This window comes from Helianthus annuus, chromosome 7 (genome assembly GCF_002127325.2).
Source record: "Helianthus annuus cultivar XRQ/B chromosome 7, HanXRQr2.0-SUNRISE, whole genome shotgun sequence".
NCBI lineage: Eukaryota > Viridiplantae > Streptophyta > Magnoliopsida > Asterales > Asteraceae > Helianthus > Helianthus annuus.
Genome location: NC_035439.2, coordinates 22,683,403 through 22,755,491, shown reverse-complemented (window position 1 = coordinate 22,755,491; position 72,089 = coordinate 22,683,403). Strand labels below are relative to the sequence as shown.

Here is a 72,089-nt window from a genome sequence, read left to right as displayed (position 1 = left end):
AAGATTTAATGATTGTCCAAATTTATGTGGATGACATTATTTTTGGAAGCACATGTACCAAAATGTGTGAAGAGTTTAGAGAACTCATGACAGCTGAGTTTGAAATGAGTGCAATGGGTGAGCTGCAATGCTTTCTTGGTCTCCAAGTACAGCAATTGCAAAATGGAACTTTCATTCATCAAAGCAAATATGCTAAAGAACTTTTAACCAAATTTGATATGAATGATTGTAAACCATGCAGCACACCCATGGCCACAAATAAGCTGGTCATGTCTGATGAAAAGGATGAGCTGATTGACCAAACACTCTATAGAAGCATGATTGGGTCTTTATTGTACCTAACTGCATCTAGACCAGATATCATGTTTGCAACATGTGTCTGTGCAAGAAGTCAATCAGCTCCCAGAAAATCTAATCTCATTGCTGTAAAAAGGATTCTCAGATACATAAAAGGTGCTCCCACACTTGGTATCTGGTATCCAGCTAATGGGAATATCAAGCTTTCAGGTTTTTCAGACAGTGACTTTGCTGGATGTCATACCACAAGGAAGTCCATTTCAGGAGGGTGCCAGTTTCTAGGTGATTGCTTAGTCTCTTGGCAAAGCAAAAAGCAAGCAGCAGTTTCAACATCCACTGCTGAGGCTGAATACATTGCTGCTGCAAGCTGTACAGCCCAACTCCTGTGGCTTCAAAATCAGTTGCTGGATTTTGGTATCACTGCCTTAAAGACACCACTCATGTTGGATAGCCAGGCAGCAGAAAATATCATCAAAAATCCAATTTCCCATTCTACCACAAAACACATCGACATCAGACATCACTTTGTGAGGGATTGCTATGAAAAAGGTTTGATTTCTCTGCATCATGTCCCAACCAAAGACCAGCTGGCAGATGTGCTCACAAAAGCACTTGATACAACCACTTTTGAAAGCTTGGTCTCTAGGATTGGGATGCTAAACATGGAATAACAAGCAACATCTTGTTTTTCTATGAATAAAAGCAACAAAATGTTTTCAGAAAATCAAAAATCCATCCTTAAAAATAGCCAAAAATGAAAATTTCATTAAAATCCTTAAAAGTCTGCCATAACCACTGATTGTTCAAAAGTCTGCTCTACTTCAAAAAGCCTGCCCACTACTGAAAGGCAACCTCTGTTCTCTTATTTCTTGATAACCTCTGCTGTTCAAAAGCAGTGTCTTATCCACTGATATGCTATCCACTGATAGTGAAAATCATCCACTGCCCCTTTTCCACTGCTTTCATCAGTTGCTTTCATCAAAAGTACTGTCCTTCATTTTCACCAGTGGTTGTCACGTGGGCAGTACATAGCAGTCAGACCTTTTGTAACGGCTGCCACGTCAGCATTCATTCTCTTTCCTATAAAATTCCCCACTCACCACCAAAACAGGGTTTTACTGTCGAATTGAATTCTTAAAAATTCTCTTCTCAAAGCAGTTTTTTTTCTTCTCATCTCTCACAAATTCCTTCGATCATTCGTTTCAAAAATGACAAAATCGAAGTCATCTGCAAAACCCACATCACAATCATCGAAAACAGCCTCTAAAAAGGCAATCTCCACTGAAATTCCATACAAAAAATCTCACAATCTCCTGGGTCTTCTCACAAAACCAGGAACCACAGATGTTTTCGATTCCATTATTACCATCATGGCAAAATCAAAGTACAAAACTTTGCTCACCGCCGATGCACCAATCTATTTGGCAACCCAAAGGGAGTTTGCAACCCTTGAAAAACAAGGAGACATTGCAACCGCCATTCACTCTTCTATAAAGGGTAAAACTGTCCAAATCACGCCATAATCCATCTCCGAGGTCTTCCAACTCGATGATCAGGCAGGTAAAACTTCCTTCACTAAAAACGAGTTGCACACTGACTTCATTGAAAGAGGGTATGAAGCCACAATGATGACGAAACTAACCTTAGAAAAAGGTTATTTTCCTCCGGCACCCAGATTCCTATTTCATACCCTCCTACTATGTGTTTCAAACAAAACCACTTCTTTTAATGAGATCCCTATAAAGATTCAAAATCTGGGTTATGCAATTCTTCAAGAAGAAAATTTTAACTATTCTCGGGAAATCTTTAAAGATTTGGTTAATAATGTTGAAACCAAATCATTCTTACTGTTTCCAAGGTTTTTAAGTTGCTATTTTGAAAAGAAATTCAGTAAGGATGATTTAGCTTTAATAAACCAAGGTGAAATAACTGTAATAAACTGCCTAACATCTGAAACTTTTTCACAAATGTTAGCACCTTGCAAAACACAAGCAGGGGTGCCTGAGCAGAATTTAGCAGCTACCACTGCTCCTCAGGTATCTGCTGCTGAGCCCACTGCTCTAGGTGATCAAAGCAGCAGACCAACTGTTTTGAAACCCACACCTACAAAACCCAAAAAGCTTAACAAAAAGAAAAATCAAAAACCCCCAAAACCAATCAAAACGGCAACTCTGGAGGATGAGATACCAGAGTTAATGCCTGTGACAACACAAATGTCACAAGAAACCACTGCTGCTTCTTCCTCACAGCAGTTGGTACAAATATCTCAACCCATAACCATAACTCCTCCTGCTTCTTCACAAAAAGAACAGGTTGTACACAAAGGGCCACCACATTATGATACTCTGGATACACTCGTTTCCATCATCCACAGCTCAATGCCCGGAGCAAATCCGCTTTCTACACCCACCATCACATCCTCAATTCCACCAAAAACACAACTACTGTTGGATGCAATTGATTTGAACCAGGCATTACACAGTCCTTCTCAATCACCTGTCAATGAGAATATGCCTCAACAAATGACTGAGCCTGCTGTATCATACATTGCTAACCCACCAACACAACCTGAGGAGGTTACACCCATTGAGTTACAAGTAACTCTTTGTGGTAATCCAAGTGAAGCAGCCACTACAACTGTTGAACCCACTGGTTTACAGTTGGACAGTGGTTACATCAATAAGACTTCCTTGGAGGCAATTCCTTTTATATCACCTCTGCCAACCACCAGTGGATTTATTATCCTACTGGCAACATCAAAAGGTTGTCAAGTGTTGAAGAAAGAAGACCCCAGTACCAAGAAAAAGGGGCATCAGTGGTTAATGTTTGGAGTAAACTCCCTACTTCAACCACTGATAAAACCACTGTTAGTGGGAAATCAGATGATCCCATTAACTTGGGTGATGATTTAAAGTACCAGAAATTGACGGCTCATGTTGAAAAACTTGATAACTCTGTTGCAGAGCTCAAAGATATGCTCCAACAGTTGTTACGGGTACAAAAGGTACAATCCACTGCTGTTCCACCTCAAGCACCTGCTCTCCAACAGGCACCTGCTACAAATGAGCTCTGGAATCTATTTCAACCTTTTCTCCATCATCAAGCACAAGTAGCAGATCAGCAACATGAAAAACATGTTCAAGAGCTAAGAAATGCTATGGAGTCTAGGTTCAAAGACACTCAGGCTGATCTAAAGGCTCTCAAAACTCAGATCCTGCACTCCACTGGCACTGCTCCTCTTTCTGTGTTTTTCATTGATCACCTCTCTGAAGATAATGCCAAAAAGGGGGAGAAAATTCAGGAGTGGAGAAGGAAAGGAATAACAGATGGTCTCTACCTTGCACCAGAAAATTTAAATATGACTAAACAGATTCCTTTGCCAGATGGGAGTAAGAAAATTGATGTCACCACAAATGCACTTGCAGAAGCACTTGCATGTGTGAAAAGGGATAGAGAGGCCAAAAAGAAAGCCAGGGTGGATTATCCGGATCAGGGTACTTCAGGATCAAGAGATGATGAAAATCTTATTGATGAAAAGAAGAAGCTTACAAGAAGAGTAAGGCTACCCAAATCCATTCCGGTTAGACGTTCAAAGTCTGCTCAAAAACCACCACCTAAAACAGCTGTTGTAACTCCTGTTGTATCCACTGCTGTTGGTACTTCAGTAGTTTCAACATCTGCTCCCACTTCAACACACACCATTTCAACACACACTATATCTACTGCTTTACCACCATCACCACCAATATCAAAATCACCTCATGTCAAAAGACAGAAGATAGCAGTTGTTATAACTTCTGCTGTAAAGACAACAGTGGTTGGAACACCAGTTGTTTCAACAGCTGTTAGTCTATCACCCACCACTGCCACTACAACCACCTTTCCATCCAAAACATCATCAGTCCCTCCTCAAATAAAGAGGAGAAGGCTAATTCCTAAAGATGATGTCACTTCACCATCCCAAACATCTTCAAAACCTTTAGCTCTTGTCAATATACCAAAACCAGTTCCACTCTCTTCTGTTCCAATGCACAAGCCCTTACCTCCTACAGGTGTTCAATTTCCTCTTGAACTGGAAGCAGTTAGAGAAGAAATAAAATCCTTTTATACTGAGGATGACCCTGCCAAAAGGAGTTTGCCTTCAATCAAAGGATATCCCTGGCCCAAAAATGTTGATGAATATTTGAAGATAAAGGCCAAGCAAGCAGAGGATATCTCGAAAAGAAACACACAAGGGAAATCTGACAAAGAAGTATCAAGATACTACCAATATCTGCTCACACAAGTCAGTTCCCTAGAACGTTTTGCTAAAAATTTCAGTCAACAAATTTCAGAACGAGCAGCTGAAACTTTGAAGAAAGACTACATTGAAAGCATTATGTTTCACAAAAGATACAAAGGAGAGAGACACATGTACAAAGAGTGGACTATTCCTGAGCTTGAAACTGAGGCAGCAAGAATTCAAGACATGATAAAAAGGAAAGTCACTCACACTCCTCCTGATTGGGCAAAGTTCAAAAAGATTATACCTGACAAACAGTTGGAACTAAAGAGAATGAAAGAAGAACTGGTTGCCGCTGATTATGGTACCAAAAGACAAGTTGCTAGATGGAAAGAAGATGTGGTCAGGACAACCTACAAAAGGTTGGAGGAATTAAGAAAGAAAGATCCAAAAGTTCCTCAAAAACCTGACTATCCTGAAGCAGCAGTCTCAAAAAGACCACCAAAGCTGCAGGTCAAAAGAACCACTGCTCCTACTGGTGCTGCATCTACAAAAGAAGGAGCCAAAAACAGTTGGATGCCGAAACAATTCAAGAGTTAATGGCTGGGGATGACCTTGTGAAAGAAGGCATACAAAGAATGATTAGATAAACTCTTGAATGAAAGCAATCTGCAACTACTGTCCAGCCAGTAATGAATCGGCCAGCCTCTCCAAATACTTCTGCAAATAAGCATCTCCCAAGAAACCCACCAGGCTCAAAAATACAAAAGTGGGAAACTGACAAACAGACCTGCGTATTGACTTTGCTCAAGTCTGGTGGAGAAGTGGAGAAAATATCAAGGGAACAAGCTCTTGGCCTGAGTCTTGGAGATTTGCAGGATCTCCTTGATCTTCCACTTAGCAGGGATGATGAAGATACAGGTGCCCTTGACTTGGAATTACAATTTAAAGGTCAGATAAGGGAGCTGTTAATGAGGCAATAAAATGTCCACAAATAATGAAGAGTTTTGGCATTATCTGTTCCAGGGGGAGATTGTTGGGATTGAACCCTATCAGAGGAACAGAAAATTAAAGCCAAAACTGGATCAGAGCAGTGGATCCTGAATAAGCAGATGTTGATATACAAATCTCTCCCCTTGAAAGAGATTACAACTACTGATGACCTCCTATCTGCTGATCTTGCTAAACTGCTGACCCATAACTGCTGCTCAACTAAAGATCTGATGGAAGACTAAAGTCCTGCTGATTCAATCTACTGCCTTGAGTCAAGCACTACTGATCCGGACAAGTGCTGCTGGGTTCACAACAGTAGAAGGTTGCAGCAACTGTTCTAAAGTCTGTTTTGTAATAGAATGTATTAGCAGTAGTTAACACAAGCAGTGTCTGTATAAGATCAGAGGTTAGAGTTTGTTAGGAGGTTAGATGTCACTTTCATGGTGACGTCAGCAAAGATGCTCAGTAGTTTGCAAGTGCCTATAAATAGTTCAGTACTTTGTACTGTTCTATTAGCTCTTTGCATCATTCGTCTTCTTTGCACGAACAAACTACTGAGCTCTGGCTGAGGGGGAGTTTGCATTCATTCATCAATCATTGTAATCGTGTTTGAAATAAATTCAATCTTTCGGTTCATTGTGTAAAGATGTTTGATAAAAGTATTACTCTCATTTGATTGTATGCAAAGTTTGTTTTCATCTTAATTTCCGCTGCACACTCATCCATCTTCATCTTATTTACAAACATAAAATACAATCAAAATCAAACTCAGATCAAACAGTATTGGATGGCGGGGATCCAAACTCTTTGACCCCCTCATAAGTAAACTACTATTAATACTATAACCCGGCTATTTATGACTGTATCCCTGCTGACCCAGACTACTTAGTCGAGGGTAACGTCACCTCCAAAAGAGGGGCCTACCATAATTTGCATTAATAACTTAATTCATTATATTTCAATAATCCGACCCTTTAGGATTGTATCCTTGCTGACTCAAACTACTGGGTTGAGGGCGCCTTCAAAAGAGGGGCCTACTACAATAACTAAGATAATCTCTTAAACAAGTGCAAAGTGCGAAAATAATCAAAGGTTATACTAATACACGAGTCGGATCCAAGTGATTCATCTTGTCTATCTGTTTTTATTTTATTTTATTTTTCAGCATTTAGTTAGTTTTATTTTCTTAGTTTAAAAATCTTTTTCTAACATTTTGATTTGATTAGACGTTGAGGATAAACCGGTACTAAAAGCTCTTGTGTCCTTGGACGACCTCGGTATCTTACCAACACTATACTACGTCCACGATGGGTGCACTTGCCCATATGTGTGTTTAGTGTTAGTAAATATCGTGTTTTATAAATTTAAAACTTGGCTAAAAAGTGTAAAAAGGGCTTAAAATATATACCAAAAATATATTACACTACACGCACATCAATTATTTAAATCTTTGTAGAATCTCCCATATTTTTATATGTTAGATTCTTAGAAAGATATATGAAGTATTATCATGATTCATTTGATTTGATTTATATAATACTTATATAAATTTTGATTTATTTCAAAACAGTTATTATTAATCCTTGATTGGATTCCGAATAACATATTAACGAGTTTTTACAATGGTTTAATCGAGTTTACGATGTAAGGCATAAAATGACTTTGTAATAATCATATTGCCATATTCAAACTTCTTTTGTCACGAGTTTTCACAATTAAGATTATAATACCAAATGTTTTGCCATTTACTTGGCTAATAAAACCTATGTATTAGTGTGCATTTTTATGCTGAATGTTTTTCACATATGTTTCAGGTTTTCAACTGTTCAAGCATGCAACGCATAGGACTGCATACGGGCCTTAGACTTCTAAAATAAAAGAACAATTTCATGTATTCTTTTTTGTAAAACGATGTTAATGATATTGAAACAATTTAGTACCAGTAGTTGTGAGCAATTTGTAACGTGACTCCCCCGATATTTCCGCCGCGTGTTTTTATATTACGCGATTGCTGTGTTATAGATTGGTATCAGAGCACTGGTTATAGGGAATTAGGTTATTAGCATACCTTAAACCTAGTCTATAACCTTCCTAGGACCCAAATATGAGTAGACTTAGGACTTCTTTCCTAATCCTCATTCTTATTCGTGCCACAACTACTCCATGATTTACGAATCATCTAACCTTAGATGATTTATCCTAAAACCCTTAGGCTTTATGCCTTAAGGTATTCCTCAAAATGTTTTTCTCAAAGCGTTTTCATTAAAATATTTTTCAAAATGTTTTCCCAAATGTTTTTGTCAAAATATTTCGCAAACATGTTTTATCTCAAACGATTTGTATCAAAAGATTTCTTAAATGTTTTCTTCAAACGTTTTTCATCGAAATCTTGGGTTTTAATAATGTGAACACATGCAATCTGGAAGGGCGGGTGCCTGTACCCCAAGCTTTCTGTCTAAGGCTAGAGTGTTCGTATAAATCCGCATAATCGGACCAGTCACTTTTACCTGGGAATTCTTAGGGTGAGTGTCCACTTATAGGCTAAAGCATGTCTTTGTGAAGCATTATAAAAACCTATCCATCTTGACCCTACCGATTGATTTCTAAACGACCTTTATACCCCTACTCATTCATATTACCTTCGGTAATATGTTTGCTCTTCGCGGCAACCGAAACAACTTTCCTTTCCCAATACTATTTCATCATATTACCTTTGGTGATATGTTTGATTCAATGCATTTGAAATGAATCTCATTTCATTTCACGACTCTACAATATCCTATTTTATTTTCAAAATACTACCTTTGTCTTTTAAAATTTCAAATTTTTACCATTTGGATGAGAATTTTGAAAATTTCAACACAAAGATTTCTTTATTTTAAAATTTTAATTTAAAAACATTTTGTCTTAAAAGCAACAAATCTTTAACAGGTAAAGAATTTATGATATAAACCATTAACCCGGTTTGTATTCTCTCATCCAAAAATATTACAAAAGTTTATTTTCAAACAATTCTTATTTCAAAACAAAATCCACAACACTGTATAATCTAAATACAAAAAAAAAAAAATGAGACTTATAAACAAGATTTGACTAAATCAAAGTTAACGCTAAATTTTCTAAGTACAAGAAACGAAATGCCAAAACTTTTAATGAGAATTCGAAAAGAACAAAGGCCGAATCTTCTAAAAATTTTAGGAAGCGCAAGACTTCAAAGAGTTTTACAATTCCTACACCTGTTCCACTAAATTCAGTACCCTTCAAAGGAGTTTATCATGGAAAGCAACCTCGGTGCAACCATTGCGATTATCATCATGCAACAAATTCTCCTTTTCGCCAGTGTACGTACAATCTGTGGTTTATTTGTACATCTAGCTGCAACCTGCCGTAGCCAGAGTCGAGCAACCCCTACTCAGACTCGCCCAAGAGCATGTTTCAATTATGGTGATTTAAGTCATTTCAAGCGAAACTGCCCCAAGCTTTCCAATGCTAATGGACGAGTGTTCAACATCAATGAGGCTCAAGCTAATGATCAAGCCCTTATGGTCATTAGAACCTCTATATTTTCTGTTAAACAATGTAAATTTCAAGAAGTTTATCTTTATCCATTTTCCAAATTTCAAACTCTAATGTGATTACACTATGTGTGGTTTAAAATTTCATGCTGATTTTGAGGATTCCGTTCTTTAGGAACTAAATCTTATAATATTAGCATAATATAAATTGCACTCCGGTGCCTTGGTACGAACGTGGTGACACGATCAATATGAATACTATGAATAAGTTAATACTGTTTTATGATCATAACATTACATGCATGATTTGTTTATCTAATATGTATAGTACATGATTATAAATACAATTTATTTCGTATGTTGATTTAACGTACTTAGTACCCTAATTTTCAAATGCATTTTGACTAGTGCGTTAACTTAGCATACCTAGCGCATGATTTGAAAATATTTTCCTCGATATGCTTCTATTATGATGACAATGTATGATTTGTATATGTTGCATTATACCTGTTTGGTTAAGTATGAAACATATATAAATATTTGTACTAGAATAAAATACCTACTACTGAATTTGTTGTATGTAAAATAAGTAGTGTTATCATTGCTAGTATAAAATACGATTCGATTTTACAGATGTTATGTTGTAACGATGTTTATTTGATTAAGACGATAGTTCGACCTTATTATTTGTTTACCCTTGCTTAACAAGAGGAGCTATGTGGACCATGTGACGAAACGAGTAATTATGGGTGCACATTTAATTATGAGTTTCGACGCATGAGAATCATAGTAAGCCTTGTTAAGTATGGTGGCATAAAATCTAGAGTGATTAAGATAACAGGAGAAGTATGATGCGATAAGAACACGGTGGATACGCCGATGGTACTTCCTATATATAAGTGTTCTTATTGTTATCTTGGACCATTATGTGATTATGTGTTTAGGTGTTATTATGTGGTTATTTCCGATAGACAACAGCGAGTACATTCATTAACTCAAATCGAGCCGACCGGGAGTATATTATGGTGTTAAAGGTGACGATCTTGATGCCATAGGTATGTGGACCCGTCTCCTATGCATGAGATGCTCATGGTGCATTGGATGTACCTCGTGGGACGTTAGAAAACGTGTATGTGAAGGGCTTGAATGTACACCCCCTTTTGTTTGCTAGGAATTACACTAGGAGCTTAGTATAACATAGTGCCAAACTTAAATGATTTTTGAACACTAGTCGACTATCACAAGTTTCAAAGGATTGAATACCTTGAGACACTTTGAATATCCCGAATCACATTTTGAATTCTATTCCAAATGATACTCCGCATCTTTGGGATCTAGCAATCTGCTTATCCATCAGTTGTTTCAATTCCACTCTACGGTCTCCTTCGAATAAATTTCGGGACGAAATTTCCTGAAATAGGGGAGACTGTGACACTTGTGCTCTGTAAACACACACAATGTAGGACACTAACTTTTATCAAAGAAACAATCTGTTTTGGTCTCAAAAATTTGTTTATTTTGGTTTTACAATTTCACGTTTTGATTCTAGTTCATTTTCAAAACTTAAATCGCTTTCTGGAAAGTTATACGCGAACTGATGCGTAAACGTAATCAATTTAATGTGGCAAACACTCCGGAACAGTGACATAGGCTTAACATACCTTAAATAACTTTTATATAACATAGAAATAGGTTTTGAAAGCTTTGGTGTGTCAAAAACAAGTTTATTCACACTTAAGGACTTTTTGCGTCAAACTGTGAAAGTCTGCTGATTCACATAGTATCGCACATTCCGGAACTTGATCATAAGTTAAACATGCCCTAAATATCCTTTACATAGCTCAGAAATAGGCTTTGAGGTGTTTAATGCACAAAAATAAAGTTACTTGATCAATAGGGACTAAAAGCGTCAAAAAGTGCATAAGTTTGCATTTTCGCGCATATCTTACGTTCTGAATATATCCGGACTTCCAAAAATTTATGTAATCTTTAAAATATTTTATTATAGTGACTGGCATGATAAAATTCCATTCGTCACTTAATTTGGATCGTTTTTGCGTTCGTTACGACTTCCGTCGTAATTAACCGAACAACGCAACCCTACGACCAAACGAACCGACATCCGAGATGTTTTTGAGCATATTTTAAGTTCCCTATACTTTAACATCATTTTAGAGCCTTGAAATAAGGTTAACGGGGCTTAAACGTGCCAAAAATGCATCAAAATGCAAGTTTCTCAAGTATATGGACTAAATGTGCAATTCTGTCAAAGACTACTAGGCGGCCCGCGTAAGATTTAGCTATATCTTACGCGGGGCGCGTAGAAGCTGCAGACAGAAACATTGCATCTGGTCATCCAGCTGGTTTTTGATGGTTTTGAACATTGTTTTGGCATGCTATGGGCTCAAAATTGATGGTTTTTAACATCCCCATGTTTTTGAAAACCATGTGCCCAAGTGGAGGGCCAAGATCGAAGCACGGAAAGCGAGAAACGATCCTAACGGTTTACCGAATCCTATACCCATGCCATTCATTCATTTCTGCACACCTTGATCTGAATAACTCTAAGTTGAAGTTCTAAAACTTCATACCTGAGGGATTTGGAACAAGATCTTCCAAGCTTGGACCCTTTGTAAGCATTCTTTCGTTCTTTTATGCGTTTTAAGCACGAAAGTCAAAGAGTGTTTGACTTTCTACTTTGACAAGGTTATGGTCAACACGAAGTTCGTTGAACTTCGCAACGTGAGCGTTATAACGATGGTTTTAGTCCTGTGTGACTAAACCTACTGATTACCACGTTGACTAGGCATAGTGACGAGTCGTAGTTTCGGCCAAAATGCGTATTTATGCGTATTTTGTAACCAAACTACTTTTGGGTATCAAAACCCTTTGTTTTGACATCAAAACCCTTTGTTTTGATATCAAAACCCTTTGTTTTGATATCAAAACCTGTTTTCCAACTTAAATAAACATGTTTTAACATGTTTAGCTTGTCACTTTTAGTTTAGTGTTTGTGTAGAGTCGTAAGTCAAGCGGACTAAACACCCGCTTAGACTTTCGAACCCGACCCGTTTGGCCAATCATTAGGAGCCGACCAAACATATAATGTGACCATAGTTGTATAGGGAATAAGCTTCCGAGGTTATACCTTATGGTCACTTCGTTTAAGTAGTTGTATGACAGGTAGTTTATATGCCTTAGGAAAATGACCAAAATTCCCTTTTTATGCATAAATTCATTATAATCATATGTAATCTAAATTTTTACATCTGAACTGATTAGGTTACATTATTAGACATGTTAAGGCATATAATACTTTTCATAGGACTAGTTAGGCGTTCCGAACGTGTTTTACGTGAACGACGCGTTAAAGTAGCGTAAGCTACCTAAACGAGTCGTAATGGGTCGTAAGCACTTAGGTTAGGTTTCGATTTAGTATGTAGGCTTTGTTAAACCAGATCATATGAGTTCCAATATTCATTTGGTTTACGAAACCTCATCCTTTCCGATCTTCCGATTTAGGTCCGATTTACTCACATAGTTACTTATATTAGGTGCCGTTTGATTTTCCATGATCCCTCTAGCTTTGCTTGGTTGTTATTCAAGACTTCTAAGCATTCCGACAGTGAGCATTACTCATCTCGCATAAGATCCTTGAGTTCTTCCCACGACATCCTCTTTGCAATATCACTCCTTAAAGTTTGTACCTGGAGATTCCACCAAGCAAATGTTGCATTCAGCAGGAGACTATTCGTTTACCTAATCGTTTACTCAGGAGTACATTTACTAGCACGGCAAGCCGACTCCGTTGTCTTTATTTAGCGGACAGAACCTACCGCACCTCTCGTATCAACGAGGTCTCACGGCTTACACCGGGAAAGCCTTAGATATAAAACCCTGTGTGATCGCATCTTCGGCTGTGGCATTGTTTCTCGTTCCCGATCCATCAGGATTTGAACCACTAGAACTATCGGTACCATTAGTACTGTCACTAGTGTCGACTCAATTAAAACTCTAGTTCAACTTAATTTGTAAGATGCTAATTAGCTAACCCCCTTTGGGTGTAGACCTTCCTTCCGGCGCCATGTTCCTTTTTAATACTCAGTATTAAAAGAACCTAGACATATATTTGGATAAATATAGTCTGTCATGCACCTAAGAATTAAGAATGCAAGATCGCATTGTTCATATAATTCTTGAAACAATGATAACATGAATAATTGTAATCCAAAATGCGTAGTACCTCTTACGTGTATCGGCCATATGCCTAAGTGGGAAAGAAATAATTTGTTGGGGAGGAGAAACCAAATGGTCATCTCAACCTTATAGCATGTATTCCATACTTCATGGACCTCGATCGTCTAAAGTAGGAAAATTCTTTGCCGCACTAACCCGTGTGATGAATACGTTGAATAAAATGCAATGAGGAAGTTTTCAACATGGCTCATGCCATACCGTCCCTTGGGATCAGACAAATGTCAAAACACAGAGTTTGATTTAACTTATTTCTGATAACTAAGATAAGGTAAGGTGCCATAGACACCAAGGAACCAACCAATGTACAAGAATCCTAGAATGTTGAGGAAAATTCTTCCCTGGGTGGCTAACAAGTTTCGTTTGTTTAGATGACTAATCTCAACCGACTCGTGATATAGATCAAATGTTAGGCGCAAACAAATACGTGTGGTCTTCCAATATCGTAAGGTGTTATAGTAACCACCCCGGTTAGTGTTCTACTAGATAGAAACTTGAACAACTTAAGAATTTCGAATAGATAGTGATCATTAGCTTGACCCTCAGAGCCCGCCAGGATTCCCATGCACTACAAGTTACTATTACATGGGCCCCGTAAAAGTAAATTGCCTTGCGTAGTCACCCTAGTGTTCTCTCGTTCAAAGCAAATGATCAGTCAGAGAGGGGACACTACTGTCTACATACCTTCAACACAGAAGGGACCTTTGTGATGGTCCACGTGCTAATGTGCGTTATCATTACTCGAGGAATAGTACAGCGCTAGACGAAATAGAAATAGAGAGAATTCATAACAATAGTAAGTGGAGGGGCACCTTGTGACATCTGTGTCTCTTCGACCATCAAACAAATACCAAATCAATGAAATTTTGTGTTTCATACTTGGGATTGTATAAATATGCGTATCATTTGCACATACCAATTCTTGTTCGATTTCGAGCTTTAAATCGCTTTCTAGAAGGTTATACACAAACTGATGCGTAAACGTAATCAGTTTAATGCAACAAACACTCCAGAATAGTGACATAGGCTTAACATACCTTAAATAACCTTTACATAACTTAGAAATAAGTTTTGGAGGGTTTGGTGTGTCGAAATCAAGTTTATTCGATCGCAGGGACTATTTGCGTCAAACTGCAAAAGTATACCAAATCGAATGCTAACTGTGACATTCGCCACAAAACCAGGTAAATCCTAATTTGAATTACCTAGTTTACACGATTAACAAACAGATACTGATTATGCCTCGGTTGAATCCAAAGGCACGTTATACATAGCATATGAAAAACAGGACCAAAAACAGCTACATTGGGTCCATTGAATTCAGAAAACTGTCGTAGGTGCCGTAAGCGAACCTAGGAGTACAGAAATGCTAAGACATGATCCATAAACTATATAGGATCATTGAAGCTTTATTGGGTAGAAAACGCGTTAAACAAAACAGTTTCCGGTTAGCGGAACGCCTTTAATTTTGACGCGCACTGTACAATCCAAACATGTGTTGTAACATCAGTTAAGCCCGAAAAAGAGTAATATAACCTAAATACAAGATGTTTTGAGTAATAACGTCCAAGTGCTCGAGCTTTTGCGTCGGTTGGGTTCGTTTTAATTTTCTGCGCAAAAACGCCTATAAAACGCCCCGTTTTACGAATTTTTACCACACCCGGGGAGCGTTTGAGACCCGATAACGAACGCGTGCCTAAATATCTACCTAAACTTATCTAATATGTTGAATTATGGGACTTTGACTAGTCAAAGGAGGACAAAAAGTCCTCCTTGATGTCCGTTCGTAAGCCACACAAAACAAGCACACACCCACAGACCTTAATCACTTCATTTTAAACCACACAAGCCACCAACCTCTGATTATAACTTTCAAACCTGCAATTTCATTCCAAAAATTTTGCCAAAAAGCTGAAGAACAAGTAATTTAGTAAGTTTTTTTTTCCTATTCTTCGTAAACTTTATTATACCATGACTATACATATTTTGATCCATACAAGGCCAAGCTTATGGCCATCCAATCTGTTTTCAAGTGTGTTTTATCTAACAGTGTGTTTTACAATTGATTTGGGTGAAAATGATTGAGTTTTGGATTAAAAACGACTTTAATACGACACCGAAATCGTCTAACGAAAACTAATAGAACAAGACTACTAGAGGGGCTTAATTGATGATTTTAGTTGCATGGTTGTTTTGTACATGTTATGCAGGTACTATACCCAGAAACTCGGCGCAAACGGATCTAGGAATCTAGGCCTAACGAGTGATACGCGGAAAGGTATAAAATTTAGGCGAAATTTTAAGATTTATAGAAATTGTATTGCCTTCAGATTTGGACGTAAGTAATATTTGAACTTGATATTTTAGGACATGGTTTGGGACTAGATAAAAATAATCTCGCCAAAATTTGGGAATTTTTGGACAAACGAGGAATATTTGGCGAATTTATTACGTTTAAATGAAATTAAATCTAAAAAAAAGTAAACTATTTCAATAAATTCCAAATTTTTGCAGAATGATCACATATAATATGGGTAAGCTTCACACAAAAATTTGCGCTCAACGGATAAACCGAGCTACAGTTTTAAAACCACACGTTTTACGAGGTTTTTGGTATTTTGAAACCGGGTTTAGAAAATTTTCGTGAACTTCAAATGTTTACCGGGAGTTTATATCTATATAGAGAGTGTTCAGTAAATTTTTTGGAATATTTAGAGTTTGGATGGTCACTTCGCCAAATTAAACGGTTTATATAAGATATAAACCATATTTATTAAAATTAATAAATAATGTTTAAAATTATAAAAATAATTTATCTGGGAAATTTATAACAGATATAATTCCTACAAAAATTTTGGAATTTTAGAAATTACGGATTTATTTTTATAAAATTTCGCGTTTAATTATTATTTTTAAATAATAATCGACAAAATTTAAACGCGTAACGAACCCGCCAAAGTTTTTATACCACTCCGGTGATATTTGGCAATAATTGGAAGGTCAAGAATAAATCCCGACCATTCCAGACTAAATTGGATTAACACAGGTATATTACACGCTTATCCGGTAACTAACCGACTTTAAGTACGGAAACGCTTATTTGGGCGACCTAGACCCTCCAAACACCCGAATTCCCTTAATATAAAACTAATCATTTTTCATATACTACAAAGTGGTATACTATGTTTAAACATATCATATTCCGAACACCTCAAACAAACAACTTTGTCCGGCACGGTAAACGGTGTCCGACGTCCAAACTTGATTTCAAAACGCCGACCATGTCCAACCTCATGCTCTAATTACCCTAATTGGTTCCTATACATTTAAATCTAGTCTAACCTAGCCTACAGACATTAACCGTATGATACTGGTATTAGGTGTGGATTAGCATACTTTGATAGCCTAGTACCTATGCAATCTGTGAGTTTCACTAACCCTCTCTCTTTAATACATGTTTTACGGTTTTCATAGAAGGTTCATTTGATTAACATACTTGTGCACATGCAAACTGTTTGATGCTATTTATCTAAGTAGACACCTAACATACTTAAATCCCCACAAGCAAGTTATACAATGCCGGTGAATACTGTGGATAGTACTATTTGGCCCGACAAGCCTAGACCGCACTGAATACACGGTTGTATGCCTACCGCGCGAACACGCGGTCGCACATATTCATAACGAGCTATGATGTGTTAGGCATAGCCACATGGGGTACTTGGTTATTGGTTGTGGTTGATGTTGGCCACGGTGATTGGATAGTCGTCTCGGCTTAACTTGTAACTCAGAGAAATTTCATCACATGTGCAACAAAACATTTCAAATATATTTTGAAAAAAAAAACAAACTTGTGGAACTCGCCAACTTTTTGTTGATGTTTTTCTTTTAAAAATTAACTTTTCTGGTAACCAGGACACTACGTGACGACCCCTTTTGTGTTAGCTGCTTGTGAAGTTTATGTTCGATACTATGTGGATAGAGGCATGCTACTTAGCTAAATAAAACGGTTCATGGAAACTCGCGTAGTATCTAGCTAAAATATGTAACAGTAATGTGTAATAGTGATACGTAAAACAATGATGTATCATATTGTTTAATTAATGTTTAATAGAGTATCTTTATAACAATGACTCAAACCAGAAGTGTCTTTGCATCCCTTTTTATCATTTCCGCTGCTAGGCGGGGTGTGACAGAAGATGGTATCAGAGCCATTGTTTATAGAGAACTAGCTTGTCACTAGAAAACCTAGACTATAATCATTAGCTCAACAATTGGCCATAACCAATTAAAATTTCTTATTAGTGTGATTATTATTGGGATGATCTAGTCGAGCAAATAAATTATTACGGTCCGGAACATAATAACTTATCTGCTTTTACTTGAGAGTTCCAAGAAAGTCACTAAGAGAGGAGTATTAGATAACGTGAATTTGCGTATGCATATACGTGAAGCTGATTGTTTGTGTGAATGTGCATACGTGTATAAAACTATCAATTGTTTTAGTTGTTGTTAGAATTTGTCGTCATTAGTGTCCTCTTGCAGATATCATGTTTGACAGTCGTAGTAGATCTGAGGATGAGCCAATGTTGGATCCGGAACAGGAGGAAGGCGATGAGGAGGAGGGTGATCAGGTTGTCCCTAGATAATCTCCGGATTTATCCAGATATGTGTGTGGTTCTCTACCTCCCCGACACCCACCTGTTACAGGACAGTCTAGTCATGCCCATGATGTTTGTGATGACATAGTTTCCCATGAGGATACCAGTAGTGAGCGTATACTGAGTCAGGCACATAGGCCACCTCCACCTAGAGAACCCACTCCACCATGTAGGTATTTTCATCAGACTGCACGTCGTAGGGTTCCTACACCTAACCCTACATTTTCACCACCTATAAGAGAGGAGAGCCATCCTACGCAGCTCGAGGTATCCCTGTCCCACTGAGAGCTAGAGCTCCTACGCCACCTAGGACTGGATGGTTAGGTTTCCTGTTCGATCGAGTGGTAGAGAACACCATAGCTCTAACTGATGAGATACACCGTAGGAATGAGATCTACGATTACATTATAGTTATGCAGCAAGCGGCTATATTGATGCATCAGTCTATGTCATATTTAGTTTATCGCGTTGGTTGTAAAGAGGGACATATGCAGTTTTACATGGGTGTACTGGCGATTGTAGTGATGCTGGTGATGTGGTTGGCTATGCGTACGAGAGGACAATAGACAGTGGTAACATATGTGTATATATATATATATAGCTTTTGCACCCTTTCAAGTACTAGGCTTGCATGCCTATGTCGAGATTGGGGATACAATATATTATATTTCCTTTTCGGATATTAGTGATCCTTGTATGTACGATGCCTTAGTGGCTAGCTTTTGTTTGCAACCCTTAGTGGATTACGGTTGTATACCAAATTTTGTCAAGTACAGTGGCTTCTATGTATGATAGTGGTTTCTTTTATGCATTATATATATGCGTTGTTGCTATCTTTTGGATGCACATGGTTGCTATGTTTGACATATACGCTTGGATGCGTGCGGTTGTTATGTGTGAAACATGTGCAAATGGGTTGATACGATACCAATCGAGGTGTGTTTGCATTATTTTAGAAATGGCCCCAAAACGAGCTAATGTGATGTCTGAGGCGGACATAGCCCAACTGATAGCGCAACCACTTCAGGCTGCAATTCCTATCATAATTACCCAAGTTACTAATGGGTTTAACGCGGGGTTACATAATGACAAACCAAATCCTAGTAATCCTAACCCTGATAACCGGCCCCCACAACGTCCTTGTTCTTACAAGGAGTTTATGTTCTGCAACCCTTTAGAGTTTCAAGGGACTAAAGGACTTAATGGGATAGTTAGGTGGATTGAGAAAACGGAAAAAGGTAATAAATATTAGTAATTGTCCAAACAATTGTGTTGTCAAGTATGCCACCTGTACATTTCACGACCACGCATTAACATGGTGGAATACAGTGGTCCAGACCGTGGTCAGGAAGCCATTAACCAAATGCAATGGGCAGAATTGAAACAGCTCGTGTTGGACCAATTCTGTCCTAAGAATGAAATTCAAAAATTAGAAAATGAGTTATGGAATCTACAAATGCACGTTGCGGATCACGTGGGTTATACTAATAGGTTTCATGACTTGACTAGGATCTTACCCCAAATGGTGACACCTGAGAATAAACGAATATAACAATATATATGGGGTTTAGCTCCGGAGGTTAGGAGTATCGTGAATTCAGTTGACCACCCCACGATGCAGAGGGCAGGCACTATTACTCTTGATATGGTATGTAGGAATATACTGAAAATGCCTAATGAAGGAAAAAGTGGGAAGCGGAGTGCGGATGAGTATAACGCGGAGAATAGTTAGGGTAATAAGCGTAATAGGACCACTGCAAGAAATTATAGCATGACAGCAACGGAGAAGAAACCAGGAGGATACAAGGGAAATCTTCCCGAGTGCAACAAGTGTGGATTTCATCATGTAGGTAGTTGTCGTATTTGTAATAAATGTCGTAAACCCGTCCACTTTGCAAGGGAATGCAAAGCACCCATAGGAAACCCGCCTGGACAACCAAGAACCCGTCCACAAACAAAACAACAACCCAAACCCTTACAACAGCGTCCCCAACAGCAACAACAGTTAGTGCCACTCCGAGCGTGTTACGGATGTGGTAGTACCAAACACTTGAGGAACACATGTCCCCAGGTTTACCATGGAACGGGTGGAAGGCAGGCCCAAGGGCAGGCATCCAATGCGAACCAGGCTAGAGGACGTGCATTCATTATGAGAGCTGATGATGCACGATAGGACCCTAACATCGTCACAGGTATTTTCGTAGTTTCAGGACATTACGCTTCAGTATTATTTGATACCGGTGCCGATAGAAGCTTTATCTTTCTTAAGTTTCAATCTCTTCTTGAAATGTTGCCTAGTGAATTAGGATGCCCTTATTCTATAGAATTGGCCGATGGCAAATTTATAACTACTAACGAAATAATTCGAAACTGCATAATAACCTTCAACAATCATCAGTTTCCAATTGACCTTTTACTGGTAGAATTGGGAAGTTTTGATGTAGTAATAGGAATGGATTGGCTATCGAAATTAAGGCAGAAATCATGTGCTTAGAAAAGATCGTTAGGATTCCATTAACAAGTGGAGAAGTGTTAGTAGTTCAAGGAGAAAAACCCGGTAGAATATTATCATTAGTATCCCATACTAAGATGCAAAAGTACATTCGTAAAGGTTGTATGGCATACATGGTAAATATGGAAACCAAAGATCCTAATGAGAAGCGAATTGAAGATATACACGTAGTTTGTGAATATGTTGATATATTCCCTGATGAATTACCCAGATTGCCATTACCTCGATAAGTTGAATTCCGTATTGATTTGATCCCTGGAGCAGCCCCTATTGCCAGAGCACCTTATAGGTTAGCACCCTCTGAGCTATAGGAATTGTCTAGTCAATTTTAGGAATTACTAGACAAAGGTTTTATACGACCTAGTTTTTCACCTTAGGGAGCCCCGTAATGTTTTTTAGGAAAAAGGATGGAAGTTTTCGTATGTGTATAGATTACAGGGAACTAAACAAGGTTACTATTAAGAATATATACCCATTGCCTCGCATAGACGATATATTTGACCAACTGCAGGGAGCAAGTTGTTTCTCCAAAATCGATATAAGATCGGGATATCACCAAGTTAAGATTCGAGAAGACGATATTCCGAAAACTGCTTTCCGAACTCGTTATGGACATTACGAGTTCTTAGTTATGCCTTTCGGGCTAACAAATGCGCCTACAGTATTTATGGACCTTATGAATCGGGTTTGTAAACCATTTTTAGATAAGTTTGTGATAGTCTTCATAGATGACATTTTGATCTACTCTAAGAGCAAAGAAAAGCACGCACAACATTTGTGACTAGTTTTAGAACTACTTAGACACGAGCAGCTGTATGCGAAACTTTCAAAATGTGAATTCTGGTTGAAGGAAGTCCAATTCTTAGGTCATGTAGTGAATCACCAAGGAATTCAAGTTGACCCTAGTAAGATTGAGGATATTAAGAATTGGCAAGCACCAAGGTCGCTTACAGAAATTCGTCAATTCCTAGGCTTAGCCGGTTACTACCGACGCTTCATTGAAAATTTCTCAAGCATTGCGCAGTCCCTAACCCTCCTAACTCAAAAGGATTAGAAGTTTAAGTGGGGAGAGGAACAAGAGGCAACTTTTCAGTTGTTGAAACATAAGTTATGCAATACCCCGATTCTTACCTTGCCGGAGGGAAATGGGGATTTTGTGATTTATTGCGACGCATCTCATAAAGGTTTAGGATGTGTGCTGATGCAAAGGAATAAAGCGATTGCCTATGCCTCCAGACAGCTTAAAATACATGAAAAGAATCATACTACGCATGACTTAGAGCTTGGAGCCGTAATTTTTGCACTTAAGATATGGCGACACTACTTGTATGGGACTAAGTGCACTATCTACACAGACCATAAGAGTTTGCAACACATCTTTGACCAGAAAATGCTAAACATGAGGCAGAGAAGGTGGGTGGAGTTATTGAATGATTATGATTGGGAAATTAAGTACACCCAGGTAAGGCCAATGTAGTGGCAGACGCATTAAGTAGAAAGGAACGTATAAAACCGCTTCGCGTACGGGCTTCAGGAATGATTATGCAAACGAATCTCAAGGAACAGATTCGTATGGCCCGACATGAAGCTCAGGGTGAAGCTCAGTTGTTAAACGAGGAACTACATGGGAATGAGAAGGACTTTGAGGTTAAGACCGACCAAATGTGTTATTTCAAAGACTGATTATGGATCCTAAAGTGTCACAATTTACGGGAATTGGTTATGGATGAAGCACATAAGTCTAAGTATTCAATTCATCCCGGTAGTGACAAAATGTACCATGATCTAAAGGAGTTTCATTGGTGGCCTGGTATGAAGAAGGATATGGTGATATATGTTAGTAAGTGCTTGACTTGTGCTCGAGTCAAGACAGAATATCAAAAACCATCTGGAATGTTACAACAATCTGAGATTCCCCAATGGAAGTGGGAACAAATCACCATGGATTTTGTAACTCATTTACCAAAAACACCAAAAGGTCATGATGCTATTTGGGTAGTCGTGGATAGGCTAACCAAATCTGCGCATTTCATAACCATTCATACCAACTACAAGATGGAAAAATTGGTCGAACTTTACACAAACGAAATTCTAGCTAGACATGGAGTACCAATTGAAATTATTTCTGACCATGATAGTCGCTTCATGGTTCGGACTTTCATAGATACGTTTAATTCAAGGAAAATGATATGAATCTCGAATATCTTGATAAACAGAATTTTAATAACGAATCTGGGTGTGGTGAATACGTTGCGGTACTTCCTATATATAAACACCCAGCTACATTATCAAGGTACCGTTAATCAAGGTATACGAGTTTCATGAGCTTCATGTTATGATCAGTTCTCCGATTTGTTATGCTTTGCTCAGTATCACGTCTTGACTTCGACCTTGTTTCATGCGGTAGATTCATACTTTCTTAAACTCATTATCGCATGATGTTAAACTCCATTTCATAGAAGAACCATAGAAATTGTAGACAGGAAAAGTCTGAGGTTGAGAAACAACAAAATTGCTATAGTTAAGGTCTGTTGGAAGTCAAAAACAGGACCTAAATTTACCTGGGAACGAAAAGACCAGTTCTTAAAGAAATACCCACATCTCTTCCCCAACAAAAGAAAGGTTAGTAACTGAATTTCGGGGACAAAATTTCTTAACTGGGGGAGAATGTGACATTCGCCACAAAACCAGGTAAATCCTAATTTGAATTACCTAGTTTACACAATTAACAAACAGATACTGATTATGCCTCGGTTGAATCCAAAGGCACGTTATACATAGCATATGAGAAACAGGACCAAAAACAACTACATTGGGTCCATTGAATTCAGAAAACTGTCGTAGGTGCCGTAAGCGAACCTAGGAGTACAGAAATGCTAAGACATGATTCATAAACTACATAGGATCATTGATGCTTTATTGGGTAGAAAACGCATTAAACAAAACAGTTTCCGGTTAGCGGAAAGCCTTTAATTTTGACGCGCACTGTACAATCCAAACATGTGTTGTAACATAAGTTAAGCCCGAAAAAGAGTAATATAACCTAAATACAAGATGTTTTGAGTAATAACGTCCAAGTGCTCGAGCTTTTGCGTTGGTTGGGTTCGTTTTAATTTTCTGCGCAAAAACGCCTATAAAAACGCCCCGTTTTACGAATTTTTCCACACCCGGGGAGCGTTTGAAACCCGATAATGAAACCGTGCCTAAATATCTACCTAAACTTATCTAATATGTTGAATTATCGGACTTTGACTAGTCAAAGGAGGACAAAAAGTCCTCCTTGATGTCCGTTCGTAAGCCACACAAAACAAGCACACACCCACAAACCTTAATCACTTCATTTTAAACCATACACGCCACCAACCTCTGATTATAACTTTCAAACCTGCAATTCCATTCCAAAAATTTTGCCAAAAAGCTCAAGAACAAGTAATTTAGTAAGTTTTTTTTTTCCTATTCTTCATAAACTTTATTATACCATGACTATACTTATTTTGATCCATACAAGGCCAAGCTTATGGCCATCCAATCTGTTTTCAAGTGTGTTTTATGTAACATTGTGTTTTACAATTGATTTGGGTGAAAATGATTGAGTTTTGGATTAAAAACGGCTTTAATACGACACCGAAATCGTCTAACGAAAACTAATAGAACAAGACTACTAGAGGGGCTTAATTGATGATTTCAGTTGCATGGTTGTTTTGTACATGTTGTGTAGGTACTATACCCAAAAACTCGACGCAAACGGATCTAGGAATCTAGGCCTAACGAGTGATACGCGGAAAGGTATAAAATTTAGGCGAAATTTTAAGATTTATAGAAATTGTTTTGCCTTCAGATTTGGACGTAAGTAATATTTGAACTTCAGATTTTAGGACATGATTTAGGACTACATAAAAATAATCTCGCCAAAATTTGGGAATTTTTGGACAAACGAGGAATAGTTGGCGAATTTATTACGTTTAAATGCAATTAAATCTAAAAAAAAAGTAAATTGTTTCAATAAATTCCGAATTTTTGCAGAATGATCACATATACTATGGGTAAGCTTCACACAAAAATTTGGGCTCAACGGATAAACTGAGCTACATTTTTAAAATCACACGTTTTACGAGGTTTTTGGTATTTTGAAACCAGGTTTAGAAAATTTTTGTGAACTTCAAATTTTTACTGGGAGTTTATATCTATATAGAGAGTGTTCAGTAAAAATTTTGGAATTTTTAGAGTTTGGATGGTCGGTTCACCAAATTAAACGGTTTATATAAGATATAAACCATATTTATTAAAATTAATAAATAATATTTAAAATTATAAAAATAATTTATCTGGGAAATTTATATTAGAAATAATTCCTACAAAAATTTTGGAATTTTATAAATTACGGGTTTATTTTTATAAAATTTCGCGTTTAATTATTATTTTTAAATAACAATCGACAAAATTTAAACACGTAACGAACCCGCCAAAGTTTTTATACCACTCCGGTGATATTTGGCAATAATTGGAAGGTCAAGAATAAATCCCGACCATTCCAGACTAAATTGGATTAACACAGGTATATTACACGCTTATCCGGTAACTAACCGACTTTAAATACGGAAACGCTTATTTGGGCGACCTAGACCCTCCAAACACCCGAATTCCCTTCATATATAACTAATCATTTTTCATATACTACAATGTGGTATACTATGTTTAAACATATCATATTCCGAACACCTCGAACAAACAACTTTGTCCGGCACGGTAAACGGTGTCCGACGTCCAAACCTGATTTCAAAACGCCGACCATGTCCAACCTCATGTTCTAATTACCCTAATTGGCTCCTATACATTTAAGCCTAGTCTAACCTAGTCTAACCTAGCCTATAGACATTAACCATATGATACTGGTATTAGGTGTGGATTAGCATACTTTGATAGCCTAGTACCTGTGCAATCTGTGAGTTTCACTAACCCTCTCTCTTTAATACATGTTTTACTGTTTTCATAGAAGGTTCATTTGATTAACATACTTGTGCACATGCAAACTGTTTGATGCTATTTATCTGAGTAGACACCTAACATACTTAAATCCTCACAAGCAAGTTATACAATGCCGGTGAATACTGTGGATAGTACTATTTGGCCCGACAAGCCTAGACCGCACTGAATACACGGTTGTATGCCTACAGCGAGAACACGCGGTCGCACATATTCATAACGAGCTATGATGTGTTAGGCATAGCCACATGGGGTACTTGGTTATTGGTTGTGGTTGATGTTGGCCACGATGATTGGATACTCGTCTCGGCATAACTTGTAACTCAGAGAAATTTCATCACCTGTGCAACAAAACATTTCAAATATATTTTGAAAAAAAAAAACAAACTTGTGGAACTCGCCAACTTTTTGTTGATGTTTTTCTTTTAAAATTTAACTTTTCAGGTAACCAGGACACTACGTGACGACCCCTTTTGTGTTAGCTGCTTGTGAAGTTTATGTTCGATACTATGTGGATAGAGGCATGCTACTTAGCTAAATAAAACGGTTCATGGAAACTCGCGTAGTATCTAGCAAAAATATGTAACAGTAATGTGTAATAGCGATACATAAAACAATGATGTATCATATTGTTTAATTAATGTTTAATAGAGTATCTTTATAACAATGACTCAAACCAGAAGTGTCTGTTGCATCCCTTTTTATCGTTTCCGCTGCTAGGCGAGGTGTGACACTAACAAACATTCCGGAACTTGATCATAAGTTCAATATGCCCGAAATATCCTTTACAGAGCTTAGAAATAGGCTTTGAGGTGTTTGGTGCGCAAAAATAAACTTTTTGATCAATAGGGACTAAAAGCGTCAAATGGTGCATAAGTTTGCATTTTCGGGCATATCTTACGTTTTGAATATATCTGGACAACCAAAAATTTTTGTAATCATTGAAATATTTTATTTTAATGATTGGCATGCTAAAATTCCATTCGTCGTGTAATTTGGATCGTTTTTCGCGTCCGTTCGTGTTTCGTCGTAATTAACCGAACAACACAACCGTACGACCAAACGAACCGACGTCCGAGATATTTTTGAGCATATTTCATGTTCCCTATACTTAAACTTCATTATTGAGCCTTGAAAATGGGTTACCGGGGTTTAAACGCATCGAATATTGCTTAAAAGTGTTGCAGGGACCAAAACTGTCAATTTTCAAAAGTTTCTGGACCTGGCTACCCGTGGCGTCGTGCCACCAGAAAGTGGTGTTGCTATGGCGGCATGCCACCACCATATCTGGGCAGAAAATTTGATTTTCAGCAATTTTCAGCAATGGGATTGAATTTGGGGGTCTTTTTTTGTAACTTTTGCAATACCGTGTGATGGTTTTGGACACCCATAGCTTTGTAAAACAAGGGTAACACATGAAGGGTCCAGATTAAAGCTCAATTATCGAGGAACGATCCTAACGGTTTTGAGAAATCTATAAATACCCACCATCTTCATCAACTTCATTCACACATTTGATCTCAATTTCATTCTTTAAGTTGAAGCTCTCTTTGTGAAGCTTAATACCTGAGAATTTTTTAGTTCAAACCTTCATTGCTTGGACCTTTTGTAAGTTTTCCTTCATGCTTGTTCATATATTTCAAGCATGAAAGTCAAACAGTGTTTGACTTTCTGCTTTGACCGGTCAATGGTCAACACGAAGTTCGTTTGAACTTCGCAACGTGAGCGTAATCACGATGGTCATAGTCCTTTGTGACTATACCTACTGATTACCACGTTGATCAGGCATAGTGACGAGTCATAGTTTCGGTCAAAATGCGCGTTTATGCGTATTTTGCAACCAAACTATTCTTGGGTATCAAAACCCTTTGTTTTGATATCAAACTTGTTTTCTAACTTCTTTAAACATGGTTTAACATGTTTAACTCGTCACTTTTAGTTTAGTGCTTATATAGGGTCGTAAGATAAGCGGTCTAAACAACCGCTTAGACTTTCGAACCCGACCCGTTTGGTCGATCCTAGGATCCGATCAAGCATATTTTGTGACCATAGTTATATAGGGAATAACCTTCCAAGGTTATACCTTATGGTCACTTCGATTAAGTAGTTGTATGATAGGTAGTTTATATGCCTTAGGAAAATGACCAAAATGCCCTTTTATGCATAAATTCATTTTAAGCATATGTAACCTAAATTTTTACATCTAAACTGATTAGGTAACAATATTAGACATGTTTAGGCATATAATACTTGTCATAGGACTAGTTAGGCGTTCCGAACGTGTTTTACGCGAATGACGCGTTAAAGTAGCGTAAGCTACCTAAACGAGTCGTAATGGGTCGTAAGCACTTAGGTTAGGTTTCGATTTAGTATGTAGGCTTTGTTAAACCATATCATATGAGTTCCAATACTTATTTGGTTTACGAAACCTCATCCTATCCGATCTTCTGATTTAGGTTCGGTTTACTCATATAGTTACTTATATTAGGTGTCGTTTGATTTTCCGTGATCGCTCTAGATTTGCTTGGTTGTTATTCAAGACTTCTAAGCATTCTCAAGTGAGTACATAGTCCCCTCTTTTACTATTTTCAAACATTTTGAGGTGAAAATGAACACCCCAATCGCGTAATATAACAACACGCGGCGGAAATATCTGGGAGTCACGTTACAAATTGCTCACAACTACTGGTACTAAATTGTTTCAATATCATTAGCATCGTTTTACAAACAAAGAATACATGTAATTGTTCTTTTTAGAAGTCTAAGGCCCGTATGCAGTCCTATGCGTTGCATGCTTGAACAGTCGAAAACCTGAAACATATGCGAAAACAGTCAGCATAAAAATGTCGGCGAATACATAGGTTTTATTAGCCAAATAAATGGCAAAACATTTGGTATTAATCTTAATTGTGAAAACTTGTGACAAAATAGGTTTGTATATGGCAATATGATATTTACTAAGTCATTTTATGCCTTATACTGAAATCTCGATTAAACCATTGTAAAAACTTGTTAATGTGTTATTAGGAATCCAATCAAGGAGTAATAATAACCTGTTTTGAAGTAAATCAAAACTTATATAAGTATTACATAATTCAAATCAATGAGTCATGATAATACTTCAGATATCTTTCGAAGAATCTAACACATAAAAATATGGGAGATTCTACAAAGATTTTGATAATGAACATTGAAACAATTGTACACAAAAATCCTAAAGTGATCTAGACAACGCTACGAGAATAATAAAATAAGAACACTTATATATAGGAAGACCAGCGACGTATCCACCATGTTCTTATTTTATTATACCCGTTTCGTTATTTAGATCACAACTACCACATAACACATAAACCAAACAACTTGTAACCATGTATTAAAGTACACAATGAATCCAAACAAGGGTTCCAATAATAGTACTCTAAACATCCCATATAAGTCTAACTATGAAGATAGACAGATACTACAGGGATCAGGTTCTTATCATAACATCAAATCTATCATGCATTAAAGTACACAATGAATCCAAACAAGGGTTCCAATATTAGTACTTTAAACATCCCATATAAGTCTAACTATGAAGATAGATAGATAGATACTACAGGGATCAGGTTCTTATCATAACATTGTCTAACTTAACACGCATTAAAGCATACAATGAATCCAATAAAGGATTCCAATATTAGTACTTTAAACATCCCATATAAGTCTAACTATGAAGATAGATAGATACTACAGGGATTCTGGGTTCTCATAACATTGTCTAACTTAACACACAATGAATCCAATAAAGGGTTCCAATATTAGTACTTTAAACATCCCATATAAGTCTAACTATGAAGATAGATAGATACTACAGGGATTTTGGGTTCTCATAACATTGTCTAACTTAACACGCATTAAAGCACACAATGAATCCAATAAAGGATTCCAATATCGGTACTTTAAACATCCTACAAGAATCAACCTATGAAGATAGATAGATGCTATAAGGATTCGGGTTCTGTCATATTGAATCATAACAATCCTAAATCCTAATGGTGATTCGGGATAACGCCACGAAAGGTAATATAATAAGCGCACTTATATATAGGAAGTACCAGCGGCGTATCCACCATGTGCTTATTGTATTATCTAGTTTCGTTATCTAAATCACCAACAATCAACATAAAAACCAACCAACTGTCGAGTTGTAAAGTACTTCTTAAAAACCTTACTATGAAGATAGGAAGATCTAAGATTGTACTTCAAATATCCTATATGAATCTAACTATGAAGATAGGTAGATCATTTAAGGATAAAACATATCATTTACATAATCGGAATAATACACATAAAAGCACTTAGTGAACACACATATGCCATACATTTTGAAAACAGATCGATTACACATATGAATCGCCCCAAAACATTTGAAAACAGTAAAAGAGGGGAACTATGTACTCGCCTGGGGTTGCGTATAATCCCGGTTCCAAGGGTAAAACAAAGCTCAAAAGACCAAGAGTTCAAGTGTTGAAGCGATTCCTAGGGTAACAGATACTATGTTTGGGAATCGACACCTAAATCGGTAGATCGGATAGAATGAGGTCTTGTAAACCAAATGAGTGTTGGAACTCATATGATATGGTTTAACAAAGCCTACATTCTAAATCGGAACCTATCCTAAGTGCTTACGACCCATTACGACCCATTAAGGTAGCTTACGCCACATTAAGGCGTCGTTCGCGCGAAAGCGTGTTCGAGACGCCTAACTAGTCCTATGACAAGTATTATATGCCTTAACATATCTAATTATGTTATATATTCAGTTTAGATGCCAAAACATGTGTTACATATGCTTAAAATGAAATTATGCGAAAAAGGGCATTTTGGTAATTTTCCTAAGGCATATAAACTACCTATCATACAACTAACTAAACGAAGTGACCATAAGGTATAACCTCGGAAGGTTATTCCCTATACAACAATGGTCAAATTATATGTTTGGTCGGATCCTAATGATCGACCAAACGGGTCGGGTTCGAAAGTCTAAGCGGTTGTTTAGACCGCTCGACTTACGACTCTAAAATAGCACTAAACCTAAAATGACGAGCTAAACATGTTAAAACATGTTTAACGAGGTTAGAAAACAGGTTTGGTATCAAAACAAAGGGTTTTGATACCTAAAAGTAGTTTGGTTACGAAATACGCAAGAATATGCATTTTGGCCGAAACTACGACTCGCCACTATGCCTAGATAACGTGGTAATCAGTAGGTATAGTCACTAGGGACTATAACCATCGTGATTACGCTCACGTTATGAAGTTCAAACGAACTTCGTGTTGACCATAAACTGGTCAATGTAGAAAGTCAAACAAATTTTGACTTTCACGCTAAAAACGCGTTAAAGAACGAAAGAATACTTACAAAAGGTCCAAGAATGGAAGTTTGACCCGATTATTCTTCGGTATGAAGTGAAATCACTTCAACTTAGAGAGCAATCAGATCAAGGTGTGAGTTTTGCAAATGAAAAATGGGGGTATTTATAGGAAAACAAGAACCGTTAGGATCGTTTATCGTAAACTGAGCTTCAATCTTGAGCGTACAAGTGGGCACAAGGTTTTGTAATACTAGGGGCACTCAAAACCATCAATTTTTAGCCCATAGAATGATAAGAAACCAGTTGCAACCCATAGAAACCCAGCTGCTGATTAAACAAAGCTGTTTTGCAGGTCTGATACTTTCACGCGGGCCGCGTAAGAGTAAGGGAGGATCTTACGCGGGCCGCCTGAGCTTCTGTTTCAGCAAACAAGTTTCAGAAATTACAAAAATGGTCCCTGCATGCTTCTAAGGCCATTTTCGATGCGTTTAAGGCCAGTTAAGCCATTTTCAAGGATCTATAATGATGCCTAAGTATAGTGAAACATGCTCAAAAATATGTCGGATGTCAGTTCATTTGGTCGTACGATCACGTTATTCGGTTAATTACGACGGAAGTCGGAACGAACGCAAAAACGATCCAAATTACGCGACGAATGGAATTTTATCATGCCAATCACTAAAATAATATATTTTAATGATTACATAAATTTTTAGAGGTCTGGATGTATTCAGAACGTAAATTATGCGCGAAAAGGTAAACTTATGCACTTTTTGACGCTTTTAGTCCCTATTGATCAAGAAAGTTTATTTTTGCGCACCAAACACCTCAAATCCTATTTCTAAGCCATGTGAAGGATATTTAGGGCATATTTAACTTATGATCAAGTTCTGAAATGTGCAATACTATGTGAATCAGCAGACATTCACAGTTTGACGCAAATAGTCCCTGAGTGTGAATAAACTTGTTTTTGACACACCAAAGCTTTCAAAACTTATTTATAAGTTAAATAAAAGTTATTTAATGTATGTTAAGCCTATGTCACTGTTCCAAAGTGTTTGCCGCATTAAACTGATTACGTTTACACATCAATTCGCGTATAACTTTCCATAAAGCGATTTAAGGCTTGAAAATGAACTAGAATCAAAATGTGAAATTGTAAAACCAAAAATAACAAATTTTTGAGACCAAAACACATTGTTTCTTTGATAAAAGATAGTGTCCTACATTGTGTGTGTTTACGGAGCACAAGTGTCACAGTCTCCCCTACTTCAGGAAATTTCGTCCCGAAATTTATTCGAAGGAGACCGTAGAGTGGAATTGAGACAACTGATGGCTAAGCAGATTGCTAGATCCCAAAGATGCGGAGCATCATTTGGAAATTTTAAGGAATTCAAAATGTGATTTGGGGTGTCCAAAGTATCTCAAGGTATTCAATCCTTTTGAAACTTGTGATAGTCGACTAGTGTTCAAAAAAATCATTTAAGTATGGCACTATGTTATACTAAGCTCCTAGTGTAATTCCTAGCAAACAAAGGGGTGTACATTCAAGCCCTTCACGTACACGGTTTCTAACGTCCCACGAGGTACATCCAATGCACCATGAGCATCTCATGCATAGGAGATGGGTCAACATACCTATGGCATCAAGATCGTCACCTTTAACACCATATCATACTCCCGGTCGGCTCGATTTCAGTTAATGAATGTACTTGCTATTATCTATCAGAAACAAACACTCAAATAACAAACAAACACATAATCACATAATGGTCCAAAATAACATAAAATCATCAAATGACCTTAGCAACGTTCTGAAGAATAACACAATAAGAACACTTATATATAGGAAGTACCATCGGCGTATCCACCGTGTTCTTATCGCATCATACCCCTCCCATTACCTTAATCATTCTAGATTTTATGCCACCATACTTAACAAGACTTACTATGATTCTCATGCGTCGAAACTCATAATTAAGTGTGCACCCATAATTACTCGTTTTGTCACATGGTCTACATAGCTCCTCTTATTAAGCAAGGGTAAACAAATAGTTGTGACAACCATCACCAAACCAGGTATCCGTACAAATTAATTAATATTTAATTAGTGCTTAATTACTGTGCTTAATTACAATTACGAATAAACTGCTTTCTGTTTTCTGATACGTACATGTTCATGCATCATACTGTATTACTGTCACTCCATTTGTTACACACAAAACTATAGTGACAAACTTGATGCACAAAAGCACAGTTAGCACAGTGAGCGGATAACTCAGTAAACATGCTGACATTGCCAGCACTAGACAGATATTGTCTCTGAGGCCAGTATGAGCCGGGAATAGATTAATACACTAGTAGGGAGTGTAGGGAGATGAGGATTATAAAACTGCGTCACTAGGAGATAGTTATAGTGACCGGATGTGCCTAAAACATACTTTAATTACAAAATTCTGCACTTTATACAAAAATTCAGCATTTAACATAACTAGTAAAGTGCAAAAAAAACTTGGTAAAATAATTCTAGACACTTTACAAAGTGTTGGTAATTTATTGTGTCACTAAAAATAAAAGATGCTTTAAAGCTTCACTTAGAACTTTTACGGATCAATATCCAACCGAACAACCGGACTTTACCCGGAACATAAAAATATTGCCAAAGACATAGTTTTCACTTTTCTGAGCTAGCTAGGGTCCCCGAACACCCTAACACCCTATATATTAATAAACACATCAATATCCTAACAAAGTGCCATTAGATTTCAACTAGAACTTAACCAACCATTACACCACCCAACCCTTACCCCCCCCCTCTTTGCGACGGTTCCCCATGGGTGGGGACACACCCATGCTTTCTTGATTATTTTATTAGTTGCTGTTTGATATCTAGATGACACATTATATAATGGTTAATGGTGGAATGGGGTTATAAGTAAACTCAAATGTTAACACTTCTCTCACTTCAAGCCATCAACACCAAACTTGCTCTCCTCTTTCCCTCTTGCTTGAGTTCGGCCGAAACCACCAACCACCATACATCCACCATCAAGCTCCATTCTAAGCAATCCACATACACTCAAAGGTGCAAGGTGACATACAAACAAGCCCGGTGCTCTCGAAAGCTCAAGAACCTCTCTAGATTTCTTTTATCCACCTTGTTTACGTCTTGTTTCTTCCCTAGCCTTGAGCTAGTAGTAAGTGCCTCTAAACATCATCTTGATCTTGTTTATGGTGGTTAATATAAGATTTAATGGTTAAAAATCAAGAACACACAAGATCATAACATAAAGTCTTGAACAAGTTGGATAAAGAGAAGCTAGTTGTGTAAATCATGTAAATCTTGTCTAGTTGTGATTACTTGATGTTGTTTATTACTAAAAGTGGGATGGATCATCATCTAACCATACTAGATCATGTTCAAGAACATGAACTAGTAGTATGCTAGTGTTAGAATTATGAAAGATGATGAAACCTTCCATCCATGAAACATGAACTTGAGTAACTATAATTTTTCTTGTAAAATAAGGTTCTAAACTAGTAGATCTAAAGATCTACAAGTGGTTTTTCGGAAGAACCAAGCGGAAAATGCTAGTTTTGTTAAAACCCGGATATTTTATAAACAAGAAGCATTTATAGTAACTAAACAAGTGTGTAAACACTTGTGTAACAATGAAATTTTGTAAAGATATATTTTTGTAAACCTTGACTAGAAGTTGTAAAACTTCAAGTTTTTTAAAAATAAAATTTTTAAGAAACTAATTTTATTTTTAAAGATAACGAAACCTACTAAATACGCTAGAAACTTACTACATATTTTTACACAACTTCCAAATTTATGAGTTTGTGATTTAGGCTTGTTTTGTCAAGTTCGATGTTTAAATATTGTATATCGATGATTGTTAAATTGTTTGATTGAATTTTTGAAAAGAAAATGATACGCTTGTAAGCGTGGCCACCTCCAGTCACAGAGGAAACTCTAGCGAAATTTTTCTAGAAATATAACGCTTAGAAATATTTTTATAACAAATGATCATAAATATGTTTTTGACTTGGTTTTCAAAATAAACTTCGCCATGATTTTTATGACAAAATTACCAAGTATTCGGAGGTGGATTTTCGTAAATAAAACTTGTTAAATAAATATTTAGAATATACATTTTATAATAAAACGCTGGTGTTACTATGTGATTATTTTGTGAACTAGATATATATTATTTTTAGGGTAAAAATGATATTACTTGAAATATCATGAAGTTACGATCTCCAAAATAATATCAACGCTCTCACAAAAATGAATATGTAAGTTATATAAGTATCGTAATAAAACGCGAACTTTAAAAATGTAACTTATGTATTTTTCGGAAAAATACTCTTATTAGAATATTTGGGGTGAAATATTATTTTGGGAAAACCTATCGAATAAAATATAATATTTTTGGGAAAAATATATATGTTTTGGAAATTGAAACATTTTAGACATAGTAATTAAAATATATTTTCAAGTGAGACTTAAAAGTATATTTTCGGAATTATAAAACACACATGTATTAATACCCCCATCCTTGGGAAGGAATATATTTATAGAATAATTAAGAAGTGTAAATACGAGATAGTTGACTAGCTATTTCCCAAAAATGTTAAACCTTAAGCCAAGGCACGGCCGTCCGTCTAATAAAAGTTAGTACGTGTAGGTCGTCACGCAGCAGGTTATTTTGGGACGGACTATTTCGAGACGCACTTCTGTGAGTTCATGTCCCCCTTTTCTCTTAACTGTTTTCAGTTTTTATTCTTCGAGGGTGGAATACATGTTACAGTAATTACGGATACTTTTATACATGGTATGGTTAGCTTAAAGAGGGTTATTACTTAGATCATGTGAGTGGGTAGGCTGGAACTAGAGGCCATTAATCCTCATAGTAGGACCGAGGGTCATTAGCGGTAGATCTATCTGGGTGTAGCGAGCCCAACTCCAGGCCCACTGTACGGACCTTGGGGTGACTTTGAGCCCGACGCAAAAATCTGCTAGGTTTGAGTCTTCCTACAGCACTTCACACATATCATTGGCTTTGCAACCCAATTGTGATCTCTTTTTCCTTATTTGCTACATACCAGGGATTTTCATACATACAAACATGTTACAAAGGTTTTTGCATACTCACTTTTACATGAACTCGCTCAACTTTTGTTGATTTTTCAAATTACATGTATTTCAGGGAATTAGGGATCTGGCAAGGTATGCTATGTCTTCATGCTGCGTAGGAGAAGTGATGTCATCCAAGTTTAGGGATTGTGACTTTTGCCTGGACGAGTCACAAGTCTTAAACTGTGTTTATTTCGTGTTTTATGGTTGTGTCTTATGAATAATGTTTTTATTATGTTGTGTTGTAATCCCACTGCATGTGTCATCTCTTAAAACAATGTTGTCGTATTTTATTTTTAAAAACTTGAAGTAATGGATGATCATCATGGTTTTACTTACATATAGCTTTGTTGTGATTAAGCTATGGTATTAAGAAGTCACACCAAATAAACCCACGCTTCCGCAAAGCCAGGGTGTGACAGCTTGGTATCAGAGCTTTGATCATAGCGAACGAGGATTCCTTCTCGAGTCTAGACTATGATCACTAGGGCTCTCACAAAAACATTTTTACATTGCATACATTACGTCCAGATCCAGGATACAAAATATTTTTACAAACAAAAAGTATGAGCACTTTTCCAAATTTATGGTACAGTCGCCTTGACTGAGGAAGTTTAACCCTAAAGGCTGGGGAGGTTCAATCATGTAGACTGAGGGAGTTTAGCCCTAAAGGCTGGGAGGTTCAGTCATGTAGACTGAGGGGTCCAATCTCAAAGATTGGGGAGGTTTTGGTCTTAGAGGCCAGGGAGTTAGTCTGAGAGACTAGGAGGTTCAGTCTGAGAGGCTGGGAGGGTAGTCTAGTGGGACTAGGAAGAAATGCTTGCTTGCTTATTGGTGACTAACATGTTTATTTGATTATATGAATGATTGTTTGTGCGTATGTGTGTTTGTGTTACAGACATCATGCCTTCTTCATCAGACACTGGAGTTTCACTCTGGATCCTATGGCGATAGTATCAGATGACATAGTTTCGTCGGAGCGAGAGGTCTACACTTCCGATACTACCAGCACCGATGATGACAATTTCCAGCCCTTTGCACTGCCTGACGTCGTAGCCGAGCCTGCTGATGGCCATCTCGCTGGGGATTTACCACTCGCGGTGATCCCTGCTCCTGTACCCCTTGCTGCTTATCCGGTTGTTGATATGCCCCTCCATGTCGTTTCTGACGACGATGTCGATCTGTTTGAGGAGGACCCACCTGAGGCTGACCATGAGGGTGAGGCCCCTATTGATGCTGATGTTATCCTACTCATTGCTGATGCTCCTGCAGAGGAGGCTCCTGTTCATTCACCTGTTCCAGACTCCTTTGAGTCTGTGGCGTCCGCACCTTAGCACACTCAGGGAGTGCAGCACCACTCACACGACGCCGACCCTGACATGGCGTCATCAGCTGCACCCGCACACAGCTTCGAGTTTGATCACGATGTTGATGATGATCTGGATCCTGTTTTTCCCCTTGGTTTTGATCCTGACCAGGATAGTGAGTTCATTCACTTAGACCAGCCCCTGGAGGATCCTGTAGCCCCTATCGATCCTTTGTTTGATGATCCAGCTGATTTTGATATGGAGTTTGTTGATCCGGAGCCTGCTATGGCCCCTGAGCCAGTCGTTGCTCCTGACCCTGCATTAGAGCATGACCCTGTTCATGTCGATGCACCTGCTGTTGCTCCTTTTGTTGATGATATACCTGTTGACGATCATCCTGTTGTTGCTCCATCGTTGGTGGATGATCATATTGCTGACGTTCCTGCTGATGCTCCACTCTTGATAGAGGATCCTGTTGTTGCACCACTTCCTGATCCAGTGCCGGTGATGTTCGACCATGCACCTTTTGCGACCCATATAGATCCACGTTACGCTGACACCCATAACGGGTGGATAGATGATGACGATGATTACCCACCATTCGTGTTCCCTGTTACACCCCCTGTAGCCCCCGTTTCAGCCCCTGCTTCAGCTCTCATTGATGTTCCTTTGCTTCCCACACACATCACAGATGCTCATCGCGCAGATCTTCCTGTTACATTTGTTCAGGACATCCCTCCACCACGTCTTGGAGAGGGTTCATCTCGACAGTCGTTTGGTCATACACCTTTCGTGTCAGGAGGAGGCCAGTTTGTACCCCAGATTTCTCATCCTACTTTTATTCCCACTGTTGCACCATCTACTGCACCATTCTTCACTCCATCTAGCGAGCCATTCCTATGGACTACGCCCCCTATCATGCCACTGTCCGATCCGTATCACCCATACCATGTTGGGTACTCCATGGTGGACATCCTTACTTCGTTGATGATACAGCAGGAGGCACTGACCCGTCGCATACAAGAGCTGGAGAGAGCTCAGTGACCACCTTGTAGTTGTCAGACCCCATTTTCAGCATCACACCCTCCGCGTCCACTTTCACCCAACTCAGATGTTCACTTCATGACTCCCGAGCAGCAGATAGCATATTCGTTACGCGTCAGTCGTGCTTTAGAGCAGGACTGGTTGCATATGCGTCGCTTATTCTTCTCCCATTTTCCTCCTCCTCCTCCTCCGCTATCAGCATAGGCCTTTTGATTCGACACAGGTAGACTTTTGGTGAGACGACCGCGATTGTGCAGACTATACAGCTTTTTGGAGACCGTATTTTGACGTTGTGACTTCTGGTGTTTTGTATTTTGGTTGTTGTTGTCACTGATTAAATAGTTTGGACTAGGGCGATGTGGCCCTTAGTCACTGATGATGTACGATACAGTTATGAGCTTGTAAACTTTATATTGTGGTCTTGATTTATGATAGCGCAATCGCAGTATTCTCATTATATATGATGTTGGATTGATTGTTTATATTCTATATCATGTGATGTTATGTGCTTGATTTATTTGTAACATGAGATGTTATGTGTTTGATAAATGGTATACGTATGATTCATTTACTTATTATGACCTGACCAATGTGAAACATCTTTTAGAAGATGCCACCAAGACGCGGGACATGCATGCCTACCAACGAGGCAGAACTCCAAGGAATCATTGCTGCCACCATAGCGCAGTATGCAGCCTCACAAGGAGGCACCAGCGGGAGCAATTCGAACAACAACGGCAATAACAATCCACCCCATGGTAGTGTTAAGTCGTTTGAGACATCCTACGATACATTTGGATATTTATAGCATGTCCGCTAATACCATTTGTATATTCTAACGTATGTGCAGGGTGCACTTACAAGCAATTTCTCTATTGCAAGCCCGTGAACTTCGACGGCACCGGAGGTGCTGTAGCATTTGTAAGATGGGCAGAGAAGACTGAGTCTGTTCTTAGAATGAGCAAGTGTGCTCCTGAGCAACAAGTGACCTACATCTCAGGGCTATTTCTGGATGGAGCCCTATCTTGGTGGAATTTAAAAGTGCAAACTCTTGGTGAAGCCGCTGCTTATGTGATGTCATGGAATGAGCTAAAGGAGCTCATGCGAAGGAAGTACTTCTCACGCGCTGAAATTCAAAAGCTGGAGACTGAGTTTTGGCATCTAAAAATGGAAGGTCCCAAGATTGCGGAGTATGTTCAGAGATTCCACGATTTGTCCCACGTAGTGCCATACATGGTTACACCGGAGTTTAAACGCATCGAGCGCTTTATCTGGGGATTAGCACCTCAGATCATGAGTATGGTTACTACCTCCAAGCCTGCAACAATCACAGAAGCCATTGATCTCAGTGTGGCTCTTACTGAGGAGGCCATTCGCATGAACAAGTTTTCGAATGTTGAGCAAAAGAAGAAGGAGACTCATGTAGAGTCGTCTGGTGAGAATAAAAGGAAATTCTCAAACTTAAAGCAGGGTACAAGCAATGTTGGCAAGGGAGTTGAATCAAGCACGCCGGCAAAGGCTGCAACCGGTGTTGAAAACAAAGGAAAGGGTGATATGGGCACACTGCCCAAGTGTAACACATGCCAGCGCCATCATTCTGGCCGGTGTGGACCAAAAACATGTGAAGCTTGTGGGAAAGTTGGCCACTTGAAGGATACTTGCTGGGTTAGTGCTGGACGGGGTGGTCAAGGAGGTCTTGGTAATAGGAACAACAACCGTGGTGGTAATGGCAATCGTCCGCAAGGGAATAATGGCGGAAATGGAAACCGTGGGAACGTTGCGAACCAAGCTGGGAATGGAAATCGCAACCAAAACAACACTCAAGCTGGGAAGGGAAATGGCCAAGGGCCAGGATGCTTTAATTGTGGAGATATTGGGCACTTTAAGAGGGAATGCCCAAAATTGAATCAAGCCCGAGGAAGAGCCTTTAACATCGGAGCAAGGGAAGCGCGCCAGGATCCCAACGTTGTCACTGGTATGTTCCCTATAAATCAACGCTTTGCATATGTTCTGTTTGATACTGGTGTCGACTATAGTTTCGTATCGTTAGAATTTAAGAGTATGCTTGGGTTAGCTGCTAGTAAGTTAGATATTCTGTACTCAATTGAACTGGCTAATGGAAAGCTAGTTGAAGCTAATGAAGTTGTCAGAGGTTGTGTGATCGAGCTGGGAGAGCGTGAGTTCATTTTGGATTTACTACCAGTCGAGTTGGGAAGCTTTGATGTGGTAGTAGGAATGGATTGGTTGTCAGGCAACAAGGCTGAGATTGTTTATCACGAAAAGATCATTCGCATCCCACAGAAGATGGAGAAACAATCGTGATTCACGGAGAGAAGTGCGATACGCCTCTAAGAATCATCAGCTGTTTGAAAGCCCGAAAGTGCTTACAGAAGGGATGTGTTGCCTTCTTGGCACACATCGTGGATAAAGAAGCGGCTGAGCCGAAGATTGAAGACGTCCCTGTCGTGAAGGAGTATCCTGAAGTCTTTCCGGAAGACTTGCCAGCCACCCCAAAGGCAAGTGGAGTTCCATATTGACTTAGTTCCAGGTGCCGCGCCTGTGGCTAAAGCACCTTATCGACTTGCCCCTTCAGATATGCAGGAATTGTCGACATAACTCCAGGAGCTATTAGACAAAGGATTCATCCGACCAAGCTTCTCGCCTTGGGGAGCTCCAGTACTATTTGTCAAAAAGAAAGACGGTAGTTTTCGGATGTGCATTGACTACCGAGAGTTGAACAAATTGACGATCAAGAATAGATATCCCCTACCACGGATAGATGACTTATTCGATCAGCTGCAAGGTTCAAGCTACTACTCGAAGATCGACTTGTGATTAGGTTATCATCAGCTGAGAATACAAAAGAAAAGTATTCCCAAAACCGCTTTTAGAACTCGATATGGGCATTACGAGTTCTTGGTTATGCCGTTTGGGTTGACAAACGCGCCAGCTGTTTTTATGGATTTGATGAACAGAGTTTGTAAGCCATATCTCGACAAGTTCGTGATTGTATTCATCAACAATATTTTGATCTATTCAAAGACGAAGGCTGAGCACGAACAGCATCTAAGAGCTATTTTGGAGTTGCTGAAAAAGGAAAAGTTGCATGCCAAAATCTCGAAGTGCGAATTTTGGCTACGCGAAGTCCAATTTCTTGGACATGTGGTTAATGGAGATGGAATCCACGTGGATCCCACAAAGATCGAAGCAATCAAGAATTGGGAGGTTCCAAAGACGCCAACCGAGATTTCAACAATTCTTAGGTTTGGCTGGTTATTATCGAAGGTTTATTGAGGATTTCTCAAAAATTGCTCAACCATTGACCTTCCTCACGCAGAAGGATAAGAAGTTTGATTGGGGAATCAAACAGGAAGAAGCATTCCAGTTATTGAAAGACAAGCTTTGCAATGCGCCGATCTTATCGCTACCAGAGGGAACTGATGATTTCGTGGTATATTGTGACGCCTCGCGTCAAGGATTGGGTTGCGTGTTGATGCAACGCCAGAAAGTTATAGCTTACGCGTCGCGCCAATTGAAAGTTCATGAGAAGAATTACACCACACATGACTTGGAGCTAGGCGCAGTGGTATTCGCGTTGAAGATTTGGAGACATTATTTATATGGTACAAAGTGTACAATCTTCACGGATTATAAGAGCCTGCAACACATATTCGACCAGAAGGAGCTGAACATGAGACAAAGACGCTGGGTCGAATTATTGAAGATTACGACTGTGAGATCAAGTATCATCCAGGGAAGGCGAACGTGGTCGCTGATGCCCTAAGTCGAAAAGAAAGGATCAAGCCCATAAGGGTTAGGGATTTAGAGATGATTATCCAGACAGATCTTTCATTGTGCATCCGTGCCGCGCAAAAAGAAGCTCTTAAAGAAAGGAACATTGAAGAGGAATATCTCCGTGGAATGGAGAAACAGTTGGTACCAAACGAGGAAGGAACATTATGTTTCATGAGACAAATTTGGGTTCCTCTGTTTGGTGGTTTGAGAAAAGTTATTTTTGATGAAGCTCACAAATCACGGTACTCTATCCACCTAGGAACGGATAAGATGTACCAAGACCTTAAGGATTATTATTGGTAGCCTAGGATGAAAGGCGATGTTGTTGTTTACGTTAGCAAGTGTTTAACGTGCGCCAAGGTAAAAGCTGAATACCAGAAGCCTTCAGGACTTCTGCAACAACCTGAGATTCCCAAGTGGAAATGGGAACAGATTTCAATGGATTTCATAACAAAGTTGCCAAGAACGCCAAAAGGTCACGACACTATTTGGGTAATAGTGGACCGGTTAACAAAATCTGCGCACTTTTATCCATCAGAGAGAAAAATAACACGAGCAAGTTGGCTGAGATATACATGAGAGAGATCGTTGCACGCCATGGAGTGCCTCTCTCGATCATCTCTGATAGAGACGGAAGGTTTGTGTCAAGGATTTGGCAGTCTTTCCAAGAAGCATTCGGATCTCAGTTGAACCTGAGTACAACTTTTCACCCACAAACCGATGGACAGAGCGAACGGACGATTCAGACATTAGAATAAATGCTACAAGCTTGCGTTATGGATTTAGGTGGAAGTTGGGATACTCACCTACCATTGGTCGAATTTTCATACAACAATAGTTATCACGCAAGTATTCAAGCCACACCGTTCGAAGCTCTATATGGACGCAAGTGTCGATTACCGATCTGTTGGTCAGATGCAGGTGATAAACAGTTAGTTGGTCCAGAAGTGGTCCAGGAAACCACAGACAAGATTGCACAGATCCGAGAGCGCATCAAGGCGGCTCGCGATCGTCAAAAGTGTTATGCGGATAGAAGAAGGAAACCTCTGGAGTTTGAGGTAGGAGACATGGTATTGTTGAAGGTATCACCCTGGAAGGGTGTGGCACGCTTCGGAAAGCGTGGAAAGTTGAATCCGTGCTATATTGGCCCATTCAAGATTCTGAAGAGAATCGGTTTAGTAGCATACAAGTTGGACTTACCTGCCGAACTGAATGGTGTTCACGATACATTTCATGTATCAAACCTGAAGAAGAGTCCAACACAAGAAAGTGTTGTCATTCCTGCAGACGAGATTCATATTGACGACACGCTCCATTTTGTCGAAGAACCAGTTGAGGTTACAGATTGGAAGATAAACAAAACCCGCAGAAGCAGTGTTAAACTCGTCAAAGTTCGTTGGAATGCAAGACATGGTCCAGAATACACCTGGGAACGTGAGGATCGAATGAAAGAAAAGTACCCCCATTTATTTCCTAAGACCCCTGCAACCAGAAGCAGAACTTAAAAATTTCGGGACGAAATTTTCTTAACGGGGAGAAAATGTGACAACCCTCACCAAACTAGGTATCCATACAAATTAATTAATATTTAATTAGTGCTTAATTATTGTTTTTAATTACAATTACGAATAAACTGCTTTCTATTTTCTGATACATACATGTTCATGCATCATACTGTATTACTGTCACTCCATTTGTTACACACAAAACTATAGTGATGTCACACCCCCAAAATCCACACGCGGAGTACCACCGCTTGGAGGCGTGACATGACCAGGATCAAGCCATCAATTATATCAAACATAGCATTTAATAATAATAGTAGATACGACTGATGTTCAAAACCAAACGTTGTATATGTAGCGGAAGCATTAAATGTAAAACCCAAAACATAAGTATCAATGTGTGAATGTAAAAGCGTTTAATAAGCATTCACGTGTTCTTGTCCACAACGACCCGCTTCTCCTCTGGTGCAAGCTTCAAGTATACCTAAGGTCCTGCAAGGCATGCAGCAAATAATCAACAAACTAGTTGAGCGAGTTCACAGAAAGTAAGTTCATAACATAGTGCATAAGTATAACTAGTGGGGGCTTCCCATACTAGTGTGTACTAAAGGTGGGGGCTTCCCAAACCTTGTGTTTATATTACCGGTGGGGGCTTCCCACGTTTATCCATACTAATGAGGGCTTCTCATTAGTGGTACTTACTAGACTAACTTCCAACCATGTGTTCTTCTTTACCGAGAACAGGAATACGTACTGGGTCATGTAGGCTTTACGTGACGTGCCCTTCCCCGAGGACAGTGGTACGCGTGGGGGGCTACGTAGGCTTTACGCAGCGTGTCCTTCCGACCCGGAAGACAGTAGAAGGTATTGGGTTACGTAGGCTTTACGTAACGTGTCCTCCCGACCCGGGAGACAAATGGCAAATACTGGGTTACGTAGGCTTTACGTAACGTGTCCTGACTATCCTGAGGACGATGGTCTATAGTCTAGTGAATGCGTAAGTACAAGTAACTCTTTCATTATCAACATATCCAACCCAATTCCCAACCCGGGAATCCCATGCCTTGGCTGTGTGAACTCACCTTGGTTTGCTCGGCAGATACACAAAGAGAAAGGGTTCTTGAACTAACAGTGGTCAACCACGTCCTAACAGGGTTACCACACGAGTCAGGTTTTTGTCTTAAGCAATGCACACAATTATCACATAAGATAGCATATAGGTAACACACACGGATCATGGCAACTACGTAACCTCATGTTCAACAGTTATATCATAATCAAGATTGGGCTCGCACAAGCCCAACCATCTTGTGCGATCCATCATATGTTTCCCAAACATACCCGGCCCAAATATTAAACCCATCAGAAAGTGGCCCAAAAGATATACGTGTAAGTGACATTGTGCGATCCAACATAACTTGTGCGACTCGGACGGGTTGTGCGACTAGAATTGGGCTTAAGGCCCAATCAGTTAATCAGATCCGTGACCTTGTGCGATCTGTTAACTCTTGTGCGACTGAGATCATATTGTGCGACTGGGAACCTGTTGTACGACTGGCCCTTGTATGACTGGATCAGGTCTTGTGCGAGCAGACCCCTTATGCGACTAGGGGTCTTGTGCGACCGAGTTAATGGCCGATTATTATGCAATCAGTTGAAATTATTCAAAGTTTCCAAAAATGCGATAATCACTAACAGTTTCTTGTTTCATGCTTTTTCGATCAAACAAGGCAATTAAACATCTAATTCCCATGAACCCTAAGCTAATCAAAACATAAACAACATCCCAATATCTTAACAACTCGCATGATTCGGTCCGATTACTAGCATACACATTAACTTAACAATTGAGCATATCATCCATATATGAACACACACATCAGTCGATTAACAAACATACAATCTAACATCATCATCTAAATAATCCGATTCATAACAACATCCAAACAACATATTGCAAGACAATTGATTAATCATGTAATCATGTATAATCAAGGCATCATCTATTAACGTAAACAACATCACACACTAACCGGTTTGAAGTAGGTAATCCGAATAACGAACGAGAGAGTCTTCGAGGAATCAAGTCCGGCTGCCACGAGTTTGAGCGAGAAGGAGAGAGAGAGAGAAGCTAGGGTTTTTGGTGTGAATATGTTTTGTAACAAATGAGGTGCAATCCCCCTCATGTGTGTGCTTGTACGCATAAAACAATGGGCCGGCCCTTACTTGGGCTGCCATTGATCCGAGCACATGATGTGCGACCCAAATAGCTTGTGTGATCTTGTGTGAGTGTGTATTGTGCGATTGGGCTAGATTGTATACATACACATGCGTTTACACAACACACGCAACAAATAGATATATCATTCACGTAATCATTCACTTAACATACATACATGCACGTAATAGTATTCAACACATCAAGGTTCACGTGATCACCTACGTTACACAGAGTAAGTCTAGAGTTCGAGTTGTCACATTATCCCCAACTAATTGGAAATTTCGTCCCGAAATTTGGTATGCACTCACTGAGGAAGCTAGGTAAACTGTATTGTTCACTGATTTTCCTGGGGTGTCACATCCTCCCCCCGTTGATCTGGAATTTCGTCCCGAAATTCCGAAGTAGTAGCTTCAGCCTCAGCAGTGGTTGTACTGTTCGCGAACAATTGGGGGTACTTTTCTGTCATCCTGTCTTCGCGTTCCCAGGTGTACTCTGGGCCACGTTTGGAGTTCCAACGAACTCGAACAAGAGGGATTCTCTTGTGTTTGAGGACCTTCACATCCCGGTCCGTGATTTCTACTGGTTCCTCGACGAACTGCAACCGCTCGTCGATAGTGAGTTCCTTAAAAGGAATGATGAGGTTTTCATCTGATAGGCACTTCTTTAGGTTCGATACATGAAAGACATTGTGAATTGCCCCGAGTTCAGCTGGTAGGTTCAATCTGTAGGCTACCTTGCCAATCTTTTCTACGATTTCAAATGGTCCGACGTACCGCGGATTCAGTTTGCCCCGTTTGCCAAAACGTACTACACCCTTCCAGGGTGAAACTTTCAATAAAACCCGGTCCCCGACCTGAAATTCCAAGGGCTTTCTACGCTTGTCCGCGTAGGCTTTCTGACGGTCGCGTGTTGCCGCCATGCGTTGTCGTATCTGTGCAATCTTTTCTGTGGCGTCCACTACAATCTCTGGACCCGTAATCTGACTATCCCCCACCTCTGCCCAACAGAGAGGTGACCGGCATTTACGCCCGTACAATGCCTCAAATGGAGCGGCTTGTATGCTGGTGTGATAACTATTATTATACGAGAACTCCACCAAAGGGAGATGCTTTTCCCAGCCGTTGCCGAAATCGATAACGCATGCCCGAAGCATGTCTTCTAGTGTTTGAATCGTCCGCTCAGACTGCCCATCCGTCTGAGGATGATATGCTGTCCTCATGTCTAATCGTGAGCCGAAAGATTTGTGCATCGCTTGCCATAGTTCTGACGTGAATCGTGCATCGCATCCGAAATGATGGATGTGGGCACCCCGTGCCTCGAAACAACTTCTTTTAGATATACGTCTGCGAGAGTGGAGAACTTGTCCGTTTCCTTTATAGGTAGGAAGTGTGCAGACTTGGTGAGTCGATCCACGATCACCCATATGGTATCATTCCCACGCTGGGATCTAGGTAGGCCTGTAACGAAATCCATGGAAATTTCTTCCCATTTCCATTGCGGTATCTTAGGCTGCTGAAGTAGGCCAGCTGGTTTCTGATATTCAACCTTGACTCTCGCACAGGTCAAGCATTTTCCAACGTACGTAGCAATGTGGGCCTTCATACTAGGCCACCAATAAGTAGTGCTGATGTCGTGGTACATTTTATCCGACCCTGGATGTACCGAATAGCGAGACTTGTGAGCTTCATCCATCACAAGTTCGCGTAGACCGCCATAAAGTGGGACCCAAATACGCCCCGTTACATAGTAGGCGCCGTCTTCCTTTAGTTCCATTCGTTGCCTTGAGCCGCGTAAGGCTTCAGCTTTGACGTTTTCGGGCTTCAATGCTTCTACCTGAGCATTTCGTATCTGTGTAGGGAGACTAGACTGAATCGTAAGCTGTAGCGCTCGCACGCGCCGAGGTAAAGTGTCTTTCCGACTGAGGGCATCAGCCACAACGTTGGCTTTGCCTGGATGGTACTTGATAGCGCATTCGTAATCGTTCAGTAACTCAACCCATCGCCGTTGACGCATGTTCAAATCCTTCTGCTTAAGGATATGCTCGAGACTCCTGTGATCGGTGTAAATCGTGCACCTGGTACCGTACAGGTAGTGTCGCCATATCTTAAGCGCGAAAACAACAGCTCCCAGCTCTAAATCGTGCGTCGTGTAGTTTCGTTCGTGAATCTTGAGTTGACATGAAGCATAAGCAACAACCTTGTCGCGCTGCATTAACACACATCCAAGTCCCCGAATGGATGCATCACAATAAACCACGAAGTCATCTGTGCCCTCTGGCAGAGAGAGGATAGGTGCACTGCAAAGCCTATCCTTTAGGTGCTGAAAAGCAGTCTCCTGGGGATCTCCCCAGCGATAGGTGACACCCTTCTGTGTCAGTAGCGTAAGCGGCTGAGCAATCTTCGAAAAGTCTTTAATAAACCGTCTGTAGTAACCCGCCAAACCCAAGAATTGGCGTATTTCCGTTGGCGTACGCGGTGCAGGCCAGTTTCTGATCGAGTCTACCTTGGATGGATCGACATGGATCCCATCCCTGTTCACCACATGGCCTAAGAAGTGGACTTCACGAAGCCAAAAGTCACATTTCGAAAATTTAGCGTACAGTTGTTCCTTCCGAAGGAGTTCCAAAATAAGACGAAGATGCTGCTCGTGTTCCTCCTGACTCTTGGAGTAAATCAGAATGTCGTCGATGAAAACAATGACGAACTTGTCGAGATAGGGTTTGCACACCCTGTTCATAAGATCCATAAATACAGCAGGCGCGTTCGTTAACCCAAACGGCATGACAAGAAACTCGTAGTGGCCATAACGAGTTCTGAAGGCTGTCTTGGAGACGTCCTCATCCCGGACTCTCAGCTGATGATACCCTGACCTCAAGTCTATCTTCGAATAGTAGCACGACCCTTGCAACTGGTCGAATAAGTCGTCAATGCGCGGAAGAGGATAACGGTTCTTCACTGTCACCTTGTTGAGTTCACGGTAGTCGATGCACATCCTGAACGTACCGTCTTTCTTTCTCACGAAAAGCACTGGAGCTCCCCAGGGCGAAGAGCTTGGACGAATAAAGCCCTTTTCCAAGAGCTCTTGTAGCTGCTTTGACAGTTCCTCCAATTCTGATGGAGCTAGACGATATGGTGCGCGAGCTATGGGTGCTGCTCCAGGAGCGAGCTCGATCTGAAATTCGACCTGACGATGAGGCGGTAAGCCAGGTAAGTCTTCAGGAAACACCTGAGGGTAGTCGCGTACAACTGGAATATCCTCCAATTTCTTTTCCTTCGTCGATGCATCCGAAACAAGAGCCAAAATGGCTGTGTGACCCTTACGTAAGCATTTCTGCGCCTTTAAGAAAGAGATGATGCCAACCACTGCACCACTCTTGTCGCCTTGTACTTCGAGAGGTTCTTGACCAGAACGTGGAATACGAATAATCTTCTCGCTGCATAGAATTTCTGCCTGGTGTTGGGATAACCAATCCATCCCAATCACGACGTCGAAGCTACCCAATACTATGGGAATGAGATCAATAGAGAAGGCTTGACCAGCTAGAATAAGATTACAACCCTGAACTACGTGTGTGGCTTCTAGACTTTTACCGTTAGCTAACTCTACTACATGTTTGGTGGGTAAAAGTGTTGGTGCACGTTTTAGCAGTTGACACATTTTCACATACATATAGCTTGTATCCGCACCCGAATCAAACAAAACAGTAACATATATATTGTCGAGGAGAAACTTACCCATAACCATATTGGGATCGTTCACTGCGTCTCCTCTTCCCAAAACGAAAGCTCGACCTCTTGCCTCGTTGCCATTATTGTTGTTGTTCCCGCCGTTGTTATGCCCATTGCCCTGGTTGTTGTTGCGGTTCTGGTTCAACTGAGGGCAATCGCGTTTGTGATGACCTTCAGCCCCACACTGGAAACATCCCCGGTTTCCACGCTGTGGCTGCTGCTGCTGCTGCTGGTTTTGCGGAGCTGGTAGCTGAGGCTGCTGATTCTGATTCGCAGGCCGTGGACTCCTACAGTCTTTGGCCTCGTGACCCATCTTAAGACACCTTTGACAACGACCCTTGTTACACGGGCCATTGTGATGTCTGTGGCAATTGTAGCACTTAGGTTGACTTCCCTGATATCTCCTCTGTCTGTGACCACCAGAGGATTGCTGACTGGGACTCTGATAGTGGTCGATCTTCTGCTGCTGAGCTTGTGGCTGAACAGTCGCTGAACCCCTGCTGGAATCTCCATCCCATTTTCTTTTGCTTTCGCTAGTAGTAGCAGGAGTAGCTGAAGGAGTGACTGTAACAGTAGCGTTGACACGCTTAGGCAGTTTATTCTGATCCACTACCTGGTCGGTGATACGATGAGCGAGACGCTGGATTTCCTGGATGTTGTCGAGGTTAGCCGAAGTAACATGGCTCTGGATCTCTGGTGCCAATCCCTTGAGATACATCTCAATGCGCTTTTATGGAGGGTCCACCATAGTTGGGCACAGTACGGCCAGCTCATTCGACCGTTTAGTATACGCTTCGATCTCTGACCCAACCATTTTCAGATTGTACAGCTCGTCTTCCAACTTGTGAATATCTTCACGTGTACAATACTCCCTCTTGATAAGTTCCTTGAAATCGTTCCAGGGTGTGGCGTTAGCAGCTGCCAACCCCAGAATTTGCACCTGCGCGTTCCACCAGGTTAGCGCGATTCCTTCCAAGGTGCCGGTGGCAAACTTGACTTTGCGAGCCTCAGGGCACTCGCACATTTCGAATACTGATTCTAGCTTTTCAAACCAATGGAGGAGTCCCACTGCCCCCTTGGTGCCGCTGAAAGAATTTGGACGACAGTCCATGAAGTTCTTGAATGTGCAGACAGGCTGTTGCGCGTGTTGACCTGCTTGAGCAGCTGCAACTGCCGCAGCAACTTGAGCTTGAACGAGAGCCTCTAGCTGGGCTTGTGTCATGTTGATTCGTCCAGACATGATCTTCATTGTAACAAGTAGCATAGGTAAGAATGGTTCGCGAATAGGGCGATGACAGAAAAGTGTAAGCACGTAGGGATTCTCATGCTATAGTATCATGTGTATCTAAGCGTAATGCGAGCAAAGTTCTAAACAGTTCTAGTAAACAGGCAATAAACACAAACCTTATTACCTAGGATGTCGAGTCTTGCACGTGGAGCGAAGCGTCGTTGTGGATCATTGAGAGCACTGTTCTGGTTATAGTCTGGTTTTAATAAAAACGTTTTCCCATATTAAAACCAAGTTCTCTATAACCAATGGCTCTGATACCAATCTGTCACACCCCCAAAATCCACACGCGGAGTACCACCGCTTGGAGGCGTGACATGACCAGGATCAAGCCATCAATCATATCAAACATAGCATTTAATAATAATAGTAGATACGACTGATGTTCAAAACCAAACGTTGTATATGTAGCGGAAGCATTAAATGTAAAACCCAAAACATAAGTATCAATGTGTGAATGTAAAAGCGTTTAATAAGCATTCACGTGTTCTTGTCCACAACGACCCGCTTCTCCTCTGGTGCAAGCTCCAAGTATACCTAAGGTCCTGCAAGGCATGCAGCAAATAATCAACAAACTAGTTGAGCGAGTTCACAGAAAGTAAGTTCATAACATAGTGCATAAGTATAACTAGTGGGGGCTTCCCATACTAGTGTGTACTAAAGGTGGGGGCTTCCCAAACCTTGTGTTTATATTACCGGTGGGGGCTTCCCACGTTTATCCTTACTAATGAGGGCTTCTCATTAGTGGTACTTACTAGACTAACTTCCAACCATGTGTTCTTCTTTACCGAGAACAGGAATACGTACTGGGTCACATAGGCTTTACGTGACGTGCCCTTCCCCGAGGACAGTGGTACGCGTGGGGGGCTACGTAGGCTTTACGCAGCGTGTCCTTCCGACCCGGAAGACAGTAGAAGGTATTGGGTTACGTAGGCTTTATGTAACGTGTCCTCCCGACCCGGGAGACAAATGGCAAATACTGGGTTACGTAGGCTTTACGTAACGTGTCCTGACTATCCTGAGGACGATGGTCTATAGTCTAGTGAATGCGTAAGTACGAGTAACTCTTTCATTATCAACATATCCAACCCAATTCCCAACCCGGGAATCCCATGCCTTGGCTGTGTGAACTCACCTTGGTTTGCTCGGCAGATACACAAAGAGAAAGGGTTCTTGAACTAACAGTGGTCAACCACGTCCTAACAGGGTTACCACACGAGTCAGGTTTTTGTCTTAAGCAATGCACACAATTATCACATAAGATAGCATATAGGTAACACACACGGATCATGGCAACTACGTAACCTCATGTTCAACAGTTATATCATAATCAAGATTGGGCTCGCACAAGCCCAACCATCTTGTGCGATCCATCATATGTTTCCCAAACATACCCGGCCCAAATATTAAACCCATCAGAAAGTGGCCCAAAAGATATACGTGTAAGTGACATTGTGCGATCCAACATAACGTGTGCGACTCGGACGGGTTGTGCGACTAGAATTGGGCTTAAGGCCCAATCAGTTAATCAGATCCGTGACCTTGTGCGATCTGTTAACTCTTGTGCGACTGAGATCATATTGTGCGACTGGGAACCTGTTGTACGACTGGCCCTTGTATGACTGGATCAGGTCTTGTGCGAGCAGACCCCTTATGCGACTAGGGGTCTTGTGCGACCGAGTTAATGGCCGATTATTATGCAATCAGTTGAAATTATTCAAAGTTTCCAAAAATGCGATAATCACTAACAGTTTCTTGTTTCATGCTTTTTCGATCAAACAAGGCAATTAAACATCTAATTCCCATGAACCCTAAGCTAATCAAAACATAAACAACATCCCAATATCTTAACAACTCGCATGATTCGGTCCGATTACTAGCATACACGTTAACTTAACAATTGAGCATATCATCCATATATGAACACACACATCAGTCGATTAACAAACATACAATCTAACATCATCATCTAAATAATCCGATTCATAACAACATCCAAACAACATATTGCAAGACAATTGATTAATCATGTAATCATGTATAATCAAGGCATCATCTATTAACGTAAACAACATCACACACTAACCGGTTTGAAGTAGGTAATCCGAATAACGAACGAGAGAGTCTTCGAGGAATCAAGTCCGGCTGCCACGAGTTTGAGCGAGAAGGAGAGAGAGAGAAGCTAGGGTTTTTGGTGTGAATATGTTTTGTAACAAATGAGGTGCAATCCCCCTCATGTGTGTGCTTGTACGCATAAAACAATGGGTCGGCCCTTACTTGGGCTGCCATTGATCCGAGCACATGATGTGCGGCCCAAATAGCTTGTGTGATCTTGTGTGAGTGTGTATTGTGCGATTGGGCTAGATTGTATACATACACATGCGTTTACACAACACACGCAACAAATAGATATATCATTCACGTAATCATTCACTTAACATACATACATGCACGTAATAGTATTCAACACATCAAGGTTCACGTGATCACCTACGTTACACAGAGTAAGTCTAGAGTTCGAGTTGTCACAAGTGACAAACTTGATACACAAAAGCACAGTTAGCACAGTGAGCGGATAACCCAGTAAACATGCTGACATTGCCAGCACTAGACAGACATTGTCTCTGAGGCCAGTATGAGCCGGGAATAGATTACTACACTAGTAGGGAGTGTAGGGAGATGAGGATTATAAAATTGCGTCACTAGGAGATAGTTATAGTGACCGGATGTGCCTAAAACATACTTTAATTACAAAATTCTGCACTTTACACAAAAATTCAGCATTTAACATAACTAGTAAAGTGCAAAAAAAAACTTGGTAAAATAGTTCTAGACACTTTCCAAAGTGTTGGTAATTTATTGTGTCACTAAAAACACTATAAAAGATGTTTTAAAGCTTCACTTAGCAATTTAACGGATCAATATCCAACCAAACAACTGGACTTTACCCGGAACATAAAAATATTGCCAAAGACATAGTTTTCACTTTTCTGAGCTAGCTAGGGTCCCCGAACACCCTAACACCCTATATATTAATAAACACATCAATATCCAAACAAAGTGCCATTAGATTCCAACTAGAACTTAACCAACCATTACACCACCCAACCCTTACCCACCCCTCTTTGCGACGGTTCCCCATGGGTGGGGACACACCCATGCTTTCTTGGTTATTTTATCAGTTGTTGTTTGATATCTACATGACACATTATATAATGGTTAATGGTGGAATGGGGTTATAAGTAAACTCAAAGGTTAACACTTCTCTCACTTCAAGCCATCAACACCAAACTTGTTCTCCTCTTTCCCTCTTGCTTGAGTTCGGCCGAAACCACCAACCACCATACATCCACCATCAAGCTCCATTCTAAGCAATCCACATACACTCAAAGGTGCAAGGTGACATACAAACAAGCCCGGTGCTCTCGAAAGCTCAAGAACCTCTCTAGATTTCTTTTATCCACCTCGTTTACGTCTTGTTTCTTCCCTAGCCTTGAGCTAGTAGTAAGTGCCTCTAAACATCATCTTGATCTTGTTTATGGTGGTTAATATAAGATTTGATGGTTAAAAATCAAGAACACACAAGATCATAACATAAAGTCTTGAACAAGTTGGATAAAGAGAAGCTAGTTGTGTAAATCATGTAAATCTTGTCTAGTTGTGATTACTTGATGTTGTTTATTACTAAAAGTGGGATGGATCATCATCTAACCATACTAGATCATGTTCAAGAACATGAACTAGTAGTATGCTAGTGTTAGAATTATGAAAGATGATGAAACCTTCCATCCATGAAACATGAACTTGAGTAACTATAATTTTTCTTGTAAAATAAGGTTCTAAACTAGTAGATCTAAAGATCTACAAGTGGTTTTTCGGAAGAACCAAGCAGAAAATGCTAGTTTTGTTAAAACCCGGATATTTTATAAACAAGAAGCATTTATAGTAACTAAACAAGTGTGTAAACACTTGTGTAACAATGAAATTTCGTAAAGAAATATTTTTGTAAACCTTGACTAGAAGTTGTAAAACTTCAAGTTCTTTAAAAATAAAGTTTTAAGAAACTAATTTTATTTTTAAAGATAACGAAACCTACTAAATACGCTAGAAACTTACTACATATTTTTACACAACTTCCAAGTTCATGAGTTTGTGATTTAGGCTTGTTTTGTCAAGTTCGATGTTTAAATATTGTATATTGATGATTGTTAAATTGCTTGATTGAATTTTTGAAAAGAAAATGATACGCTTGTAAGTGTGGCCACCTCCAGTTACAGAGGAAACTCTGGCGAAATTTTTCTAGAAATCTAACGCTTAGAAATATTATTGAAACAAATGATCATAAATATGTTTTTGACTTGGTTTTCAAAATAAACTTCGCCATGATTTTTCTTACAAAATTACCAAGTATTCGGAGGTGGATTTTCGTAAATAAAACTTGTTAAATAAATATTTAGAATATACATTTTGTAATAAAACGCTGGTGTGACTATGTGATTATTTTGTGAACTAGATATATTTTATTTTTACGGTAAAAATAATGTTACTTGAAATATCATGAAGTTACGATCTCCAAAATAATATCAACGCTCTCACAAAAATGAATATGTAAGTTATATAAGTATCGTAATAAAACGCGAACTTTAAAAATGTAACTTATGTATTTTTCGGAAAAATACTCTTATTAGAATATTTTGGGTGAAATATTATTTCGGGAAAACCTATGGAATAAAATATAATATTTTTGGGAAAAATATATATATTTTGGAAATTAAAACATTTTAGACAAAGTAATTAAAATATATTTTCAAGTGAGACTTAAAAATATATTTTCGGAATTATCAAACACACATGTATTAATACCCCCATCCTTGGGAAGGAATATATTTATAGAATAATTAAGAAGTGTAAATACGAGATAGTTGACTAGCTATTTCCCAAAAACGTTAAACTTTAAGCCAAGGCACGGCCGTCCGTCTAATAAAAGTTAGTACGTGTAGGTCGTCACGCAGCAGGTTATTTTGGGACAGACTATTTCGAGACGCACTTCTGTGAGTTCATGTCCCCCTTTTCTCTTAACTGTTTTCAGTTTTTATTCTTCGGGGGTGGAATACATGTTACAGTAATTACGGATACTTTTATACATGGTATGGTTAGCTTAAGGAGGGTTATTACTTAGATCATGTGAGTGGGTAGGCTGGAACTAGAGGCCATTAATCCTCATAGTAGGACCAAGGGTCATTAGCGGTAGATCTATCTGGGTGTAGCGAGCCCAACTCCAGGCCCACTGTACGGACCTTGGGGTGACTTTGAGCCCGACGCAAAAATCTGCTAGGTTTGAGTCTTCCTACAGCACTTCACACATATCATTGGCTTTGCAACCCAATGGTGATCTATTTTTCCTTATTTGCTACATATCAGGGATTTTCATACATACAAACATGTTACAAAGGTTTTTGCATACTCACTTTTATATGAACTCGCTCAACTTTTGTTGATTTTTCAAATTACATGTATTTCAGGGAATTAGGGATCTGGCAAGGTATGCTATGTTTTCATGCTGCGTAGGAGAAATGATGTCATCCAAGTTTAGGGATTGTGACTTTTGCCTGGACGAGTCACAAGTCTTAAACTGTGTTTATTTCGTGTTTTATGGTTGTGTCTTATGAACAATGTTTTTTATTATAGTGTGTTGTAATCCCACTGCATGTGTCAACTCTTATAACAATGTTGTCGTATTTTATTTTAAAAACTTGAAGTAATGGATGATCATCATGGTTTTACTTACATATTGTGATTAAGTTATGATATTAAGAAGTCACACCAAATAAACCCACGCTTCCGCAAAGCCAGGGTGTGACAATAATAAGGTCGAACTATCGTCTAAATCAAATAAACATTGTCACAACATAACATTTGTCAAATCGAATTGTATTTCATACTAACAATAGTAGCACTACTTACTAACGAAAGGCGTAGCTAATGTTAATGATGTATTTTTATCCCATTTAAACAAACCAAATGTCATACCAAAATGTAAGCATGTTTTATGAAAATAATGTACTAAGTATGAACTAAATGGACATACATGGCATAAAATGTAATGTTAAAAAATGTACTAAGTATGCACTAAATGGACATACGTAGCATGAAATGTAAAACAATGTACTAAGTATGTACTAAATGGACATACATAGCATGAAATGTAAAACAATGTACTAAGTATGCAACAAATTGGGAGTAGGTATTTCATTCTAGTACGAATATTTATATATGTTTCATACTTAACCAAATAGGTAGAACGCAACATATATAATTCATATATTATCATCATATCGAGGAAAATATTTTCAAATCATGCGCTAGGTATGGTATGCTAAGTTAACACACCAGTCAAAATGCATTTGAAAATTAAAGTACCAAGTATGTTAAAGCAACATATGAAGCAAATTGGATTTATAATCATGTGCTATACATCTTAGATAAACAAATCATGTGTAGAATGCTATGATCATAAAACAGTATTATCTTGTATTGATTGTGTTACCAATTTGTACGAATGCACCAGAGTGCAATCATATTATACTAAATTATAAGATTTAGTTCCTAAGGAACGGAATCCTCAAAATTAGCATGAAATTTGAAATCACACATAGTGCAATCACAATAGAGTTTGAAAATTGAATAATCATAGATAAAGATAAACTTCTTGAAATTTATATTGTTATTACAAACATAATTAAAATATGTACATTGATCTTGAAAATAAACAGGAAATCTAGAGGTTCAAATGATCATAAGCGCTTGATCATTACTTGAGCCTTGTTGATGTTGAATGCTCGTCCATTAGCATTGGCAAGCTTGGGGCAGTTTCGCTTGAAATGATTTAAGTCACCACAATTGAAACATGCTCTTGGGCGAGTTTGAGTAGGGGCTGCTTGATTCTGGATAAGACAGGTCACAGCTAGATGTCCAAATAGACCATAAATTGTACACTGGCGACAAGGGGAATTTGATGCATGATGATTTCAATGATTGCACCGAGGTTGCTTCCCACGATAAAATCCCTTAAAGGGTACTGAGTTCAGTGGAGCAGGTGCAAGAACTGCAAAATTCTTTGAAGCCTTGCGCTTCCTAGAACTTTTAGAAGATTCGGCCTTTGATCTTCTCAAATTCTCGTTAACAGATTTGGTGTCTTGTTTCTTGTCTCCTTGTCGAGATAACTTACCTTTTCTAACCTGTGAATCAGTCAAGATAGTAGCTAATTCCTTAGCCTCCCTAAGCGTTGCAGGTTGACTGCCAGTGACAATGTCTTGGGCAGGGTCAGGTAAACCATCGATGTATTTCTCAATGGCCCGATCCAAAGGTGTGACCATAGTGGGACAAAGTAGGCTTAATTGTTCAAATCGGTCAGTGTAGGCACGGTTTTCCCCACTATCTTGTTTTAAATAATAGAATTCATTTTCCAGTGCCCTTATTTCACTTCGTGGGCAGAATTCCTTCTTCATAAGATCCTTAAATTCTTCCCACGTCAGTTCCATTGCTACCTCGGCACCTCGGTCCCTCAAAATACCATTCTACCAAGTGATGCTCTCCTTTGAAAGACACTCGAAGCGAAATCTACCTTGCGCTCATTGGGACACTGAACATGGCGGAATGTGCTTTCTATACTTTCGAACCATTGCAAGAGTGCGGTTGCTCCTTCAGATGCAGAAAAATTTAGAGGTTTGGCTAAATTGAAGGTCTTGAAATTACACTGGGCGTTGTTGTTGTTGTATATCTGATGAATCTGGGTTACTACATTCGGAAGTACAGCAGCCATCTGCTGAGTGACAAGGGTTGCGATTTCTTCATTGGTTTGAGGTTGTGCATCTCGTCGAGGAGGCATTTTTGAAAATTCAGCTATAGAGAATATCAATGTTAGATTTATCTAATTGTTATGAGTTGGTAACATTTATTGTATTGAAACAAGAGTTGTTTTGAGAATAAATTTTGTAATATTTTTGGATGAGAGAATACAAACCGGGTTAATGGTTTGTATCATAAATCCTTTACCTGTTAAAAATTTATTACTTTTAAGACAAAAATGTTTTTAAATTAAAAATTTTAAAATAAAGAAACTTTGTGTTGAAATTTTGAAAATTCTCATCCAAATGGTAAAATTTAAAATTTTATAAGACAAAGGTAGTATTCTGAAAATAAAATAGGATCTCGTAGGGTCGTGAAAGGAAATGAGATTCATTTCAACTGTATTGAATCAAACATATCACCGAAAGTAATATGATGAAATGGTATTGGGAAAGGAAGGATGCTTCGATTGTCATAAAGAGCAAACACATTACTGAGGGTAACATGAATGAGTAGGGTTACAAAGGTCGTTTAAAAATCATTTGGTAGGGTCAAAATGGATAGATCTTTATAATGCTTCACGAAGACATGCTTTAGCCTATAAGTGGACACTCACCCTAAGAGTTCCCAGGTAAGAGTGACTGGTCCAATAATGCGGATTTGTACGAACACTCTAGCCTTAGACAGAAAACTCGGGGTACAGGCATCCACCCTTCCAGATTGCATGTGTTCACATTATTAAAACCCATGATTTTGATGAAAAACGTTTGAGAAAAACATTTGAGAAATCTTTTGATACAAATCGTTTGAGATAAAACATGTTTGCGAAATATTTTTGACAAAAACATTTGAGAAAACATTTTGAAAAGAAAAATATTTTGAGGAATACCTCAAGGCATAAGGCCTAAGGCCTAAGGTTCAGGATAAATCATCTAAGGTTAGATGATTCGTAAATCATAAAGCAGTTGTGGCACGAATAAGGATGAGGATTAGGAAAGAAGTCCTAAGTCTACTCATGTTTGGGTCCTAGGAAGGTTATAGACTAGGTTTATGGCATGCTAATAACCTAATTCCCTATAACCAGTGCTCTGATACCAATCTGTAACACCCCAATTGCGTAATAGAACAACACGCGGCGGAAATATCGGGGAGTCACGTTACAAATTGCTCACAACTACTGGTACTAAATTGTTTCAATATCATTAACATCGTTTTAAAAACAAAGAATACATGTAATTGTTCTTTTTAGAAGTCTAAGGCCCGTATGCAGTCCTATGCATTGCATGCTTGAACAGTCGAAAACCTGAAACATATGCGAAAACAGTCAGCCTAAAAATGCTGGCGAATACATAGGTTTTATTAGCCAAATAAATGGAAAAACATTTGGTATTAATTTTAATTATGAAAACTCATGACAAAATAGGTTTGTATATGGTAATAAGATATTTACTAAGTCATTTTATGCCTTATATTGAAATCTCGATTAAACCATTGTAAAAACTTGTTAATGTGTTATTAGGAATCCAATCAAGGAGTAATAATAACTTGTTTTGAAGTAAATCAAAACTTATATAAGTATTACATAATTCAAATCAATGAGTCATGATAATACTTCAGATATCTTTCTGAGAATCTAACACATAAAAATATGGGAGATTCTACAAAGATTTTGATAATGAACATTGAAACAATTGTACACAGAAATCCTAAAGTGATCCAGATAACGCTACGAGAATAATAAAATAAGAACACTTATATATAGGAAGTACCAACAGTGTATCCACCATATTCTTATTTTATTATACCTGTTTCGTTATTTAGATCACAACTACCACATAACACATAAACCAAACAACTTGTAACCATGTATTAAAGTACACAATGAATCCAAACAAGGGTTCTAATAATAGTACTCTAAACATCCCCTATAAGTCTAACTATGAAGATAGACAGATACTACAGGGATCAGGTTCTTATCATAACATCAAATCTATTATGCATTAAAGTACACAATGAATCCAAACAAGGGTTCCAATATTAGTACTTTAAACATCCCATATAAGTCTAACTATGAAGATAGATAGATAGATAGATAGATAGATAGATACCACAGGGATCAGGTTCTTATCATAACATTGTCTAACTTAACACGCATTAAAGCACACAATGAATCCAATAAAGGATTCCAATATTAGTACTTTAAACATCCCATATAAGTCTAACTATGAAGATAGATAGATGCTATAGGGATTCTAGGTTCTCATAACATTGTCTAACTTAACACGCATTAAAGCACACAATGAATCCAATAAAGGATTCCAATATTAGTACTTTAAACATCCCATATAAGTCTAACTATGAAGATAGATAGATACTACAGGGATTCTGGGTTCTCATAACATTGTCTAACTTAACACGCATTAAAGCACACAATGAATCCAATAAAGGATTCCAATATCGGTACTTTAAACATCCTACAAGAATCAACCTATGAAGATAGATAGATGCTATAAGGATTCGGGTTCTGTCATATTGAATCATAACAATCCTAAATCCTAATGGTGATTCGGGATAACGCCACGAAAGGTAATACAATAAGCACACTTATATATAGGAAGTACCAGCGGCGTATCCACCATGTGCTTATTGTATTATCTAGTTTCGTTATCTAAATCACCAACAATCTACACAAAAACCAACCAACTGTCGAGTTGTAAAGTACTTATTAAAAACCTTACTATGAAGATAGGAAGATCTAAGATTGTACTTCACATATCCTATATGAATCTAACTATGAAGATAGGTAGATCATTTAAGGATAAAACATATCATTTGCATATTCGGAATAATACACATAAAAGCACTTAGTGAACACACATATGCCATACATTTTGAAAACAGATTGATTACACATATGAATCACCCCAAAACATTTGAAAATAGTAAAAGAGGGGAACTATGTACTCGCCTGGGGTTGCGTATAGTCCCGGTTCCAAGGGTAAAACAAAGCTCAAAAGACCAAGAGTTCAAGTGTTGAAGCGATTCCTAGGGTAACAGATACTATGTTAGGGAATCGACACCTAAATCAGAAGATCGGGTAGAATGAGGTCTTGTAAACCAAATGAGTGTTGGAACTTATATGATATGGTTTAACAAAGCCTACATTCTAAATCGGAACCTATCCTAAGTGCTTACGACCCATTACGACCCATTAAGGTAGCTTACGCCACGTTAAGGCGTCGTTCGCGCGAATGCGCGTTCGAGACGCCTAACTAGTCCTATGACAAGTATTATATGCCTTAACATATCTAATTATGTTATATATTCAGTTTAGATGTCAAAACATGTGTTACATATGCTTAAAATGAAATTATGCGAAAAGGGCATTTTGGTAATTTTCCTAAGGCATATAAACTACCTATCATACAACTAACTAAACGAAGTGACCATAAGGTATAACCTCGGAAGGTTATTCCCTATACAACTATGGTCACATTATATGTTTGGTCGGATCCTAATGATCGACCAAACGGGTCGGGTTCGAAAGTCTAAGCGGTTGTTTAGACCGCTTGACTTACGACTCTAAAATAGCACTAAACCTAAAGTGACGAGCTAAACATGTTAAAACATGTTTAACGAGGTTAGAAAACAGGTTTGGTATCAAAACAAAGGGTTTTGATACCTAAAAGTAGTTTGGTTACAAAATACGCAAGAATACGCATTTTGGCCGAAACTACGACTCGCCACTATGCCTAGATAACGTGGTAATCAGTAGGTATAGTCACTAGGGACTATAACCATCGTGATTACGCTCACGTTATGAAGTTCAAACGAACTTCGTGTTGACCATAAACTGGTCAATGTAGAAAGTCAAACAAAGTTTGACTTTCACACTAAAAACGCGTAAAAGAACGAAAGAATACTTACAAAAGGTCCAAGAATGGAAGTTTGACCCGATTATTCTCAGGTATGAAGTGAAATCACTTCAACTTAGAGAGCAATCAAATCAAGGTGTGACTTTTGCAAATGAAACATGGGTGTAATTATAGAAAAACAAGAACCGTTAGGATCGTTTATCGAAAGTCGAGCTTCAATCTTGAGCGTACAAGTGGGCACAAGGTTTTGTAATACTAGGGGCACTCAAAACCATTAATTTTTAGCCCATAGAATGATAAGAAACCAGTTGCAACCCATAGAAACCCAGTTGCTGATTAAACAAAGCTGTTTTGCAGGTCTGATACTTTCACGCGGGCCACGTAAGAGTAAGGGAGGATCTTACGCGGGCCGCCTGAGCTTCTGTTTCAGTAATCAAGTTTCAGAAATTACAGAAATGGTCCCTGCATGCTTCTAAGGCCATTTTCGATGCGTTTAAGGCCCGTTAAGCCATTTTCAAGGTCTACAATGATGCCTAAGTATAGGGGACATGAAACATGCTCAAAAATATGTCGGATGTCGGTTCGTTTGGCCGCACGATCATGTTATTCGGTTAATTACGACGGAAGTCGTAACGAACGCAAAAACGATCCAAATTACGCGATGAATGGAATTTTATCATGCTAATCACTAAAATAATATATTTTAATGATTACATAAATTTTTGGAGGTCCGGATGTATTCGGAACGTAAATTATGTGCGAAAAGGCAAACTTATGCACTTTTTTACGCTTTTAGTCCCTATTGATCAAGAAAGTTTATTTTTGCGCACCAAACACCTCAAAGCCTATTTCTAAGCAATGTGAAGGATATTTAGGGAATATTTAACTTATGATCAAGTTCCGAAATGTGCAATACTATGTGAATCAGCAGACTTTCGCAGTTTGACGCAAATAGTCCCTGAGTGTGAATAAACTTGTTTTTGACACACCAAAGCTTTCAAAACTTATTTCTAAGTTAAATAAAAGTTATTTAAGGTATGTTAAGCCTATGTCACTGTTCTGGAGTGTTTGCCGCATTAAAATGATTACGTTTACGCATCAGTTCGCGTATAACTTTCTAGAAAGCGATTTAAGGCTTGAAAATGAACTAGAATCAAAATGTGAAATTGTAAAACCAAAAATCACAAATTTTTGAGACCAAAACACATTGTTTCTTTGATAAAAGATAGTGTCCTACATTGTGTGTGTTTATGGAGCACAAGTGTCACAGAAACACATGTGCCTACTTGTTACTTTCGTGCTTTTCATGCTTTTATATCATATCCTTGCTATGTTCATTAGTACGCATATAGTACTTGATTTCATTATGTTTTGCTATGTATGTTCACTTAGCATGCTAGCACATTGGTTTTTATATAGTACATTTTGTTACATATGTTCATCTAGCATATGGACACATTGTTTTACATTTTGAACCATTTGGAACTGTTTGATCTATGTGGGTTATTTGAACTGTTGAACCATTTGTAACTGTTTGATCTATGTGAATTATTTGGACTGTTTGAACCATTTGTAACTGTTTAATCTATGTGGGTTATTTGAATTGTTGAACCATTTGGAACTGTTTGATCTATGTTTGAACCATTGGGTTAGGGAAGTGATTAGGTAACGGGGCGGGTGTAATGTGGTAAAAGCATGGTGGATACGTCGCTGGTACTTCCTATATATAAGTGCTTTTAACACATTATATATCGTTGCATTATCTAGATCACTTGGACAAGTGTTTTCAAAACAAAGCTATATTACAAGGTTCGTCCAACAATATAAACAATTCGAGTTTTTACAAAAACGATTTACAATCTGGGTTTACATAAACAAATGTTTTTTAGTTAAGATTCATGGCATCGAGGTTTTATAAACTTTAATTAATCTGTTTTGACTTGGTTATTACAATTTACAATACAAACATTTTACAAAACTAGGTTTTCTAATATCAATTAATGAAGTTGTTCAAGTTATTTCAAAATGTAAACTAGCCATGAAACTGACACTCACATAAAACCTATGTACTCGCCGGCATTTTTATGCTGACGTATTTTCACATATGTTTCAGGTACCATAATTGATGATGATTGATGATGATATTGATGCATACTCACATAGGAATGGACGAGGCCTTAGTGACTTAATAACAATGAAAGTCAATTTGTTCTTGTTTTGTTTCTAATTTCAATGCAATGTGATACATTTAATTCAATAAAACAGAACTTCAATCCATGTGTTATGAAACAATAATTCTGTTACGACACTCCCCGACGTTTCCGCCGCAGTTTGTTGTTTTAACGCAGTCGGGGTGTGACAGAAAAGTTGGTATCAGAGCTCATGGTTATAGGGAATTAGGTTATTAGTGATGCTTTGACCTAGTCCATAACCTTCCTAGGACCCTAACGCGAGTTTACTTGCGTTTAGTCATAAAACAATATCGTCGCCTATCTTTAGGTGACAACCACAATAGGAACACAAATTTCGAATCTGCCTTGAAAACCAATCATCTATTCTAGGATGATTTATTATATGGTTTTGAACCCTCTAAGTTTCCAAAATGATTTTGAAAATAATCACCCACCCTTCCGGATGATTGTTTTTGGCTTAGTGCCTTCCGAATTTTCAAAATCTCGTCAAAGTTTGGGTCTTATAGTGTGAATACGTGCAATCTGGAAGAGTGGATGCCTGTATCCCGAGTTTTCTGTCTAAGGCTAGAGTTTTTGTACAAATCCACATAATCGGACCAGTCACTCTTACCTGGGAACTCTTGGGGTGAGTGTCCACTTATAGGCTAAAGCATGTCTTCGTGATACATTATGAGGACCTATTTACTTTGATTCAGCTTTTGTGCATCGTTTGTTTGCTTCGTGGTTCAAACAAATTACCATCATCCATGCTTTTTGGTAGGTAATTGTAACATCCTATTCTTACCCAATGCCATTTCACTTGTTTTCTCTCATGCTTTCTCTTTTAGAATGCCTCCATGACGCGACAATCAGATACCTAATGAAGAACTGGCAGCAATCATTACGCAGCAAATGGCTGCTGCACTCCCAAACATCATTGCTCAATGTAACCAAGCCTTTAATAACAACAATAATGATCCCTGTAACTTCAAGACGTTCAACTCAGCTAAGCCATCAAAATTTTTTAGGTCTCAAGGAGCACCTGCACCTCTGCAATGGTTCGAGAGTCTAGAGAGCACCTTCAGACATGTTCAGTGTCCAAACGAGCGAAAGGTTGAGTTTGCATCTAGTGTCTTTAAGAAAAGAGCTTTAACATGGTGGAATGGTGTGATGGGAGATAGGGGTGCCGAGGTAGCACTGGCTCAAACCTAGGAAGAACTTCGAGCTCTGATGATGAAGGAATTCTATCCTCATCATGAAATCAGGGCATTGGAAAGGGAATTCGACGATCTTAAGCAAGATAGCGGTGAGTATCGAGCCTACACGGACCGTTATGAGGAGTTAAGTCTGTTATGCCCGAACATGGTTACGCCTTTGGATAAGGCAATCGAAAAGTACATTGATGGCCTCCCTGACTCAGTATAAGACATTGTTACTGGTAGCAACCCCACTACGGTTAGACAGGCCATTGAGCTATCCGCTACCTTGACTGAATCTCAGATCAGGAAAGGTAAACTTTTCTGAAAGGGTGATAAGAAACCGATCGAGGAATCGAAACCAAAGGATGAACAGACTGTATCCTCCAAGAAGTCAAAGAAGCGAAAGGCTTCCCAGAACTTTGCCATGGTTGTTCACAAAGATCAAGCTCTCCCCAACCAACCAGCTCAACCCCCTGCTAGGAAGCCATGCAACGGAACTGCATCCTTGTGCCACCAATGTAACCTTCATCATCATGCCAGTGTGAAGTGACGCAAATGCCTAATTTGTGGACTTATAGGTCATACAGCGAGGGTTTGCCGAGCTGTAGCTGCACCAAATCAAGCTAACAACAATCCTGCTCAAGCTCGTTTTCCACCAGGGTCTTGCTACAACTGTTGCGAGATTGGCCATTTCCAAAAGAATTGCCCAAAGCTTGCTAATGCAAATCTAGCGCAGGGATGAGCATTTGACCGATTGGAAGATGACGCTGTTTAGAAATAATCGAGCCTTATGTATTATTTTCTTTTGTTATCATGATCTATGAAACAGTTGTTGTTGTTGTTCATAAATAAATCTTCTATTTACATTGCAATATACAAATGTGGTTGCATGTATAAACAACATATCCCCTACGATACAAACAATTAAGGAACCGCATTCTTTGTGAAACAACCTACTCCCAAAATTCTCCCATCTTATGATTTCTTGCGATTTCCACGAAAATCCTAAGTGCCCGTTTCTTCCAAGGAACGGAGTACAAGGCGCAAGTTACAACTCTTGACGAATACCCAAAGCACCACTATAAATCCTTAACAGGATACCTAAGGGTACTTCCGTAAGTCCTTAATTGTTGTGTACCTTAATTCGAATGTTATGGTTCCTTGTAATCGAAATCGAATTTTCTTTTTAAGATCATCCTATCTTTTCAGATAGATTCTTGAGGACGTTGAAGTCCATCGACTAAGTTCCTGGTATACCTTAAATACCCATGTTCAAATTGACAACAAGTTAATAACAATTAATAACAAACCGATAACAAATTAATAGCCAAGAAAACAATTATGTGCTTATGTGTTTATGTGTTGACCTAATCATAGTTATCATGAGCTTGTTTAAATTCTATCCCCTTCACGTTATAAAACAAACGGTGCGGACTGTGCAAGGAATTATGTAATTATGGATGCATACATAATTATGGAATTTAGTGCACAGAAACCACTGCAAGTTTTGTCATGTGTCTAGAGTTAACTCTATTCATTTCCATTACTGATGAAGCACCCGTTGAGGAAAAATGAACTAGCTATTCATTTTTCACTTCTAAAAGAATATCCGTTGAGGGAAATTGTTTTGGTCAAAAATTACCGAAGCAATTTAGTGATCAAATTAGTTAAGTGAGGTAGTGTGCTAAAAATGTGTGTTGAAAATATGTTGAATTGATTACTAGATAAAACAGTTTCAGGATATAGCTCAGGATATTGAGCTATATCTATGATCAAACAATGAGCTAAAAGTAAAAGGGGTGACACGAGATATACGAGGAAAGCCCTTGATCAATCTAGATCTCCGGCATAAAACCTCGGAAGCTGACAATCGCAGCTGCCTTGTTCTTCTTATTGCTTCAAACGTCAGGATACAGTGCAGGATATTGATCAGATCGCTAAGTGTTACAATGCTTTTTGTGAGAGTGAAAGTTGCGAGAGAGTTAGAGTGCTAGAGAGCAGTGAGTGTTGTTGTGTCCTATTCGATCTGATTTATCCACCTATTTATAGCTAGTAAACGAAAACAATATCTCCTATAAGTATGGGATGCCTTCGAATATTCTTTAGTAGCCGTTGGAGACCAGGTAAAGCGGGTTCAACGTCCTTCTTTGAACAACTTAGAGCGAGTCTTCCGGAGAAAAGGTCCTCATGAACGTTGCAAGCTTGGACTCATATTCCTACACATAATCCGTTAGTGATCCTCAGGATATCATCCAGGATGTTACCAATATCTTGAATGAGTATCCCTGGTATGAACATATATCATAAAACTAAGATATAACTTAAGATATTACCCAGGATATGGGCTCAGAATTTCACCCATAACAATTGTCCCCAAAAAATGTTACCGTTTAGTATCCTGGTGCTAACGGTTATATTTTTTACGAATAACGAGGCAATTAAGAGATTAGATCTTGATCTGACCGCTTGTAACCACTTGGTCTATAATTACTCATTACCTCCCTATAACTTCTCATCATCATCCTCTTTTAACCTTTACCGAAGAGAAGAAAGGTAAACATTTTTCTCTCAATCCCATCTTCTTCCTTTATTCTGTTCAATATTCTGGCACCATGAGACAAACGAGATCGAGCTCCGGCGACTCCGCTCCCACATTCATTCATCAGAATCTTCTCCAAGATCCGGAGAAGGAAATATGCACCTTCGATAGTGCTCATTTGTCGGCTCTCAAATCCTCCGGCATCTTCTCGAAAGGGACAGTGTTCCGGCCGTTCGACCGGGAAATCCGGTCGGACATGGTTTTCGACGAGTGGTTATGTTTCAATGCCTTCCCCTTTATCTTAGGATTGCAGTTCCCTTTCCCGGACTTCATCACAGAGTTTCTTAACCTTACCAAAATTTCTTTTAGTCAAACCATGCCGATGCTTTAGCGAGTCTTTTCCGTTCTTGACCAGATCAAGAGGAATCACATTCCTGACCTTTCTGTTCATGACCTTCCCTTAGCATATCGGCTTAGATGCCATGGCTCCTGTAGATTCTTGTTCTATTCTACCTTCGGCGATCCACTGATACTTTGTGCCACCAGGAATGAGGAGAAATGGCAATCCAAATTCTTCTTTGTAAAAAGAGATTCAATCCCTGGTGGAACGGAATATCGGGTGAAGTGGTTGAAAAAGGGTAGGATTTAGGGTTTAAGGATGATCCTGCCATATATCCTGTCTCATATCTTGTACTAATAATTCTTATTCGTGTACACAGCTGATTTCAGGAAACTTGCACCTCCCCTAGCTGACTCACAGAAAAGAATCGACGCCATTAGACTCCTCCCAGAGGCTGAAAGAAGTTTCAACCCGTCCCCAGCATCTCCAAGTCCACTTTCTAGTTCAAACATGTCAGGTAAGGATCCTGCACAATATCCTGCATACATGTTTTTATTTGAAGTATTTAGGAAAGAGTTTTACTCCCTATATGCAGATTCCAGCAAAATTCCAATCCTTCTTGATCTCGACGAGCTTGACAGTTACCCTACTCCGCCCATCGTCAAGAAAGAGGCTCCTGCTACTACCAGCTCGAAACCGCTCCCGGCACCCAAGCCCACTACGAGGGCTCGTGCTTCCACCGTAAAAAAAGAGGAAGGGTTCAGAAGTTAGCACCTCGGGCTCTGAAGGGTTCTCGTATGAAGAACTCAGCTTTACCAATTCCCTGGAACCGACGACATCCTTCCTTAACAAGGTAATATCCTGGCACTATATCCTGCACATATATCCTGATAGAATATCCTGACAGGATATCCTGGTTAGTGAATATTGACTTATATCCGAATTTTGACTTACAAGGCCTCCAGCATCTGCTCCACCTTTACAGTGATGCCTGTGGTACAGCTGCACTCCACGAAGCCAAGATCAAACAGCTTGAAACCACCATTGCTGACCAAGGCGACATTGCTGAAGCGAAGACCCGGCACTACGAGGAGAAGCTGAAGAAGGTTACTCAGGATGCTGAGATTAAGTTGGCCACCATCCAAATGGAGCATGAACAAGCCATGGTTTCTTTCCGGGAAGGGATCAAAGCTTCTGCCATTGTCTCTCTGCTACAAGCTCGCATTAAGATGGCTTATGAGGCCAAGGAGACAGGCCTTGAGTGCCCATCCTGGCCGGTTGAATCCTGGGTGGCAAAGCTGAAGGAGCTTGGAGGCAAGGCTGTGCCATATCCTGCTGAAGCTGGTGAATCCTCTAAGTCAGCAGAGGTGGTGGACAAGGCTGGAGAAGAAAAGGATGTTAGGACGGATGCTGGTCAGGATGCTGCGCAGGATGTTGGGGCCGAGAAGACGGAGAAGGCTGGTGAAGATGCTGCTGTGTGAGGGCATCTGAGTGGGCGATGATGGATGTTGATGCCTAGGCCGGAGCCCACTTCTTTTAAATTTGATCGTTGGTCTGTAATCCCAAAACAATTTACTTTTTCTGCACTTTACTTTTCCTGCACCTGAACAATTTACATTTCCTACATGTTTTTTGAACAATATAACAGTTGGAGGTGGATGGGTCTCGGTTTGAGATGAAACCTTCAACTGTTAGGTAAATATGTTTAAGGACTAATTGTGCTTTTGGTGGATGGGTCTCGGTTTAAGATGAAACCAAAAGCACAAACTTTTGTTATGTTAATAATATAACTCTTCTTTTGGCTTTACTATTGTTGTCATTAGTGCATAAACTTTACTCATGAAAATCCGTTTTGTTTGAGCATTTTTGGGAATAATATGGGAATATATTCTGAGAATATCCTGATAAGTATCTTAAGAGATATCCTGGTCAGGATATTGTCATATAACTTAGAAAACTTAAGTCATTCGAAAAAAAGGAGAGATCATACCAAAGACTCTTAGAGAGTCAATTCCAATCTTCCACCTCAGGAATGTCCCCAGTGCAACTTTTAAGTCATCCTTTGAATCGTATGTCCCCTGTGTTTTTCATATGGTCACACTTTAGCTTTCCTGTGAATAAATCCTTAACGTTCTGGGGATAAACCCTTAATATCCTGGGGATAAACCCTGATTTTCATGTGCTACAGGCGGGAGTGTATAAACTCCAAGACTTAGAAAGGTGAAAACCTTTAAACCTTAGAGAGTATGAAAATACCCTTTCGTGAGAGAGGGTGATCAATCCTCATATACCTTTAGGATCCAGGATATAGCCAACAATAACGAAATTGTCAGCCACTTTTATATGGACTGGTCCCGCTATCTTGAACTATCCCTGGATAACTTGCGCTCCAGGCGGGGTGTTTAAACCCAATTCGAGAGAAAGGTGAATACCTTTAAACATGTGAAGGGATCAGGATCCCTTAAACGTGAGAGAGGGGGCCAATCCTCTAATCTTCCGGATTATCCTGAGTGTATATCCTGGAGGTACATCCTGAAGCATATTCTGCAAAACAGCCTTAAACTAAGGTGGGTGTTAGCCTGGCTAACACCCCTCTGATGCTTAAGTCAGTATTGGATTAAAAAGAATAAATTAGAACATATTTAAAAGAGATAGAATTCATACCATCCTGAGTTAGAAATTAAATTCTAAACTCACTTGAAATAGAGCTTTAGGTGTATAGCATTCCAGGACCTTGGTAGCATATCCCCTTCCATATTCCTGAGTCGATATGCTCCTTTTCCTGCTTCTGATTCAATCTCATAGGGTCCTTCCCACTTTGGAGCTAATTTTCCATCGGCAGGATTAGTAGTATTCTGAAAAGCTTTTCTTAACACCCAATCCCCAACTTGAAACCTCCTATTTCTTATATTCTTGTTGTATGCTCTGGATATCCTCTGTTGATATGCTGCCATCCTTAGCTTTGCTGTGTCTCTTGTCTCATCCGCAGTGTCTAATTCTTGGCACATAGCTTCAAGATTCTGCTCAGGATCCTGGAGATTGGATCTTGCCGTAGGTATCACCATTTCTGTTGGGATTACTGCTTCTGCCCCAAATACTAAGGAGAATGGAGTTTGGCCAGTTGCATTTTTTATTGTTGTTCTATCAGCCCACAAAACAAAGGGTAGTTCTTCTGCCCATCTTCCTTTTTTAGCTCCTAGTCTATTTTTCAGGTTGTTGACTATTATCTTGTTCGAGGATTCTGCTTGCCCATTTGCTTGAGGATGTACCGGAGTAGATGTGATCATTT

The 72,089-nt window shown here is 39.1% G+C and overlaps 1 long non-coding RNA gene across 2 annotated transcripts; it reads left to right on the top strand.

The window, feature by feature from the left end:
- Window positions 1-15,048: 15,048 nt before the first annotated feature.
- LOC110941482 lies at window positions 15,049-26,113 on the top strand. 2 transcript variants are annotated; one of them, XR_004862040.1, is made up of 7 exons: window positions 15,049-15,211; window positions 15,492-15,559; window positions 16,662-16,704; window positions 17,827-23,891; window positions 24,173-24,240; window positions 25,354-25,396; window positions 25,882-26,113. It is a non-coding gene; the product is annotated as an uncharacterized LOC110941482 (long non-coding RNA). The 2 variants fall into 2 exon arrangements; XR_002594118.2 differs by lacking the exon at window positions 17,827-23,891 and having other exon boundaries at window positions 15,053-15,211.
- The last annotated feature ends 45,976 nt before the right edge of the window (window positions 26,114-72,089 follow it).